Raw genomic sequence first — 72089 nt, 5'->3', positions numbered from 1 at the left:
TGCACAGGGAGTAGAATTAGCATTGTAGCTATGCGTGCCAAATTTGGTTGAAATCGGTTCAGATTTAGATATATCTCCCATATATAGCTTTCGCCCGATTTAAACTCATATGACAACAGAGGCCATTTTTTAACTCCGATATAGTTGAAATTTTACACAGGAAGTAGAAATAAAATTGTGTCTATGCGTGCCAAATTTGGTTGAAATCGGTTCAGATTTAGATATAGCTCCCATATATATATATATGTTTTTCTGATTTCGACAAAAATGGTCAAAATACCAACAATTTCCTTATAAAATCGGCACTGCTTAGTCGAAAAGTTGTAAAAATGACTCTAATTTTCCGAAATTTCTAATACATATATATCGAGCGATAAATCATAAACAAGTAAGTATACCCTGCACCACTTTGTAGATCTAAATTTTCGATACCATATCACATCCGTCAAATGTGTTGGGGGCTATATATATAAAGGTTTGTCCCAAATACATACATTTAAATATCACTCGATCTGGACAGAATTTGATAGACTTCTACAAAATCTAGACAATCAAAATTCAAGACGGCTAATGCACTAGGGTGGAAAACAATGATAGTAAAATAATGCGCCACAGTGTGGCGCAGGGTATGCAAATATGGGAAACATTTAAATCCGAAGCAATTTTAACTTCGCAAAAGTTTATTTATGATTTATCGCTCGATATATATATGTATTAGAAGTTTAGGAAAATTAGAGTCATTTTTACAACTTTTCGACTAAGCAGTGGCGATTTAACAAGGAAAATGTTGGTATTTTGACCATTTTTGTCGAAATCAGAAAAACATATATATGGTAGCTATATCTAAATCTGAACCGATTTCAATCAAATTTACTAATTGTACTCCTAGTGCAAAATTTCAACCAAATTTGGCCAAAACTCTGGCTTCTGGGGCCATATAAGTCCATATCGAGCGAAAAATATATATGGAAGCTATATCTAAATCTGAACCGATTTCAATCAAATTTGGCACACATGACCATACTACCAATTGTACTCCTTGTGCAAAATTTCAAGCTAATCGGGATAAAACTCTGGCTTCTGGGTCCATATAAGTGCATATCGGGCGAAAGACATATATGGGAGCTATATCTAAATCTGAATCGATTTCAACCAAATTTGGCACGCATAGCTACAATGATAAATCTACTCCCTGTGCAAAATTTCAATCAAATTGGGCCAAAACTCTGGCTTTTAGGACCATATTAGTCCATATCGGGCGAAAGATATATATGGGAGCTATATCTAAATCTGAACCGATTTCAATCAAATTTTGCACACTTGACTATACTACTAATTGTACTCCTAGTGCAAAATTTCAACCAAATGCGGCCAAAAATCTGGCTTCTGGGGCCATATAAGTCCATATCGGGCGAAAGATATATATGGGAGCTATATCTAAGTCTGAACCGATTTCAATCAAATTTTGCACACTTGACTATACGACTAAGTGTTATGTTTGTACAAAATTTCAAGCAAATCGGTATACAACTCTGGCTGCTGGGTCCATATTAGTTCATATCGGGCGAAAGATATATATGGGAGCTATATCTAAATCTGAACCGATTTCTTCCAAAATCAATAGGGTTCTATTCTGACCCAAATTAGGAACATATGCCAAATTTGAAGGCGATTGGACTTAAATTGCGACCTAGACTTTGATCACAAAAATGTGTTCACAGACAGACGGACGGACGGTCGGACGGACAGACGGACATGGTGATATCGACTCAGGGACCCACCCCGAGCATTATTGCCAAAGACACCATGTGTCTATCTCGTCTCCTTCTGGGTGTTACAAACATATGCACTAACTTATAATACCCTGTTCCACAGTGTGCCGCAGGGTATAATAAACGTTTGCGAAGTTTCCTTAAAATTGCTTCAGATTTAAATATATTTTACTAACATTGTGTTCCACTCTAGTACATTAGCCGACTTAAATTTTGAGTCTATAGATTTTGTAGAAGTCTATCAAATTCTGTCCAGATCGAGTGATATTTAAATGTATGTATTTGGGACAAACCTTTATATATAGCCCCCAACACATTTGACGGATGTGATATGGTATTGAAAATTTAGATCTACAAAGTGGTGCAGGGTATAATATAGTCGGCCCCGCCCGACTTTAGACTTTCCTTACTTGTTTCCTTATAATTAAGTGATTCGACTTAAAAATGGGTATCATAAAATGAAAGAAAATTTTGTTTGACTAAGATCAAGTTGTCTTTAATAATTGTGAAAAATTCTTCAAAATTAATGAAAATGCCTTTAAAGTTTTGTCTTTTTTCTTTCTAAAGGACTTTAATTGCACATGAAGAAAACAACTGACAATTGTGTCTTAAAAGTGCCTTTACTTCAATTCTCTGCTACTTTGGCTCGGATTCAATACCAAAAGCATTATTGTAAAGACAAAATCTTTGGATCCGGACATGCTTTTTTCGGTGCATGCGGTCATGCTTTCGTACTTTGTGAATATGATCTCGTAAAAAGTTTTACTCACATTCAAATCTCTATTACAAATCTCCTTTTTGTCTAAATCACAGAAGAGATTTTCCAAATGGTGTGCCAAGAGATTTTGGCTCAGCTGTTCACATAGCTTATATATTGCTATTCCTCGAGTGGGCAACCCTAGTTTGATTCTATAGTCAAGTCTCATGATAGCGCTGAATATAGTTTTGTATTCATGATTCGGTCTTATCATAACCACATACTCTTCTACACGTTCAGCATTTTAATTTATTTGTATATTTTTACTGGAAATGCATAAATTTATCGGAAATGTGCTTACATTAAACCAAACTCCCAGTGGAGATATTCTGCTGTAAGCATTGTTAATGATTTCATCATCTTTTTGCTCCGTCTATGGTGGATGGGAAGGGCTGGTGCTGCTGCTGCTGATGTTGAAGAGATTTCTGAATTCATTACACCAGGTTTTAAACTTAACCGTAATATAACAAATTATGCCATAATTTGTTTGAACTGGTCACGGTAGTACTGACAGTTTATACGATTCTGTTGTAATTTCTAATGTTAGAATATGATATCAGAGAACATGCACTGTGATGGCAAATAAATGGTTAATAGAAATTGCATTTTAGAATATTTTTATACCCTAAACCACATAGTGGTCAGAGTATAATAAGTTTGATCTGCCAAAAAATGTGCCTACCAGAAATATTGATTTTAGACCCCATAAAATATATACCTATCGACTCAGAATCGCCTCCTGAGTCGATCTAGGTTACGTTAGGTTACGTGGCAGCCCGATGTATCAGGCTCACTTGGGCTATTCAGTCCATTGTGAGTCCTGAGTCGATCTAGCGCTTGGTATCCGTCCGCCCGCCCGTCTGTCCATGTATTTGTTTTTCACAGAATTCCGGTCGCAATTATTAACCGATTTTGACGAAATTTGGTACAGGGAGTTTTTTTGGCACAAGGACGAACGCTATTGAATTTGGAAGAAATCGGATCAAATTTAGATATAGCTCCCATATATATGTATCGCCCGATTTCGACAAATGGGGCCACGTTGCGCTTTTTTTCAAACGGATCGTCACCAAATTTGACAAAGGTAATCTCTTTCATCGCCCTTCAAGTCTGCAAAATTTCATCCAAATCAGTTCAGATTTAGATATTGCTCTCATATATATGTATCGACCGATTTTCCCAAATTTGGCCACAAAACCTTTATTTATCAACCGATCTTACTCAAAGTTGTAATCTTCTATAGCACTAACTATATGTGCAAAATTTCATCGAAATCGGTTCACATGTAGATATAGCTCCCATATATGTATCGCCCGGTTTTGAAAAATTTGCCCTTAACAACCATATGTTTAACAATACAGGCCTCATTTCTTAACTGATCTTACTCAAATCTTGCACAAGGTAACCTTTTGTGGTATTAATCAACCCCGCAAAATATTATTCAAATTGGTTCAGAGTTAGATATAGCTTCCATATATATGTATCGCTCGATTTTCCCAAATTTGGCCATAGTACTCTTATTTATTAACCAACTTTAGTCAAATTTCAAATTTTGATGTACTGGCCGATCGTATTTATACGTACTTGTAGCTCTTACATAGGAATATTAGTCGATTTTTACAAATTTCGATTTATTACCCACACTAATTTAACGATTTTCTCTTTTTTAATAATGAGCTCAATATTAGTGGCATACTAACTCCGTACACCCTCAAAAAAAATCGCCTCTCTAACATATGTTCCAAACATATTTTGCAGGAAGCACATATATTATTGGATACTGCCCAAACATTAATATGTTTGTTTTATGTGAAAATATAATATGTTTGGAAGCATTTTGAGCCCAAAAATATTATATGCTTGGAAGAATTTTCCCCAAAGAAGATTGTGCTCATTCCCTAACATAATTTTCACTTCCACGAAATTTTTTAGTTCTTGGCACCTTTTTCTGTAATACAAATAATGTTGAAGAAATTATTCAATTTTATAATTTTTTTAAATTTTACCTTTCGCCTGGACGGAGAATCGAACCGAGGACCATACAGTTTGTAAGCAAACACACTACCACTGAGCTACGTAGCTGTTATAGTCACCAGTAGACAATTATCGTTATAAGTTACATTTCTATAGCATAGTTTGCAGCGCCCACGAGCCCATGCAAACATAACATTATTTAACAGAAACATACATGTGTTGGCAACGTGGAGCTGTGGTTAGCATGTCTGCCGTACATGCAAAGGGTCGTGGGTTCAATCCCTGCTCCGACCAAACACCATTTTTTGTTTAATTTACACATTTATATTTATACTATATTAAATTTTTATAATGAAACTTCGAAATATGGGTTATTAAAGATTTACAGTCAGAAAAAGTGCTTGATATAAACGAGCTTTTGGCTAAGATATTATTTTTTTATTGCAAAAATAACAATTTTATAATAAAAAACTGGTTTTGGTATAAAAGTTTGAAAATTTGGAAGGAATTCAAAAGCTCTAACAAAGGAAGAACGTGGGGTCGAGTATAAACATACATAAATAATTTTATAATATACACAAATTAAATAATAATTAGGCTTAAATTAAATAATATTTTGACTTAAGCATATACAATTTTTGGCCTTATCATAAAGCAGTTTCCGAAACAACATATAAGCGGTTTCACAGAAATTGCTCTCTTTTGATTCTCTCGCTGTGTTAATTTGATATCTTTCGTCGACCCTCCCGGTTTTTATCTCTATTTCTTTCTCTATACTCTCTCTGTCGCTCTCTGAATAAAATATCACAACATATATATGTTTACTCGAAATTTGTAAATTTATATATGTTTACATTCACACATATAATTTTTATGAAACATGCATGCCCCAAACATAATATATTCTAACATATTAACATATGTGTTCCAAACATTTAGTGTTAGTTTGAGAACATTACATGTTTGCACTTAAATATGTTGTGTTTAAAAATTGTGCCCGAAACACATTTTGTTTATATCGAAACATATGAAAAACATATTTTTCATAACAGTGTAGGTGCAATATCTACTACAGCCAGTGTTGCTAGAAGTAGGGGAAATTCCCTATATAGGGGTTTTCTAATATTTAGCGTCTTGTAGGCACGTTGGACTACCATGTAGGGACATTTTCACTCAACACAATTTGTAATAATTTTTACATTTTGGTGGCTCTAGAGGAGGAAATTAGAAGCCGGCAAGGCTTGATCTTTAACAACATTTACCACTCGTGCCAAAAAAAAATCTAACAAAATTTGAAGACTACCACAAATTACCACAAATCTACCAAAAAAATATTTCTATAGAAATTTTTGTAAAAACTTTATTCCTGTAGAACAACATTTTATTTCTATAGAAAAAGTTGTCAAAATTGTATTTCTATAGCAATTTTTTTCAAAATATTATTTCTATAAAAAATTTTCTCAAAATGTTATTTCTATGGAATTTTTTCTCAAAATTTTATTTCTATAGAAACATTTCTCACAAAAATTTGTTTATAGAAACTTTTCCAAAATTTTATTTTTATACAGATTTCACAAGAAAAAATACTATTTTGGGTAGAATTCTACCAACTGTGGCAACCGTGGTGGTAATACAAATTTATAATCTAAGTTTTATACGTTGCATATTCATGTTTTAAGATAATAAAGTACTTACAACCATTTTTGTTTTGTAAAATTTGTTTAAATTTAACCAAAAATATTGTAGGGAAAATTGTTTGGGAATGTATGGGAAAGTAGAGTAAACAGAAAATTTTCCCAAGCAACACTGATTATGAGCTATAGTCAGATTGAGACAAAGCACCCATAGACATGTACCCTTTAATTTGCTTGAATATTCAACTGCGGTTTATCTCCCTATATATATATATATATATATATATATATATATATATATATATATATATATATATATATATATATATATATATATATATATATATATATATATATATATATATATATATATATATATATATATATATATATATATATATATATATATATATATATATATATATATATATATATATATATATATATATATATATATATATATATATATATATATATATATATTTTTTTTTTTTTTTTTTTTTTTTTTTCTTAGCGTGTATTTCCCCGATTTGGGGAAATACACGCTAAGAGAAAAACTTTGGAAGACGTATACCGAAAACGTTTTTCTTTTGTTAGAGTTTTTTGAAGTCCAAAAAAATCGTTTGTTACAAAATTTTTATTTTTTCATTAAAAAAGTTATTTTTGAACCAACAACACAGTCCATTTCGTATATATCAAACACTGTTCTTTTCTGATTTTAGGTCTTTAATAAGGCACATTTTACAGCTCATTGTAAAAATTTAATAAAGTAGAATGTAATGTTGAACATTTTTTCGGAATCTTCCGACCATATCTGGAATATATGTAAAAAAAAACTTTGGTCGAATCAGGGTTCGAACCCACGACCCTTGGCATGCAAGTCGGACGTAGCAACCACTGCTCCACGGTGCCCAACTAAATGTATTGTTCTGTTAAATAAACTCTGTTTAATCGGCTCGTGGGCGCCGCAAGCTATGCTATATAAATATAACTTATATGGGTAATTGTCTATTGATGACAATAACGGCTACATTGCTCAGTGGATAGTGTGTTGGCTTACAAATTGCATGGTCCGCGGTTCGATTCTCCGTCCAGGCAAATTTAAATTTATAAAACATTGTTTGTATTACAGAAAAAGGTGCTAATAGCTAAAAAACTTCGTGGAAGTGAGAAAGATATGAGGGAAAATGCAATTAGCTAGAAAACAAATTTTTGAGGTAGTATTTATGAAATTGTTTTTACATCCTGGACAAGAATAAACGTTTATCACACAAAGTATATACTTTTCTTCCAAATACACTTCCTTTCAACGATAAGCAAATGAGAAACGAACTTTGTTTGTCTAAAATTTCGTTTGGGAGGAAAGAATTATTTTTTTGCGTGTAGCCCCACATTGGAAATCTTAAGGTACCATCAAGAGGTGCGCCAAAAGTGGTGTGTATCGGTCCACGTTTTTGGTATAGCCCCCATATAGACCAATCTCCCGATGTTACTTCTTGGGCTTGTATGGGTCCGTGTTTTGGTATAGCCTCCATTTTCCTTCCTGGGCTTCTGGAAACCGTAGTTTTTATCCAATTTGCCTGAAACTTAGGACGATAGAAATGGTAGGTGTGCTGTATCGGTACAGGTTTTGATATAGCCTCATTATAGACCGGCTAACAGAACGCTTCAGCATACTCAGCAACAAACGCCATTGAGCATGATGCATCAAAATGTCTATTCAAATGTTTTTATATGATCGTAATATGACACCAAGGCATAACATTCAAACTACTTCTCGAGATCTTCTTTATTTGCATGAATGAAAAAAAGAACACAGGTTCAAATCTCATAAGGGGCATATTGTTTTTATCAAATATTTTTTCCAAAGATTGTTTTATATGTCGTATATCGTCTTTATTTTGTTATTTTCGGCATATATTTTGTAGAAATATATTTTTCCCATTTAAACTCAATCAAAAAATTGAAAATTCTCGTAGTTTGCAAAACCTTCTCAAAAGATACAGCTTCACATCCCCGTAGGGGAAAAATTTGTATACCCTTCAACACTACTGTGGTACAGGGTATAATAAGTTTGTGCATTTGTATGTAACGCTAAGAAGGACCGGTCTTAGACCCATCTTTTAGTATAACGATCGTCTTAGAATTAAATTCTGAGTCGATTTAGCGATGCCCATCTGTCTGTCTGTCTGTCCGTCTGTCTGTTAATATGTTTGTGTGCAAAGATCGTAGTTTAAGTCCGATCGTAGTTTAAGTCCGATCGTTCTCAAATTTGGCACAGGGCCTTTTTTCGGCTCAAAGACGATACCTATTGAAAAATCGGTTCAGATTTAAATATAGCTGCCATATATATTTATAACCGATGTGGCAATAAATGTCGTATTTATCAACCGATCTGCTTCTTATTTCGTATAATCGAATGTTTTGTGAGTCTCGTAAATTTTCCAGAATATCAGTCAAATCGGTTCAGATTCAGATACAGCTCTCATATATAACTTTCGCCCGATTTACACTCCTATGGCCCCAGGGGCCAATGCTTTGTTCCGATTTACTTGAAATTTTGCTCAGGGAGTAGAACTAACATTATAAACATGCATACTGAATTTGGTTGAAATCCGTTCAGATTTAGATATAGCTCCCACACTGAAAAAAATATTGTCGTGAGGTCAAAGATTTCATGTCGAATGCAATTTTTGCTTAGCATAGAAGACGCATTTCTCTAATATAAAGTTTTTTTTCTTTGTGCCAAAGTCGATAAACTTTTCAATGAAGTCGTACTGTCCTTATATTTAAGCGCTTTGACTTAAAGATGGACGTCATAACATGAAAGAAAACATTTTTGGGCTAAGGTCAACTTGACTTTAATAATAAAGAAAAATTCTTTAAAATTAATAAAATTGTCTTTAAATTTGTTGTTTTTTGCATCTTGACTACAAAGTAAAAAATCGTTCAAATATAGGACATGTTTTTCAACACTTTATTTGAAAGACGTTTTTTACTTGAAACATAGCATAATTTCTACTGGAAGTCGAGTATGAATTTGGAAAATAAAGTTCTCGTTAACTAGGTTATAAAGGACTTGGATAGCATATGAAGAAAAAAAACTGGAAAAACGAAAAATTAAAATGTGCTTCCTAGAAGCAAGTACACAAAACGCAAATTTAAAAGAGAATTGTGTCTTAAAATCATCCTTACTTGTATTCTCCGCTTCTTTGGCTTGAAATCAAAACAAAAATTTTTAAAGTGAAGACAAAATCTTTGGAACAAAATCTTTGCTTTTTTTTCAGTGCATATATCTCTCGACCGATTTATAGTCATATGACCATCGTAGGTCAAAATTTCACTTCGATTTATTAAAAATTGTGCACAAGGAATGGAATTAACATTTTTATTGCATGCCAAGTTAAGTTGGAATCGGTTCAGATTTAGATATAGCTGCCATATATATTTTTCGTCCGATACGCACTTATAAGTGTATTTCATCCGATCTGGCTGAAATTTAGTACATAGTGTTAGTATATGGTCTCTAATAAACACGCAAAAATTGGTCCAAATCGGTCCATAATTATAAAGGGTTATACGGTCAAAATTTGGTCAATATAAACTTGACGTATTTCTTTAAATTTTGCATTTAAAAAACTTGAACACCCCTCATTTTGAAGGTGTGTGTGTAGAATGTTGCTCCTATTTTGATTTTGGAATTCACTCTTTAGCTCGGAATTCACTCGCACGCAAAGCTGGCAAAATCGCTAAAAGTTGCCAAATCAACCGTTACAAATGTAATTAAAGTGTTTGGGGAACGTTTGTCGACAGCCAGGAAGTCTGGATCGGGGGGAAATCGACAAAGAGAGTTGCCGGTAGTTTCAAGCGAAACCCTAACCTCTCTCTCCGAGATGCCGCAAATAAGCTGGGTGTATCGTCTACAACCGTGCATCGAGCCAAAAAAACGAGCCGGACTATCGACTTACAAGAAGGTAGTGACTCCAAATCGCGATGATAAACAAAATACGACGGCCAAAGCGCGATCCCGGAGGCTGTACACGACGATGCTGACGAAGTTTGACTGCGTGGTAATGGACGACGAAACCTACGTTAAAGCCGACTACAAGCAGCTTCCGGGACAGGAGTTTTATACGGCAAAAGGAAGGGGAAAGGTAGCAGATATTTTCAAGCACATAAAACTGTCAAAGTTCGCAAATAAATATCTGGTATGGCAAGCCATCTGTACCTGTGGCTTGAAAAGCAGCATTTTCATAGCTTCCGCGACTGTCAACCAAGAAATTTACGTGAAAGAGTGTTTGAATAAACATCTGCTGCCTTTCCTGAAGAAACACGGTTGTTCCGTACTGTTTTGGCCGGATTTGGCATCTTGCCATTACGGTAAAAAGGCCATGGAGTGGTACGCCGCCAACAACGTGCAGGTGGTTCCCAAGGACAAGAACCCTCCCAACACGCCAAAGCTCAGCCCAATTGAGAAATACTGGACTATTGTCAAGCGGAACCTAAAGAAGACCAAAAAAACTGCTAAGGACGAGCAGCAGTTCAAGGCAAACTGGCTTTCTGCGACGAAGAAGGTGGACAAGGTGGCTGTACAAAATCTGATGGCAGGTGTCAAGCGTGAGGCCGCCAATTCGGATTTGGAAAAGCGAAAGCCTAACTGAATATTTTTCCTGAATTTTATACTTATTGAACTTGAAAAAGAAATTTAATTTGATTTCTTAAATAAACGATTTCACCGATTTTCACGCGTTTTCCCTTGACCAAATTTTGACCGTATCACCCTTTATATAGCCCACATATAAACCGATCCCCCGATTTGGCTTGCGGAGCCTCTAAGAGAAGCAAATTTCATCCGATCCGGCTGAAATTTGGTACATGGTGTTAGTATATGGTCTCTAACAACCATGCAAAAATTGGTCCACATCGGTCCATAATTATATATAGCCCCCATATAAACCGATCCACCGATTTGGCTTGCGGAGCTTCTAAGAGAAGCAAATTTCATCCGATCCGGCTGAAACAACCATGCCAAAATTGGTCCATATCGGTCCATAATTATATATAGTCCCATATAAGCCGATCCCCAAATTTGACCTCCGGAGCCTCTTAGAGGAGCAAAATTCATCCGATCCGGTTGAAATTTGGTACGTGGTGTTAGTATATGGTATCTAACAACCACGCAAGAATTGGTCCATATCGGTCCATAATTATATATAGCCCCCATATAAACCGATCCCCAGATTTGGCTTGCGGAGCCCCAAAGAAAAGCAAATTTCATCCGATCCGAATGTTATTATATGGTATCTAATAACCATGCAAAAATTGGTCCACATCGGTCGATATTATATATAGGCCCTATATAAATCGATCCCCATATTTGACCTCCGGAGCCTCTAAGAGTAGCAACATTCATCCGATCCGGTTGAAATTCGGTACATTGTGCTAGTATATGGTTTCTAATAACCATGCAAAAATTCGGTCCATAATTATATATAACTCCCATATAAACCGATCCCCAGATTTGACCTCCGGAATCTCTTGGAGGAGCAAAATTCATCCGATCCGGTTGAAATTTGGTACGTGGTGTTAGTATATGGTCTCTAACAACACTGTTAGAAAAATATGTTTTTCATATGTTCCGATATAAACAAAATGTGTTTCGGGCACAATTTTTAAACACAATATATTTAAGTGCAAACATGTAATGTTTCTAAACTAACACTAAATGTTTGGGACACATATATTAATATGTTAGAATACATTATGTTTGGGGCATGAATGTTTCATAAAAATAATATGTGTGCATGTAAACATATATAAATTTACAAATTTCAAGTAAACATATATATGTTGTGGTATTTTATTTATTTTATTTTATTCAGAGAGAATATAGGCAAGAAATAGAGATGGAAGCCGGAAGGGTTGACGAAAGATATCAACATAACACGGCGAGAGAATCAAAAGAGAGCTATTTGTGTATGTTGTTTCGGAAAACTGTTTTATGACAAGGCCAAACTCTTGATATGCTTAAGTCTAAATATTATTTAATTTGAATATTAGAATGAGTATGCGGAGTAAAGAGAATAGACATTCGGAACCAAGAGAATAGACATTTGAAAAAAAAAAAAAAAACAGCATGTGTTTTCGACTTGAGAGCAGCATTTTATGTATGTGTGAACATGTGTTTTGTTTATCATTTTGACATTATGGGCACAATTTTTTTTTCTTGGTTCGTTAAAAGAAATCGGAACATACAAGGAGTAAGTCAAAATATTCAGGCAAAGGAAATTAAAACAAGTATATACGGCCGTAAGTTCGGCCAGGCCGAAGCTTATGTACCCTCCATCATGGATTACGTAGAAACTTCTTCTAAACACTGCCATCCACAATCGAATTACTTAAGTTGCGGTAACGCTTGCCGATGGCAAGGTATCTTAAAACCTCCTAACACCATCTTCTAAATTGTATGTAAGTCCATACGTGGTATATATTAAATCAAAAAAGATCGATCCAATACGTATATAATTCAGTTTGACAAAGTCGACATACAATTTTGCAAAATTTTCTACAGAAATAAAATTTTAACAAAATTTTCTATAGAAATAAAATTTTCACAAAATTTTCTATAGAAATAAAAATTTTGACAAAATATTCTATAGAAAGAAAATTTTGACAAAAATTTCTACAGAAATAAAATTTTAACAAAATTTTCTATAGAAATAAACTTTTGACAAAATTTTCTATAGAAATAAAATCTTGGTAGATTATTTGTGGCTCGACTGGCAACCATGATTATGAACCGAATAAAATTTGAACAAAATTTTCTATAGAAATAAAATTTTGAAAAAATTTTCTATAGAAATAAAATTTTGAAAATGATGAAATTTTTATTATGAATCGAATAAAATTTAAACAAAATTTTTTCTAGAAATAAAATTTTGACAAAATTTTCTATAGAAATAACATTTTGACAAAATTTTCTATAGAAATAAAATTTTGGTAGATTATTTTTGGCTCTAGTGGCAACCATGATTATGAACCGATATGGACCAATTTTTGTGTGATTGGACCAATTTTGGTATGGTTGTTAGCGACCATATACTAACACCACGTTCCTAATTTGAACCGGATCGGATGAATTTTGCTCCTCCAAGAGGCTCCGGAGGTCAAATCTGGAGAACGTTTTATATGGGGGCTATATATAATTATGGACCGATATGGACCAATTCTAGCACGGTTGTTAAAGATCATATACTAACACCATGTTCATAAATTACAACCGGCTTGGATGAAATTTGCTTCTCTTGGAGACTTCGCAAGCCAAATCTGGGGATCGGTTTATATGGGGGCTATATATAATTATGAAGCGATGTGGACCAATTTTTGCGTGGTTGTTAGAGACCATATACCAACATCATGTACCAAATTTCAGCCGGTTCGGATGAAATTTGCTTCTCTTTGAGGCTCCGCAAGCCAAATCTGGGATCGGTTTATATGGGGGTTATATATAATTATGGACCGATGTGGACCAATTCTTGCATGATTGTTAGAGACCATATACCAACACCATGTACCAAATTTCAGCCGGATCGGATGAAATATGCTTCTCTTAGAGGCTCCACAAGCCAAATCTGGGGATCGGTTTATATGGGGGCTATATATAATTAAGGACCGATATGGACCAATTTTTGCATGGTTGTTAGAGACCATATACCAATATCATGTACCAAATTTCAGCCGGATCGGATGAAATTTTCTTCTCTTTGAGGCTCCGCAAGCCAAATCTGGGGATCGGTTTATATGGGGGCTATATATAATTATGGACCGATGTGGACCAATTTTTGCATGGTTGTTAGAGACCATATACCAACACCATGTACCAAATTTCAGCCGGATCGGATGAAATTTTCTTCTCTTTTAGGCTCCGCAAGCCAAATCTGGGGATCGGTTTATAAGGGGGCTATATATAATTATGGACCGATGTGGACCAATTTTTGCATGATTGTTAGAGACCATATACCAACACCATATACCAAATTTCAGCCGGATCGGATGAAATATGCTTCTTTTAGAGGCTCCACAAGCCAAATCTGAGGGTCCCTTTATATGGGGGCTATACGTAAAAGTGGACCGATATGGCCCATTTTCAATACCATCCGACCTACATCGAATTCCTATTCAACCGTCGAACGGAACGGACGTGTTTTTTCAATAGCGGATAAACTCATAGTAATAGGTACCTACTACGAATTTCAAGTGTGGTGGGATATTAAGCCACCATGCAGCGAAATTCCAAGTCATCCACTGGGTTGCTAACTTCAGGGCCCAGTGGACGGGTATCGACTGGAGTTATAAATCTGGGCAATGACCAAGAGTTAGGCCCAATTAGTCGACCTGTAGACGGGTCGACAGGTGGCGACACACTGACAAGTCGAACTTTTTCTAAGGTAACGACATCAAAAGGAGGTAATCCCTCACGAAAGAGATTCAAGGAACGCAGAAATGCTTTGTTTATCCTAAAGAAGTTAGGATCAGTCGACCCAAGCACGTTGTCGGCTAAACAAAGCGATTCCTTAAAATGGGCTCAAGGAATTCTTGAGACTGGAAAAAGGGAACGATCGCCGGATGAGCTGCCATCCTCCAAAAGGGATCAAAGATCGTTTGCCTCAGTTGCTAAAGATAGCCTTGTGATGGCTATCATTAATAAAGGAGCATTGGACGGTATGGTTCCAAAGCAAAAATGGGGGGAAATTGAGAATGCTCTATCTGTCGTCTACTCACAGGTACTGGAAAAGTTTCCCGGCCCAGATCCTCGACACCAAGAGGCTGGTTGGTATCAAGGACGATTTAAGCTAGTCGCATTTGAGGACCAGAGGTCTATAGAATGTTTTAAAGCTGCTCTGATACTAATTGGTGAAGTTTGGGAAGGAGCTGCTCTAGAGTTAGTCGAGAAGAAAGACATACCGGCTAGACCTAGAGCACATGCCTGGATACCTGCAAACCCTTCTGACCCTGAATCTATTTTAAATAGACTGAAACGATGCAATCCAGATCTTCCAACAGCTGATTGGAAGGTTGGCCGTTTGGATGAAGTGGATGGACCAAGACGGCATGCAGTGTTTATATTGAACACTCAGTCTTTGCCACATCTGGCAAAGTCCCAGGGCCGTGTATGTTATGGCTTTCATTATATCCAAATGAAGGTGTATAAAAACGATCAGCTAAAGGATTCAGAAATGGACAAGCCTCTGTCTGAATCAGAAGTAAGCGGATCCTCTTGCGAAGTCGAGGGAGATACCAAAGTTGAAGACATGGATAGATACCGTATGCGTGAGGAGGCTTCTATTGCCTCAGAACTCACCAAAGTCGAACCTATGGTTATTGCGAGAGTCACCGATATCTCTGAAGAGGACATTCTTGATGACTCGATCGAAGCGGCTGATGTGACGGTTGTTGAAAATCTCGATGGTCCTACGGATCCTCCAGATAAATCTTCATCATTGTAAGGCTGCATGTGCTGCCTTAAAAGTTCTCCTGATGAAAGGGGACATAGATATAGTTCTTATTCAAGAACCATATGTTTACAAAAACAAAATATGTGAATTAAGTACTCCGGGGTTCAAACTATTGCAGTATACTGGTAATGATGTAAATCGAGCCTGTATAATTGCTAAAAACGAGCTCAATTTGTTTCTGCTTCCCTCAATGTGCAATACAGACACTGTCGTTGCAAGTTTAGAAATAGCCAAATGCAAATATTGGGTATCTTCGGTCTACATGGGACATGACAGGGAGATGCCTCCATATGCCGTTAAGACCTTAGTGGAGGAGTCACTGAAAACAAAGGCGAAACTCATTATGGGATGCGATGCGAATGCACATCATAGTATATGGGGAAGTAGTGATACTAATGCAAGGGGAGAGTCGCTAATAGAGTTTATTTTGCGTACTAATCTGGTAGTTTGCAACAAGGGAGATGTCCCAACCTTTGTCACTAAAAACAGGCAAGAGGTTTTGGACATCACCTTGGCCTCGCAAGAACTAAATGAAATGATATCTGAGTGGCAGGTTTTAAGTGAACACAGCTTCTCAGATCATCGCTACATCAGTTTCAAATTTGATGTTCATATCACCAAGATCATATTTCCGCCAAATGTTAGGAAAGCTGACTGGAATAGGTATAGGGAATCGTTCAATATGATGATACCGGAAATAACAGAGACAAATATGAGAAATGTGCAAGATATCGAACACGCAGTGGAGCGGATTACTAAGGCCTTCAACATCTCACTGAAAGCTGCATGCCCTAGAGGAAAGCCAAGGGGGAAACATCGACCACCATGGTGGTCTACGGAATTAAGTAATATGAGGAAATCCTGCAGGAAGCTCTTTAACAAGGCAAAGTCCACCAGAGCCCCTGAGGACTGGGACGCTTACAAGAAGAATCTGAGAGGATACAAGCGAGAACTGAGAAAGGCTCAGCATAACTCTTGGAATGCTTACTGCAGCAGTATTGAGAATACGTCCGAGGCTTCCAGACTACGGAAGGTTCTAGCATCCACCAACTCCGCTCCAGGTTTCATTAAAACATCGGAGGGCAATTGGACAACGTCCAGTAAGGAGACGCTGGAGGTACTATTGGACACACATTTTCCTGGAAATCAGACGGTTGAACCATGTACTGGCGGTGCCACAGTTGCTCAGCGGTCGTTTCCTGTCGAGGAAATTGTATCGGAAACTAGAATAAGATGGGCGCTAAATAGCTTTGGACCATTCAAATCCCCTGGACCTGATGGAATTACTCCGGCGGAGTTACAAGCTGTAACTGACAAAATTATCCCCTGGTTGTCGGTGATATATAAAGGATGTATCAACTTATCATATATCCCAGGAAAGTGGAGGGAAACAAAAGTCGTTTTCATACCTAAAGCGGGAAAAGCCTCTCACTCGAGGGCGAAGGATTTCCGACCAATCAGCTTATCCTCATTCCTACTTAAGACTCTGGAGAGGATGATAGATATTTATCTTAGAACTAGCATCGATTCAAGTTTGTTCTCGAAACGACAGCATGCATACTCGAAGGGCAGGTCTACTGAGACCGCACTACATGAACTAGTCAGCTTTATTGAAAGCTCACTATCTGTCAAAGAATACACAATCGTGGCGTTTCTAGACATCGAAGGGGCGTTCAATAATGTCCATCCGAGCTCGATATTAAATGGACTGACAACTCTGAATGTTGATCCATGTATACTCAGGCTGTTAGACGAACTGCTAATGAAGAGACGTATTTCAGCCACACTAGGACAAGCAAACATACAAAGGTATGTGAACAGAGGCACTCCCCAAGGAGGAGTCCTATCACCTCTTCTTTGGAATGTTGCTATAAATAGCCTTCTGGTTACTCTAGAAAAAGAAAGGATAAAAGTGGTGGCATACGCAGATGATGTGGCTCTGGCAGTCAGGGGAAAATTCCCATCCACAATCAGAGATATTATTCAGAGGGCCCTCCGGATGACTGAGAAATGGGCGAAAGACAATGGTCTTGGGGTAAATCCTGCAAAGACAGAATTAGTCATGTACTGCAACGATCGCAAAACTCCCACGGTTAGGCCTATTTCCTTAGGGGGTATTGAAATTCCCTTTGGTGAATGTGCAAAATACCTTGGCGTTATTTTGGACAGGAAGCTGAACTTTAAGCTTAATATTGAAGAAAGGGCGAGAAAGGCAACTGTAGCTTTGTACTCGTGCAAAAAGGCAATAGGAAAAAAGTGGGGACTGAAACCAAAAATTGTGCATTGGCTATACACGGCAGTGGTTAGACCTATAATGCTATATGGTGTTGTAGTCTGGTGGCCGGCACTTCAGAAACCGACTTGTTTAGATAAAGTTCAGCGTATGGCGTGTTTGTGTATTTCAGGCGCATTCAGCAAGACAGGAACAAATTCCCTTAATGTCATGCTGCATCTATTGCCTTTAGACATTTTGGCCAAACAGTCAGCTGCAACAACGGTTGTGCGGTTGCGCGAACTATCGCTGTGGTCGGAAAAAGGTTACGGTCACAGTTCTGTCCTCAAAACAATGCCAGATGTGCCTAACGTAGTGGATTACACTTTGGCGAGTCCACTTTTCGACAAAAAGTTTGAGACTCTAATCCCCAACAGTGAGGCGTGGTGCACACAGACCCCGGGGAATAAAGAATATATAGATTTCTACACTGATGGCTCCAAATTGGATGGACAAGTGGGGTTCGGAGTATATTCTAATGATCTGGAACTTCGAATAGCGAAAAGATTACCTAATCACTGTAGTGTTTTTCATGCTGAAATATTAGCAATAAGAGAGGTGGCGAATTGGCTGAGAAGTAATGTTCCAAAAAATGTGGGCATTAATATATACTCAGACAGTCAACCTGCAATAAAATCCTTGGACTCTGTGTTCCTCAACTCGAAAACGGCCATCGACTGCCGCAAATCTCTCAATGAGATGGCTGAGCAGTACAATATTCACCTAATATGGGTGCCTGGCCATAGGAACATACCGGGGAACTGCGAAGCGGATGAGTTGGCAAGGCTAGGGACTACCTTACATATTCCAGGGGAACTAGAATTTGTTGGTATGCCCCTAGCTACCTGCAAGCTCATGCTGCGTGAGAAGGCTGTTATGATGGCAAATGTTCGATGGGAGAATTGCAAGGGTTGTAACGACACCAAGCAAATATGGCCCCATTTCAACTTAAACCGCACACTAGATATGCTAATGTTCTCGAGACGTCAGATATCACTCCTGATATCTGCTATAACGGGTCGCTGCCTGATAGGCGATTTTGCAAAAACTATTGGCGCGAAGTATAATGACTATTGTATGAGCTGTCATGATGCGGAGGAAAAAGAATCAATTAAACACCTCTTGTGTGAGTGTCCTGCATTTTGTGTAAAGCGCAAGCAACTTTTAGGAGCATATAGCTTCAGATTACTGGCGGATCTGGAAAACGTTAACTTAAGCAGTCTGCTACTGTTTTTGGAACAATCTGGTTGGTTCAACAAAGAAAAATAATCAAGAAGGTTCAGCGGTTAAAACTAGAAGTGCCCATATGTAATAGGTACTTTTAGTTAATGTGGTATCACAATGGACTGAATAGTCTAAGTGAGCCTGAATCTTAATCGGGCTGCCACTTTAACCTAACCTAACCTACATCGATAACAACTACTTGTGCCAAGTTTCAAGTCGATAGCTTGTTTCGTTCGGAAGTTAGCGTGATTTCAACAGACGGACGGACGGACGGACGGACATGCTTAGATCGACTCAGAATTTCACCACGACCCAGAATATATATACTTTATGGGGTCTTAGAGCAATATTTCGATGTGTTACAAACGGAATGACAAAGTTAATATACCCCCATCCTATGATGGAGGGTATAAAAAACGGTGGAAAATATACAAAAATTACAAAGGGATCTTCATAAAAATAACGAAAGGGCACTATATTCTTTTTAGAGTTGGGACAGTAAAATGAAAACAGGAGGAAATAGTGAAAAACTAAACAGTAAAATGTATAAAGACAAAGTTTAGTTCCTCTTTATTAATAAGTAGTCCAAGGGGAGTTGACGGACACCTTTAAATATAAAAGCGGGCATTAAGTTCGAGTTTTGCAGCTAAAGCAATTGAAAAAGTTTATTTTCTTTAAAATGAATTATTAAAGAAAAGTAAAAGGCAACAAAGCGTCATTTTAGAGCGATAATGCCAACTTAATAACGGCCTTAAAGATAAAATTGAAATTAAGTACAAAACACGATAAGTTTTAAATGCAATGGTGTTAAATGCTAGTAAACAAATGTTCACGCCTAAATAAATTTATGTGTATATTATAAAATTATTTATGTATGTTTATACTCGACTCCACGTTCTTCTTTTGTTAGAGTTTTTGAATTCCTTCCAAAATTTCAAAATTTTATACCAAAAACAGTTTTTTGTTACAAAATTGTTATTTTTGCAATAAAAAAACAAGTAAGGAAAGTCTAAAGTTGGTCGGGGCCGACTATATTATACCCTGCACCACTTTGTAGATCTAAATTTTCGATACCATATCACATCCGTCAAATGTGTTGGGGGCTATATATAAAGGTTTGTCCCAAATACATACATTTAAATATCACTCGATCTGGACAGAATTTGATAGACTTCTACAAAATCTATAGACTCAAAATTTAAGTCGGCTAATGTACTAGGGTGGAACACAATGTTAGTAAAATATATTTATTTATTTTATTTTATTTATTTTATTGTGTATTTTAATAATCTGCACAACAAGAATTAATTCTTATAATTACAGTACAGGCATTTAGTGTCCAGTAATAACATCCTTATATTATTAATTTAAAATTATTAAATTAAAATAAAATAAATTGAACATAAAAAAAGAAATGAACTTAACTACAACAATTGTTTGTTTGAGTAAAAAAGAAAATAAAAATGACAAATAAAGCGTATAAATAAATTTAATAAAAAAATTAAAATATCAATTAAAGTAATACATTAAATGAGTGAAAAATTAATAAATGAATTAATATAAAAAAAAATTAATATATAAAAAGAAAAATGGAGATAAATAACAATTATTAAAAAAAAATAAAAATGAAACTGATTTTGATTTACTATATTTATTGTACATTTGAATAATGATCAAATAAACGTTTTTAAATTGCATTGTGTTGCTTGTCAGTTGAATGTCATGAGGTAATATATTCCAGAGGCGTACTGCATTTGTGTAGAAATGCCAATCTGAAACATGAGTTTGACACCGAATTGGAACAATAATTTTTCCTCTGTTAGACCTAGCAAACCGTATCCTATCATATAAATAAAATGGTTCGTGTGAGTAAATTATCCGATGGAGAAACAACATAAGCCTAAAATCAAACAAACCGTCAAGATCCAACCCATATAAACGCCCGCGGAACTGAGATACATGATCAAATCGCCTCAAACCATAAACGTACCTAATTATGTTATTGAATGCCAAATTAAGCTTACGTTTGCATGCAGCATCACAGCTAGCAAAAAGCTCACAACCATACAATAAGACAGGCATCAAGTAACTTTTTGCCAAAAATACCCTTATAGGCAAAGGCGTCAACATCTGTGTAGACCAAAGACTCCTGAGTCTTGCATAAATCTGACCACTAATATAGTTAACGTGATCAGTCCAACTAAATGAGCTGTTCAGCATGATGCCAAGGTTCTTAGCCGACGTTACAATACTAATTCGTTGATCATTTATCTTAATCTGGGGATCAATGTTAATCGTTATACTACGCCTATGTATCATCAGAAATTTGGACTTTTCAGGGTTAAGACATAGTCCATTCACCTTTGCCCAATTTTGGACAATGTCAAGATCATCATTGAGCCTATCAATACATTCATACAAAGTGTCTATAGTGCCACTACGATATATCTGCACGTCATCAGCATACATATGTATTTTACTGTCCAAGGGCCAAGTGTGGATCCCTGAGGAACTCCTTTTCGTAAACGTACAGGCTCACATATCCCATTACGTCTGTATACAGACTGCGTTCTTTCACTCAGATAGGAATGTAAAAGTCTAACAGAGCTAGGAGAAATATTAAAAAGGTTGCGTAACTTGAAGCACAGCAATGAATGATCGACAGTGTCAAATGCCTTCGAATGATCCAATAGAACAAGAAAGCTAACCTTACCAAGATCAGTTTCTATTCTAAGATCTTCACAGACATCAGCTAGCGTACTAATACAACTATAACCAGGACGAAACCCCGATTGACTTGATGAAAGAAGTGATTTAACCTTCAAGAAATCAGATATCTGTACATGTACTATCTTTTCAAATACCTTCGAAAGAAATGGAAGTAGTGATATGGCACGATATTCAGAGTTGTTCTTTGGGATGGGGATGACTTTAGCATGTCTCCAAGGCCTCGGGAAGGAACTAGTAGTCAAAATTGTATTAAAAATAAAAGTGACAAATGGTAATAATAGAGGAAGAATAATTCTGACAAACTTAGGATCTAGACCGATTTCAATCAAATTTGGCACGCATAGCTACAATGCTAAATCTACTCCCTGTGCAAAATTTCAACCAAATTGGGCCAAAACTCTGGCTATTAGAAAAATATTAGTCCATATATATATATGGGAGCTATATCTAAATCTGAACCGATTTCAATCAAATTTAGCACGCATAGCTACAATGCTAAATCTACTCCCTGTGCAAAATTTCAACCAAATTCGACCAAAAATCTGGCTTCTGGGACCATATAAGTCCATATCGGGCGAAAGATATATATGGGAGCTATATCTAAATCTGAACCGATTTCAATCAAATTTTGCACAATTGACTATACGACTAAGTGTTATGTTTGTACAAAATTTCAAGCAAATCGGTATAAAACTCTGGCTGCTGTGTCCATATTAGTGCATATCGGGCGAAAGATATATATGGGAGCTATATCTAAATCTGAACCGATTTCTTCTAAAACCAATAGGGTTCTATTCTGACCAAAATTAGGAACATGTGCCAAATTTGAAGGCGATTGGACTTAAATTGCGACCTAGACTTTGATCACAAAAATGTGTTCACAAACAGACGGACGGACGGAGGGACGGACAGACGGACATGGTTATATCGACTCAGGGACCCACCCTGAGCATTATTGCCAAAGACACAATGTGTCTATTTCGTCTCCTTCTGGGTGTTACAAACATATGCACTAACTTATAATACCCTGTTCCACAGTGTGGCGCAGGGTATAATAATATTTTATCCAAAAGCTCAGTCCATTTCATTTATATCAAGCACTGTTCTTTTCTGACTGTAAATCTTTAATAACCCACATTTCGAAGTTTCATTATAAACATGTAATATATTATAAATATAAATGTGTAAACTAAAACAAAAAAAAAAATGGTGTTCGGTCGGAGCAGGGATTGAACCCACCACCCTTGGCATGCAAGGCAGACATGCTAACCACTGCTCCACGTGGCCAACAAATATATGTTTTTGTTAAATAATGTTATGTTTGCATGGGCTCGTGGGCGCTGCAAACTATGCTATATAAATGTAACTTATAACGATAATTGTCTACTGGTGACTATAACAGCTACGTAGCCAAGTGGATAGTGTGTTGGCTTACAAACTGTATGGTCCTCGGTTCGAATCTCCGTCCAGGCGAAAGGTAAACTTGAAAAATTATAAAATTGAGTAATTTCTTCAACATTATTTGTATTACAGAAAAGGGTGCCAAGAACTAAAAAATTTCGTGGAAGTGAAAATTATGTGAGGGAATGAGCACAATCTTCTTTGGGGAAAATTCTTCTAAGCATATAATATTTTTGGGCTGAAAATGCTTCCAAACATATAATATGTTCACATAAAACAAACATATTAATGTTTTGGCAGTATCCAATAATATATGTGCTTCCTACAAAATATGTTTGGAACATATGTTAGAGAAGCGATTTTTTTTTGAGGGTGAACAGTGCACAAATTGGTCCATATCGGTTCGTAATTTTATATAGCCCCCATATAAACCGATCCCCAGATTTGACCTCCGAACCCCTTGAAGGAGCAAATTTCATTCGATCCGGTTGAAATTTGGTACATTGCGCTAGTATATGGCCGATAACAACCATGTCAAGTTGGTCCGTATCGATCTATAATTATATATAGCCCCCAGATAAACCGATCCCCAATCACAGAAAAATAACGATTGCCACTCAAGCCAAATTTTATTGCCATAGTAACTTTTGTCAAAATTTTATTTCTATAGAAAATGTTGCCAAAATTTTATTTCTATCGAAAATTTTGTCAAAATGTTATTTCTGTAGAAAATTTTGTCAAAATGTTATTTCTATAGAAAAATTATGATTCCTCTTATTTATGTTAGTTGCTTGCAAAATCTTCCAAAACATCAAGAATTCTACCAATCTACTAAACAGTAAAAAATCTGCCATTTTCGGTAGACTCGTGTTCATAATTGTATATAGCCAACACAAAAGTCGCACAAAATTGTTAGTTAGGTTAGGTTATGTGGCAGCCCGATGTATCAGGCTCACTTAGACTATTCAGTCCATTCCCAGCAAAAAAAGCGTCGCCAAAAAAGTACTGAAAATGTTCTTTTTGGATCAAGAAGTGGTGCAAAATTGACGCAGAAGCGATGAATTTAACATGGGCTTGTCATTGGACGGAAGTTCTCCATTTCAACAGCCGTTGCACTGAATTTGCATCACTTCTTTAGGTGTGATCCGAATTCAATATTTTGGATGTAAATTAAAAAATTTTTTGATATTTTGTCAAATAAATAATTGTTATAATTTTTTATAATTTTTAGTGGATTCTAACGCTTGTCGGAAACGTTTGACCTCAAATATTTTCAAAAACTCACAATTTTTTCAGTTGGATTTAGCATTTTTTTCGAGAAAATTTAAATGACTTGTACCATTTTATGAATTCTTACTCTGTTTTTAACTTATTTGAAACAAAATAAAAAGTTAACATTACCCATTATAAGTATGAAAAAACCACGTTATAAAAAATTGAATTAAAAGAACTTCCTGGATAGTTAAAATAAAGAACATCATTGGGAGTGCATCTTCTGGAAGTGCTTTTAAAGTTGTGCCTTTGGAAGAACTTCCAAATTTTTTTGCTGGGTTGTGATACCACAGTGGTGAACTTCTCTCTTATCACTGAGTGCTGCCCGATTCCATGTTAAGCTCAATGACAAGGGACCTCCTTTTTATAGCCGAGTCCGAACGGCGTTCCACATTCCAGTGAAACCACTTAGGGAAGCTTTGAAATCCTCAGAAATGTCACCAGAATTACTGAGGTGGGATAATCCACCGCTGAAAAACTTTTTGGTGTTCGGTCGTAGCAGGAATCGAACCCACGAAGGCGGGCATGCTAACCATTGCACCACGGTGTTAGTTAGTGTCTTTATTATAATTGAATGTTTGAAGTCGGATATTTATGAAATAACGCTGTGGTTGAACTTACGATTTAAGTTCCTAAATTTATGTTTAGTTTAATAACTAAAACTCCTTTATTATTTTGTTTTGGTCTGATTTTTAGTCAATTTAAATAAAAACAAGTAAGTAAAGTAGAAAGTCAGGCGGGGCCGACTATATCATACCCTAAACCACCCTTACTGAATTAGTAAACATAAGCATTTGTGGGGTAACATTGATATAGGTATGGGAGATAAACCGCAGTTGCATATTTAAGAAAATTAAGGGGTACATGTTTATGGGTGCTTTGTATCAATCTGACTATAGCTCATAGTCAGTGTTGCCAGGGAAACTGTTCGGTTTACCCTACAAGGACAAAAAAAGTTCCCTACTTTCCGATACAATCCCAAACAATTTTCCCTAGTATATTTTTCGTTAAATTTAAACAAATTTTACAAAACAGAATGGTTCTAAGTACTTTATTATCTTAAAACATGAAAATGCAACGTATTTAACCTAGAAAATAAATTTGTATTATCACCACAGTTGCCACAGTTGGTAGAATTCTACTAAAAATAGAATTTTTTTTTTGTTAAATCTCTATAGAAATAAAATCTATAAACTGATTTTTTTGATAAATTTTTCTATAGAAATAAAATTTTGATAATAAATTCTATAGAAATAAAATTTTGAGAAAAAATTACATAGAAATAACATTTTGAAAAAAATTTTTATAGAAATAATATTTTGAAAAAATTTCTTTAGAGATACAATTTTGACAAAATTTTCTAAAGAAATAAAATGTTGACAAAATTTTCTATAGGAATAAAGTTTTGACAAAAATTTCTATAGAAATATTTGTTTGGTAGATTTGTTGTAATTTGTGGTAATCTTCAAATTTTGTTAGATTTTTTTTTTTTTGGCACGAGTGGTAACTGTTGTTACCACGCATTGTTAAAGATCAAGCCTTGCCGGCTTTTAATTACCTCCTCTAGAGCCACCAAAATGTAAAAATGATTACAAAATGTCCCTACATTGTGGCCCTACGTCCCTACAAGACGCTAAATATTAGAAAAAACCTACATATAGGGAATGTCACCTACTTCTAGCAACACTGGCTGTAGTTGATATTGCACCTACGGGGTTAGTATGCCACTAATATTGAGCCCATTATTAAACAAGTATATACGGCCGTAAGTTCGGCCAGGCCGAAGCTTATGTACCCTCCATCATGGATTGCGTAGAAACTTCTTCTAAACACTGCCATCCACAATCGAATTACTTAAGTTGCGGTAACGCTTGCCGATGGCAAGGTATCTTAAAACCTCCTAACACCATCTTCTAAATTGTATGTAAGTCCATACGTGGTATATATTAAATCAAAAAAGATCGATCCAATACGTATATAATTCATTTTGAAAAAGTAGAAATAAAATTTTAACAAAATTTTCTATAGAAATAAAATTTTCACAAAATTTTCTATAGAAATTAAAATTTTGACAAAATTTTTTATAGAAAGAAAATTTTGACAAAAATTTCTACAGAAATAAAATTTAAAAAACAAATTTCTATAGAAATAAAATATTGGTAGATTATTTTTGGCTCGAGTGGCAACCATGATTATGAACCGAATAAAATTTGAACAAAATTTTCTATATAACCATGATAGAAATAAAATTTTGACAAAATTTTCTATAGAAATAAAATTCTGACAATGATGAAAATTTTATTAGAACCGAATAAAATTTTAACAAAATTTTCTCTAGAAATAAAATTTTGACAAAATTTTCTATAGAAATAAAATTTTGGTAGATTATTTTTGGCTCTAGTGGCAACCATGATTATGAGCCGATATGAACCAATTTTTGTGTGATTGTACCAATTTTGGTATGGTTGTTAGCGACCATATACTAACACCACGTTCCTAATTTGAACCGATCGGATGAATTTTGCTCCTCCAAGAGGCTCCGGAGGTCAAATCTGGAGAACGTTTTATATGGGGGCTATATATAATTATGGACCGATATGGACCAATTCTGCCACGGTTGTTAAAGATCATATACTAACACCATGTTCCACATTACAACCGGATTGGATGAAATTTGCTTCTCTTGGAGACTTCGCAAGCCAAATCTGGGGATCGGTTTATATGGGGGCTATATATAATTATGAACCGATGTGGACCAATTTTTGCATGGTTGTTAGAGACCATATACCAATATAATGTACCAAATTTCAGGCGGATCGGATGAAATTTGCTTCTCTTTGAGGCTCCGCAACCCAAATCTGGGGATCGGTTTCTATGGGCGCTATATATAATTATGGACCGATGTGGACCAATTTTAGCATGGTTGTTAGAGACCATATACCAACACCATGTACCAAATTTCAGCCGGATCGGATGAAATTTGCTTCTCTTTTAGACTCCGCAAGATAAATCTGGGAATCGGTTTATATGGGGGCTATATATAATTATGGACCGATGTGGACCAATTTTTCCATGGTTGTTAGAGAACATATACCAACACCATATACCAAATTTCAGCCGGATCGGATGAAATATGCTTCTTTTAGAGGCTCCACAAGCCAAATCTGAGGGTCCCTTTATATGGGGGCTATACGTAAAAGTGGACCGATATGGCCCATTTTCAATACCATCCGACCTACATCGATAACAACTACTTGTGCCAAGTTTCAAGTCGATAGCTTGTTTCGTTCGGAAGTTAGCGTGATTTCAACAGACGGACGGACGGACGGACGGACGGACATGCTTAGATCGACTCAGAATTTCACCACGACCCAGAATATATATACTTTATGGGGTCTAAGAGCAATATTTCGATGTGTTACAAACGGAATGACAAAGTTAATATACCCCCATCCTATGATGGAGGGTATAAAAAGAGAAAATCGCTAAATTATTGTGGGTAATAAAACCAAATTTGTAAAAATCGAGCAATATTCTTACGAAAGAGCTACAAGTACGTATAAATACGATCGGCTAGTACATCAAAATTTGAAATTTGAGTAACATTGGTTAATAAATAAGAGTACAATGGCCAAATTTTCAAAAATCGAGCGATGCATGTATATGGAAGCTATATGTAAATCTGAACCAATTTGCATAATGTTTTGCGAGTTTAATTAATACCACGAAAGGTTACCTTGTGCAAGATTTGAGTAAGATCAGTTAAGAAATGAGGCCTATATGGTCAAACATAAGGTTATAAGGGCGAATTTTTCAAAATTGGGCGATACATATATGGGAGCTATATCTAAATCTGAACCGATTTCGATGAAATTTTGCACATATAGTTAGTACTATAGAGGACTGAATCTAGCCAACTTTGAGTAAGATCAGTTAATAAATAAGGGTTCTATGGCCAAATTTGGGAAAATCGAGGTATACATATATATGGCAGCTATATCTAAATCTGAACCGATTTCGATGATTTTTTGCACATATAGTAAGTGCTATAGAAGACTACATTTAGCCAACTTTGAGTAAGATCGGTTGATAAATAAAGGTTTTGTGGCCAAATTTGGGAAAATCGGGCGATACTTACTATATCTAAACCTGAACCGATTTGGATGAAATTTTGCAGACTTGAAGGGCGATGAAAGAGATTACTTTTGTCAAATTTGGTGACGACCCGTTTAAAAACAACCCAACGTGACCCCATTTGTCGAAATCTATATATGGGAACTATATCTAAATTTGATCCGATTTCCTTGTGCCCAGAAAACTCCCTGTACCAAATTTCATCAAAATCAGTTAATAATTGCGACTGGAATCCTGTGAACAACAAATACATGGACAGACGGACGGACGGACACCAAGCGCTAGATCGACTCAGGAGGTGATTCTGAGTCGATCGGTATATATTTTATGGGGTCTAAAATCAATATTTCTGGTAGGCACATTTTTTTGGCAGATCAAACTTATTATACCCTGACCACTATGTGGTTTAGGGTATAAAAAACATAAATGAATATTTTAATAATGCTGCAACAAAGCGTCGCAAGTTATGAAAATGTTCTTTTTGGGTCCGGAAGTAGTGCAAAATTGGCAGAGAAGCGATGAATGTAATATGAACTTGTCATAGGACGGATATCCACCATTTCAACAGCCGTTGCACTGAATTTGTATGTGATTTTTAATGCATTCTAACGCTTGTCTAAAACGTTTGCACATGAATATTTTCAAAAATTATCGATTTTTATACTCTAAACCAGGGTATAATAACTTTGATCTGCCAAAAAATATGCCTACCTATAATATTGATTTTAGACCCCATAAAATATATACCGATCGACTCAGAATCACCTCCTGAGTCGATCTAGCGCTTGGTGTCCGTCCGTCCGTCCGTACGTCTGTCCATGTATTTATTGTTCGCAGGATTCCGGTCGCAATTATGAACCGATTTTGATGAAATTTGGTACAGGGTGTTTTTTGGCCACAAGGACGAACACTATTGAATTTGGAAGAAATCGGATCAAATATTGCCCCCATATGTATTGCACGATTTTGAAAAATTTGCCCTTAATAGCCATTTTTTTGACCATAGAGGCATCATTTGTTAACTGATCTTACTCAAATTTAGCAAAAGGTAACCTTCTGTGGTACAAATCAAACCTGCAAAATATTATCCAAATTGGTTCAGATTACATATAGCTCGATTTTCCAAAATGTGGCTATAATACTCTTATTTATTAACTAATGTTACTCAAATTTTGACGTATTGGACTATCGTATTTAGACATAAATATAACATATTGGCCAATTTTCACGACTTTAGATTTATTACCCAAAATAATTGAGTGACTTCCTCTTTTTTTTAATAATGGAATCAATATTAGTGGCATGCTAACTCTCTGTTCGCAAAATCAACTACATTATAATATCACACATTTCTGTTCAGATTGTGATAAAACTACCATAAATATGTACCCCTTAATGTTCTTAAATATGGAAATACGGTTTATCTCCCAAACCTATTCCAATGTTAACCCACAAATGCTTATGTTTTGTAATTCAGTAGGCGTGGTTTAGGGTATGATATAGTCGGGCCCGCCCGACTTTCTACTTTACTTACTTGTTTTAGTATGGATTTAGCATTTTGCATTTGACAGTTTGTAAGAAAACAAAAAATTACCCATTAAAATATGAAAAAACGAGTTACAAAAAATTGAATTAAAACAACTTCCAGTGTAGATAAAATTAACTTCTTTGTGAGGACATTTTTTGAAGTGCTTTTAAAGTTGTGCGTGGAACTACTTTTAGTCTAGTTATTTTGATATTAGATTTTTTTATTGCTTTTTTTAACAAACAACATTAATTGCACCTATAAGTTCAGTCTATTAATTTTTAGCTAATGGACTACCGAGAATTTGACTTCTGGTGGATTTCATTCGATCCGATTGAAATTTGGCGCTATAACTACCATGCGAAAATTGGTTCATGTCGATTTATAATTATTTATAGACTCCTGTATATAAACAGATGAAGAAAAAAGAATATTATATAGGTATATAATATTCCTTTTTAATTAAACAACGACTCCATATGTGCTGGTATCACAATGTACTGAATAGTCTAAGTTAGCCTGAACTATCGGGCAGCCACCTAACCTAACCATATGGGCTAAATTTCAATTTCAATTTGTCATCAGCAAGTGTTACCAAAATCCAGGATGACAGTCTTTGGTAGACCTATCAACGCATTACATAAGATTCTGGCAGACCGAATTTTCGGCCGAGTGTACATATTTTGAAAATTTAATTTATTGAAGTATCTGGGGCCCATATTCATAGTGGCCCTTCTTTCATTCATTCATTGCCAAATATTTCCGAATATATGATCTGTCACACGGCCTGTGGATCCACAACTCATTTATAATGTTGATATTCCTGTAATACTCTAAACAATTATCTCTCCGCACCATTATACAGAGATTGTATACACATTTACGTCTTCGTACGTGGAAATTTGAGTAGGTATTTGTGTAATCTTCTTACATCTTTTGCACTTAATTGCGTATCTAAATACCAAAAAGTTTTGTACAATTAATTAGTATTTATGTTCTCCATTGCATACACATGCATGGATAGATAGATGCACGTCCATATATCATGTTTACAATGTAAAATGATAACAAAAACCTCTGAACAAATATTTTAATGAAATTGTTTTTCATTTGTAATAGAAAATGCATGTAGAATAAAATTATCTAAGGATTCGTAGAAATAGGGAATTAAATATCACACTGCAATTGCAATCCGGTTACAAATGTGTTGGTTACGAGTGGAGGTGGAGGAATCGAGTAAATTACATGGTTGGGAAGTGCAAATATTTTTGTACTCCTCCGGCGCAAACACTACACTATGAACTTTATTAATTTAACAAACAAAATGTATTCTGGGAATTTCGAACATTGCAAATAATACACATACATATATGTGTGTGTACACGCAAAAGAATAAAATGTTTGCAAAATGAGTGTCGAAAATGTAATGCCCTATGGCCTATTGGAATATATCTTTGTGGTAAGATTCAATCAGATATCTCATTCATTGCAAATAAAATTTAATTGAATCACATAATTTTCCAGTTATTATTCAAAAACAAAATCCAAAGACAAATTATTTATTGAATCTAATCAAAAATTTATTAAAATGTGCAGCGAAAAAGTCTTTATTTAATGAAGTATTTTTACGCCAAATTGGAATAGTAATTGATAGTATCATTTTCGTGATTGAATCAATTTCAATTAAATAACTATTTGGATAAACTTTTTTTCTGTGTATTCATGTGGTATGTACGCTAAGCTACATGATAGCCAGATATGTAAGCTATGTTACGTGTAAGTGCACAAAATGTTTGCATTAAATTATCCACATACCTCTGTTAATGCAATTTACGCATCTATACGATAATTAAACACACACACATACACAAATATATACACATACCATGCACATACATTTTGTAGAGCAGTGGATTCAAACGGAAGAAATTGTTCCCACAAATAGTAAGGTAGGGGAACTTCATTGTTTTACAATGCACATAATTCTTAATTTTCGTATATTCTTCATCATAGGATGGAGTATTCTAAACTTGACATTTCGTTTGTAACCTATTCAAGTACTGGCCTCAGGATCACGGTTGCCACAGTTGGTAGAAATCTATCAAAAATTGTAGATTTCCTTCCGTTTGGTAGCAGTCTTGATGTTTTGGTAGATTTTTTAAAAATATTCCTCTCCAACTAAGAGGTACTTCAACTTTCTATAAAAATAAAATTAAAAAAAAAACCAGTAAGGAAAGTCTAAAGTCGGGCGGGGCCGACTATATTATACCCTGCACCACTTTGTAGATCTAAATTTTCGATACCATATCACATCCGTCAAATGTGTTGGGGGCTATATATAAAGGTTTGTCCCAAATATATACATTTAAATATCACTCGATCTGGACAGAATTTGATAGACTTCTACAAAATCTATAGACTCAAAATTTAAGTCGGCTAATGCACTAGGGTGTAACACAATGTTAGTTAAAAATATGGGAAACATTTAAATCTGAAGCAATTTTAAGGAAACTTCGCAAAAGTTTATTTATGATTTATCGCTCGATATATATGTATTAGAAGTTTAGGAAAATTAGAATCAATTTTACAACTTTTGGACTAAGCAGTGGCTTTTACAAAGCAAATGTTGGTATTTTGACCATTTTTGTCGAAATCAGAAAAACATATATATGGGACCTATATCTAAATCTGAACCGATTTAAACCAAATTTGGCATGCATAGCAACAATGCTAATTCTACTCTCTGTGCAAAACTTCAACTAAATCGGAGTTAAAAATTGGCCTCTGTGGTCATATGAGTGTAAATAGGGCGAAATCTATATATGGGAGATATATCTAAATCTGAACCGATTTCAACCAAATGTGGCACGCATAGTTACAATGCTAATCCTACTCCCTGTACAATATTTCAACTAAATCGGAGTTAAAAATTGGCCTCTGTGGTCATATGAGTGTAAATCGGGCGAAAGCTATATATGGGACCTATATCTAAATCTGAACCGATTTAAACCAAATTTGGCACGCATAGCAACAATGCTAATTCTACTCTCTGTGCAAAACTTCAACTAAATCGGAGTTAAAAATTGGCCTCTGTGGTCATATGAGTGTAAATCGGGCGAAAGCTATATATGGGAGATATATCCAAATCTGAACCGATTTCAACCAAATTTGGCACGCATAGTTACAATGCTAATTCTACTCCCTGTGCAAAATTTCAACTAAATCGGAGTTAAAAATTGGCCTCTGTGGTCATATGAGTGTAAATCGGGTGAAAGCTATATATGGGAGATATATCTAAATCTGAACCGATTTCAACCAAATTTGGCACGCATAGTTACAATGCTAATTCTACTCCCCATGCAAAATTTCAACTAAATCGAAGCGAAAAATTGGCCTCTGTGGGCAAATGAGTGTAAATCGGGCGAAAGCTATATATGGGAGCTATATCTAAATCTGAACCGATTTCAACCAAATTTGGCAGGCATAGTTACAATGCTAATTCTACACCCCATGCAAAATTTCAACTAAATCGGAGCGAAAAATTTGCCTCTGTGGGCAAATGAGTGTAAATCGGGCGAAAGCTATATATGGGAGCTATATCTAAATCTGAACCGATTTGGCTGATATTTCGAGAAATTTTTTTCTGTGCGATAAAGGGTGATACGGTCAAAGGGTGATATGGTCAATATAAACTTGACGTATTTCTTTCAATTTTGCATTTAAAAAACCTGAACACCCCTCATTTTGAAGGTGTGTGTGTGTGTAGAATGTTGCTCCTATTTTGATTTTGGAATTCACTCTTCAGTTGTCAAAATGCCGTCCAAGCACGAAGAGCAGCGTATCAAAATTTTGCTCGCGCATCGCGAAAATCCGAGCTACTCGCACGCAAAGCTGGCAAAATCGCTAAAAGTTGCCAAATCAATCGCTACAAATGTTTGGAGAATTAAAGTGTTTGGAGAACGTTTGTCGACAGCCAGGAAGTCTGGATCGGGGGGAAATCGAAAACCGGAAGCCGCTGAGACGACAAAGAGAGTTGCCGGTAGTTTCAAGCGAAACCCTAACCTCTCTCTCCGAGATGCCGCAAATAAGCTGGGTGTATCGTCTACAACCGTGCATCGAGCCAAAAAACGAGCCGGACTATCGACTTACAAGAAGGTAGTGACTCCAAATCGCGATGATAAACAAAATACGACGGCCAAAGCGCGATCCCGGAGGCTGTACACGACGATGCTGACGAAGTTTGACTGCGTGGTAATGGACGACGAAACCTACGTCAAAGCCGACTACAAGCAGCTTCCGGGACAGGAGTTTTATACGGCAAAAGGAAGGGGAAAGGTAGCAGATATTTTCAAGCACATAAAACTGTCAAAGTTCGCAAAGAAATATCTGGTATGGCAAGCCATCTGTACCTGTGGCTTGAAAAGCAGCATTTTCATAGCTTCCGGGACTGTCAACTAAGAAATTTACGTGAAAGAGTGTTTGAATAAACGTCTGCTGCCTTTCCTGAAGAAACACGGTTGTTCCGTACTGTTTTGGCCGGATTTGGCCGGATTTGGCATCTTGCCATTACGGTAAAAAGGCCATGGAGTGGTACGCCGCCAACAACGTGCAGGTGGTTCCCAAGGACAAGAACCCTCCCAACACGCCAGAGCTCCGCCCAATTGAGAAATACTGGGCTATTGTCAAGCGGAACCTAAAGAAACCAAAAAAAAAAAACTGCTAAGGACGAGCAGTAGTTCAAGGCAAACTGGCTTTCTGCTGCGAAGAAGGTGGACAAGGTGGCTGTACAAAATCTGATGGCAGGTGTCAAGCGTGAGGCCCGGCAATTCGGATTTGGAAAAGCGAAAGCCTAACTGAATATTTTTCCTGAATTTTATACTAATTGAACTTGAAAAAGAAATTTAATTTGATTTTTTAAATAAACGATTTCACCAATTTACACGCGTTTTCCCTTGACCGTATCACCCTTTAACTCAAAATTTCTGACAAATATTATGAACATTTTAGACTGGGAAAAATTTCTTAAAACAAATCGGAGATGGGTTTATATGTAGGTGCTATATCACAAAATTGTTCGGTATGACCCATCATCGAACTCAATATGCCTGCCAAAAATTCAGAACGTTAGCTTCTACTGTGATATTGCCTTAAAATTGTACCTTTATCAAGAGTACATAGGGTTACAAATCTATAGTTTAATATGTTAAAAATGGACTATACAATTGATCAATTCAGCCCATATTCTTGTAAAACCTACTTTTTATACCACCGTGAAATTTCACCCATATAAATACACTTTGATTGGCCTGAAATCCAGTACTTTCCTTTTCGTTGTTCGATTAAAAGCCCCAATTGAATCTAGTTTGTCAAAATATTTTCTTTGATGAAGTGTTTTTCAAATTTTGTTTCGCCGGAGTCGAGCAAAATTTATACGACTCCGACTCCAGCTCCGACTCCAGCAAAATCTTTAGACTCCGACTCCACAGCCCTGGCGCTTTACCCAAATAAATTTGACAAACATTCTTTTCCTCTGTTGGTTAAGCTACACTCAAAAAAAGTGAACTCTCTATTTCACTAAAGCCAATTTAACTTGATTTTAGTTCATGGAATTATTATGTTTGGAGAAAGTTTCCTCTACTCTGATAATTTTTTGTGTACGTTAGTTAAATTAACTAAAACCCAGAAAACAAGTAAGTATAGTCTAAAGTCGGGCGGGGCCGACTATATTATACCCTTCACCCCTATGTAGGCCAAAATTTGTGTTACCATCTCAAGTACTTCACATTTGCTGGAAGCTATATAAAGGAGAAAATGTTTTTGCTTCTACAAAATCTCTAGAATTAAAATATAAATCGGCTAACGCTATCCAGTTAATTGGAGGAAACTTCGATTGAAAATGGGTCTAAAATGTGTAACAGTCCACCATATTTCCCCAACTCTGATGTACGTATATATGGGAGATATATATAATCTGAACCGATTTTGACTAAATTTGACATGTATAGTTAGAATAAAAATTCTGCTATCTATGCGAAATTTCACGTAAATGGGAGTATAACTTTGGCCCCCTGGTCATATGAGTGCAAATCGGACGGAAGGTATATATATGGGAACCATATCTAAATCTGAACCGATTTCAACCAAATGTGGCACAATTACCGATACTACTAAACGTACTCCTTGTGCGAAATTAGAAGCAAATCACGGCAAAACCCTGGATTTTGAGACCACATAAGTCCAAATCGGGCGAAAGATATATATGTGAGCTATATCTAAATCTGAACCGATTTTAACAAAAATTGACACACTTAACGATACTACTAAACGAACCCCTTGTACAAAATTTAAAGAAAATCAAGGCAAAACTCTGGGTTTTGTGGCCATATAAGTTCAAATCGGACGAAAGATATATATGGGAGCTATATCTAAATTTAAACCGATTTCAATCAAATTTACCAAGCATTGGTAGAATGTCAATTCTACCCTCTGTGCAAAATTTCACGAAGATCGGTAGTAAACTTTGGCCCCTGTGGTCATATGAGTCTAAATCGGACGAAAGATATATATGGGAGCTATATCTAAATCTGAACCGATTTGGCTGATATTTTGCAAGCTTTTCGAGATTCATAAAATATTTGGATGTACGGTGTTTCAAGAAAATCGGTTAATAAACACGCTAACTATGACCAAATCGGAGATAAATATATATGGCAGCTATATCTAAATCTGAACCGATTTTTTCCAAAACCAATAGCGATTGTCTCTGTCCCAAGAAACGGCCCTATGCCAAATTTGAGGACGAACGGACTTAAATTGCGAGCTGTGCTTTGTGCACAAAATTACATATACAGACGGACGGACGGACAGACAGACAGACAGACGGACATCGCTAAATCGACTCAGAATTTAATTCTAAGACGATCGGTATACTAAACGATGGGTCTCAGACTTTTCCTTCTAGGCGTTATATACAAATGCACAAACTTATTATACCCTGTAACACAGTAGTGGTGAAGGGTATAAAAATATACACAAATGAAGGATAAAGATTAACTAAATTCGTGTCTTCTACAAAATAGTTCAATATTTCCTTAAAATTGTAAATTTTACTACAAATGCGTTCATCATGAATTTCGTATGTCACATTCTTGCAATTTTGAACTCCAATTTTGTCCTTCCAACTACAAAATTTTCTTTAACTTAATTATGTCTAATAAATTTTCTTGAATTTGTCGAAAAATATTTACTTATTTCTATAACATCGGCGTGATGCCAGCGTTTGTTATACTGTTTAGTTAAATATTTCTACAAATATTCAAAATTTTCTAAAATTAACCGAAAGTTTTCTTCCTGGTGGGTTCAACGATGCATTAACTACTGTGTTGGAAATTTATTTAAGGAAAAATCCTTCCCGTTTCGTAGTTAGTGAACTAAAAAACATTTACTGAATTTTTATAGGTTTTCTTTTAGCTAAGTTCATGATGGACGAATGTTTGGTAAAATTTACAAATTTAAAGAAATTCTGAACTATTTTTTGGAAGACACGAATTTAGTTAATCTTTATGCTTCATTTGAGTATATTTTTCCTCGGTTTTAGTTAATTTAACTAACGTACACAAAAATTATTAGAGTAAAGGAAACTTTCTCCAAACATAATAATTCCATGAACTAAAATAAAGTTAAATTGGCTTTAGTGAAATAGAGAGTTCACTTTTTTTGAGTGTGGGCAATATAATAGAGAGAATTCCAACTAATCAATAAACGTGCTACTGGAAAATGAAGTGAGAAGAGAGTAATGAAATCATTGCATCCAGGGCTGCCAATAAAATTTCAAGAATAATCGTCTCTTTTTTCCGAAAAAATCGTCATAATCGTCGTCACTTCCATTTTAAAAATCATCAAAAAATCTGCAATGTTAATAATATTAAAACCAAACTCATTTTTTGGTTAAAAACAAAAATATTTATTTCATATAAAGAACAGAAAATTAACACAACTATGCATTTCAACAACAAAATCATAATGAATTCAGTCTGGTATAAAAATAAAATGAAAAAAAAAAAAACATTTTTATGTAATGCTATGCAATTCAAAAAATAATATAAAAAATATTTTTTTTTATATATTTTAATATATAGTTTTACTTCAGTAAGTTTTTTATTTAAACTTTATTTATGTTGCCCGATTTTCCAAAATTTGACAATTTACAAAAATTTTATTAAAAATTAAATTTAGCAAAATTTTCTTAGAAATACATTTTTGATGATTAATAAAAAAACATTTTTGCAAGAATATTCTATAGAAATGAAAATGTGCAAACAATTTCAGATATAAAGGCTTGAGAAAGTTTTCTAAAAAAATAAAATTTTGACAAAATTTTCTATAGAAATAAAATTTTGACAAAATTTTCTATAGAAATAAAATTTTGACAAAATTTTCTATAGAAAAAGAATTGACAAAATTTTCTATAGAAATAAAATTTTCACAAAATTTTCTATAGGAATAAAATTTTCACAAAATTTTCTATAAAAGTAAAATTTTGACAAAATTTTCTATAAAAATAAAATTTTCTATAGAAATAAAATTTTCACAAAATTTTCTATAAAAATAAAATTTTTACAAAATTTTCTATAAAAATAAAATTTCGACAAAATTTTCTATAGAAATAAAATTTTCACAAAATTTTCTATAGAAATAAAATTTTGCCGAAATTTTCTATAAAAATAAAATTTTCTATAGAAATAAAATTTTGACAAAATTTTCTATAAAAATAAAATTTTGACAAAAATAAAATTTTCTATAGAAATAAAATATCCACAAAATTTTCTATAAAAATAAAATTTTGACAAAATTTTCTATAAAAATAAAATTTTGACAAAAATAAAATTTTCTATAGAAATAAAATATCCACAAAATTTTCACAAAATTTTCTATAAAAATAAAATTTTGACAAAATTTTCTATAGAAATGCAAGTTTGAAAACATTTTCTATAGAAATATAATTTTGACAAAATTTTCTATAGAAATAAAATTTTGCCGAAATTTTCTATAAAAAAGAAATAAAATTTTGAAATACATTTCTATAAAAATAAAATTTTTTCCAAAATTTTCTATAGAAATACAATTTTGACAACTATTTCTGTAGAAATAAAATTTTAACAAAATTTTCTATAGAAATAAAATTTTGACAAAATTTTATATATAAATAAAATTTTGACACAATTTTATATATAAATAAAATCTTGCAGAAATTTTCTATAGAAATAAATTTTTGAAAAAAAATCAATAGAAATAAAATTTTGCCAAAACTTTCTATAGAAATAAATTTTTTTTTCAAAATTTTAACAAAATTTTCTATAAAAATAAAATTTTGACAAAAATTTCTATAGAAATAAAATTTTGACAAAATTTTCTATAGAAATAAAATTTTGATGGCTCTAAATGTGTAAACGAACTGCTTCTAGTCCAAATTTTTGAACCGTGCTAAATTCGTCATTTTTGGTGCAAAAATCGGAAAATCGGCATTTGTTATTTTTTGAGTAAAAAATCGTCAAAATGCCGATAAATCGGCAAAATTGGCAGCCCTGATTGCATCATGTGGGTTTTTAAAGAGACATTTTGTGTATACCTCGTATGATTGTTTGTGTTTGTTATTGCGTCATTTATGCTGTTGTTGGTTGTTTTGATTCTAGAGCCAATGGAATGTTCCTTGTGTGTTGTTGCATATTTTATGGTGAGAGTTGTTTTCTTGCAATAGCGAGATCAGAAAGGGATCGTGTGTGTGTGTGGAGTTGTTTTTCTTTACGGCAGGTATGTATCCTTTATAACTATTTGTGTCCTTGAGTTTTATTGCTGCATTCAGTTCTGTTGATGCATTTATGAAGTGCACTCGTGGTTTTAATTTTGAAAAATTGTACGTGCGGTATTGGTGTTTATTAATGAAAATACATTTATTTCGAAACATTTTAGAAACTAAGAAGTGAATGATGTGATGTTAGAGAAATCAAAAACGCTTTTTATTGATAAAAAACAAATAACAGATTAAGGAACTGTATATTTCTGTTAATAGTTTAAAATTAGTGCGGATTTTTAATTGATTTACATAAAAATATACAACATGAGTGGTAATAGGATGATCTATATTTATTCTACATCTGGATCACAGGTTGGAGATACAACCAGTTTTTTGAATCTATATTTTTTATGTTACAGCAATTCCTACAGGTGAGTACTAAGTTCGAGTTAAGCCGCTAAAATTAAAAATAAATCACTAAGAAAAGTATAAAATTATACGACTTCGATACAAATTTAAATATAACTTGATGGAGAATAGCCCAAACAAAGTTTTTTATAAAGATAATTTTTTTATAATGGAAAATAAAGAAAACTAATCATGAAAATTGCGATTTTAGCCGCTAAACTCGAACTTAATATCCACCTTAAATACTAAATGCTATACTGACAAGTGGAAATTATGTCTAATTTTATAATATTTTTTATTTCAAATATATTCTGAGAATAATTTCACTAACGTCCCATGGATGGATTCCAATAATGTACCTACTGGATGGATTTTTCAATGTGGTAAGTTTTTCTATAAACGGTATTTTGTCCGTTTTTAATAAAAACAAAATTTCAATTTATTAAAAATAATTATTTTCACTTGCAGGGAGACAGGCCTTGTAATGGTAATATTTTGGAATATTCTTACTGTTTAATGCTAACTAAGCTGATATCCTTATTGGCTCTAGAAAATACTCTTGAAAACCGTAAGTTAAAAACAAGTATATACGGCCGTAAGTTCGGCCATGCCGAAGCTTATGTACCCTCCATCATGGATTGCGTAGAAACTTCATCTAAACACTGCCATCCACAATCGAGTTACTTAAGTTGCGGTAACGCTTGCCGATGGCAAGGTATCTTAAAACCTCCTAACACCATCTTCTAAATTGTATGTAAGTCCATATGTGGTATATATTAAATCAAAAAAGATCGATCCAATACGTATATAATTCAGTTTGACAAAGTAGACATAAAATTTTGACAAAATTTTCTACAGAAATAAAATTTTAACAAAATTTTCTATAGAAATAAACTTTTGAAAAAATTTGCTATAGAAATAAAATCTTGGTAGACTATTTTTGGCTCGAGTGGCAACCATGATTATGAACCGAATAAAATTTTGACAAAATTTTTTATAGAAATAAAATTTTGACAATGATGAAAATTTTATTATGAACCGAATAAAATTTTAACAAAATTTTCTCTAGAAATAAAATTTTGACAAAATTTTCTATAGAAATAAAATTTTGACAAAATTTTCTATAGAAATAAAATTTTGGTAGATTATTTCTGGCTCTAGTGGCAACCATGATTATGAACCGATATGGACCAATTTTTGTGTGATTGCACCAATTTTGGTATGGTTGTTAGCGACCATGCCTAATTTGAACCGGATCGGATGAATTTTACTCCTCCAAGAGGCTCCGGAGGTCAAATCTGGAGAATGTTTTATATGGGGGCTATATATAATTATAGACCGATATGGACCAATTCTGGCACGGTTGTTAAAGATCATATACTAACACCATGTTCCAAATTACAACCGGATTGGATGAAATTTGCTTCTCTTGGAGACTTCGCAAGCCAAATCTGGGGATCGGTTTATATGGGGGCTATATATAATTAAGGACCGATATAGACCAATTTTGGCATGGATGTTAGAGACCATATACCAACATCATGTACCAAATTTCAGCCGGATCGGATGAAATTTTCTCTTCTTTGAGGCTCCGCAAGCCACATCTGGGGATCGGTTTATATGGGGGCTATATATAATTATGGACCGATGTGAACCAATTTTTGCATGGTTGTAAGAGACCATATACCAACACCATGTACCAAATTTCAGCCGAATCGGATGAAATTTGCTTCTCTTTTAGGCTCCGCAAGCCAAATCTGGGGATCGGTTTATATGGGGGCTATATATAATCATGGACCGATGTAGACCAATTTTTGCATGGTTGTTAAAGACCATATACCAACACCATATACCAACACCATATACCAACACCATATACCAAATTTCAGCCGGATCGGATGAAATATGCTTCTGTTAGAGGCTCCACAAGCCAAATCTGAGGGTCCCTTTATATGGGGGCTATACGTAAAAGTGGACCGATATGGCCCATTTTCAATACTGTCCGAACTACATCGATAACAACTACTTGTGCCTAGTTTCAAGTCGATAGCTTGTTTCGTTCGGAAGTTAGCGTGATTTCAACAGACGGACGGACGGACATGCTTAGATCGACTCAGAATTTCACCACGACCCAGAATATATATACTTTATGGGGTCTTAGAGCAATATTTCGATGTGTTACAAACGGAATGACAAAGTTAATATACCCCCATCCTATGATGGAGGGTATAATAAATATGAACTATAGAATTTGATAATATATTTCTTATATTTTTTATAACTTTGCAATTTCAGATGGTTATAAGACAAATCCGCCCAACAAAAGTTATCCAAAATCGATGAAATTGGACAACAATTCAATGAATATAGCAACTTATGCCACATATATCTTTCATATGGATAGAAAACATGGAAATTTAAATTAATTAGTTTAGTCCTAATAACATAGAATGTTACTCTTTTGAAGAAGCAATTACTCACTACCGACAAGTAACTGCATCCAACGTACGAATAAAAATATTTCCTTTATTGTATATCATAAGCCATAGTTTTGTGTAATACAATACTAATTTTGTGAAAAAAATACTGGTGGTTATAGAAAATTGGCCTGTTTTTTACGAAAAATTTCTTAGTTGTATACAGGCTTGTTGTACCTTTGATTCCTCAATTTCTCTACTTTTTTGAAAATTATACTGACAAACAGTTTATTTCAAACCAATTTCTTAATACAGGTTTCCCAAAAAATTGTTAATTTTTCCGGATAGCAGGAATATTTTGAATGAGTTTAAGTATATTCTTCTCACAGCATAGTAATAATGAACTAAAATACCATGCAATACATGAACTAATTTATAAGAAAATCATAAACTTATCTAAATGAAAAAAATCCTTGGCGCCAAATCGTGGTCATTATTACTATTAAGAAATAGTAAACTTTTTTTCGGTGTGGTCCTGGAAACAAGTTTGATACTCACTTTGGTCAAATATTTGCCTAGTGTGACCATTCCCTTAGATATGTATCTACAAATACATAGGTATACACATACACGCACACACGTATTATTATAATTATTATTATTACTTTACACTGGATAATTTATGCACGAGAGGTTTATTCGAATACATGAAATTTGGTACATATAGCCTATGGTCCAAAACAATCAACTCCAGCCACATGTCGTAATGAGAAGGAGAACCGCACCACAACTACCACATTGGCATAATCGTTGCACGCACATTTAGTAGACATCAATTGCATCTGCTTGATACCCAGCAGGAAAAATGCGACGTAGTACAGGCGTTACGGAGAAACTTATTTAGCAAGCAGTGTGTCATGCCACAAAAATGAAAACTGTCTTTAAATATAGCATTGCATGCCATCCCTTCCCACTCCCACCGATAGAGCTTGTTGCTACTATTAGTTTATGTTACGGTTAGGATTGGTGTAGTGGCAGCCCTTTACTTGAGGCTCACTTATACTATTCAGTCCATTGTGATGTTGCAGTGGTGAACTTCTCTCTTGTCTCTGAGTGCTGCCCGATTCCATTTTCCTCTCAACGACAAGGGGCCTTAGTTTTTAGACGTCTCCGAAAGGCTTTCACATTGTGAAATACATTTTTAGCATATTGTTTTTAAGTGCAATCATGTAATGTTCATAAACTATTATAACATGTTTGGAACATATATGTTAATATGTTAGAATATATTATGTTTGGGATATTACATTTTCTTAAATTTCTCTGGATGCAAACATATATTAACTTAGAAATTTCGTATAAAAGTCAGAGCGAGCGAATGGGAATGCAATAAGTAAACACAGCAGAAAATTCGCGCACGCCGAATCTTAAGTACAAAGAATTATTTTTTTCCGTGTTATATTTAAACATAAGATAATGATTTGCACCAATGGTTATAATAAATGCGTACTACAAAACGGCTTTGTGAGAGAAACAAAAATGCATATTTCGAGTTAGCTTATTACACGGTTTATGCTATGTTGCATATTATCTAGTACTCCATATGCCTACAAATGTGCTGGAGATGATGGATATTTCGTTCACACTTTTATGTGCAAATAACATGGCAAACAATGCAGTTTAGGCACGCACTGTAATTAGTTGCGCTGTTATGATTGAAAATAAATTTTAATTGAAATTTTATGGCCTGGAAACATTTGGTTTTTGCGTATTTTTGTCTAAACAAAAACTGTTACGTACATCTAAATCAGCTTGAATATGTATGAATGGTGGCACAGTAACTGAAATAAGCTTTCAGTATTTAAAATTACCCGAAGCGTTACATATTTGAAGCATACATACATGAGAGTTTACTGAATAATACACATTTATATTAGTTGCACTTTTTATACCCTCCACCATACGATGGGGGGTATATTAACTTTGTCATTCCGTTTGTAACACGGAATAACTTCCGAAGGAAACAAGCTATTGGTCTCTAGGTTAGGTTAGGTGGCAGCCCGTTAGGTTAGGTTAGGTGGCAGCCCGTTAGGTTAGGTTAGGTGGCAGCCCGATGTATCAGGCTCACTTAGACTATTCAGTCCATTGTGATACCACATTGGTGAACTTCTCTCTTATCACTGAGTGCTGCCCCATTCCATATTAAACTCAATGACAAGGGACCTCCTTTTTATAGCCGATTCCGAACGGCGTCCAAATTGCAGTGAAACCACGTAGAGCGGCTTTGAAACCCTCAGAAATGTTACCAGCATTACTGAGGTGGGATAATCCACCGCTGAAAAACTTTTTGGTGTTCGGTCGAAGCAGGAATCGAACCCACGACCTTGTGTATGCAAGGTGGGCCTGCTAACCATTGCACCACGGTGGTCTCTAATAAACATGCCTAAATTGGTCCATAACGATACTATCTTGGAGCATCTTGGAGGTATATATCGGCTCATAATTATATATATTGTCCTCATATAAATCGAATCCCAGATTCGACCTCCGGAACCTCTTGGAGGAGCAAAATTCATCCGATTCGGTTGAAATTTGGAACGTAGTGTTAGTATATGGCCGCTAACAACAATCCCAAAATTGGTCCATTTTTATACCCTTCACCACTACTGTGGTACAGGGTATAATAAGTTTGTACATTTGTATGTAACGCCAAGAAATAATTGTCATAGACCCATCTTTTAGTATACCGATCGGCTTAGAATTAAATTCTGAGTCGATTTAGTCGAATGTAATTTTGTGCACAAAGTACAGGTCGCAGTTTAAGTCCGATCGTCCTCAAATTTGACATAACGTCTTTCTTCGGATAGAAGACAATCGCTATTGATTTTGGAAAAAATCGGTTCAGATTTAGATATAGCTGTCATATATAGTTATCACCGATTTGATCATAATTCACGTATTTATGAACCGACGTTCTTCAAATTTTGTACATCTGAATGTTTTGTCAGTTCCGTAAAAACTACCAAATATCAGCTAAATCGGTTCAGATTTATATATAGCTCCCATATATATCTTTCGTCCGATTTTGACTTATATGGCCCCAAAAGCGAGAGTTTTGCCTTGATTCGCTTCAAATTTTGCACAACGAGTACGTTTAATAGTATCGTTAATTGTGCCACATTTGGTTGAAATCGGTTCAGATTTAGATATAGCTCCCATATATATCTTTCGTCCGATTTGGATTTATATGGCCCCAAAAGCCAGAGTTTTCCCCTGATTTGATTCAAATTTTGCACAACAAGTACGTTTAATAGTATCGTTAAATGTGCTTAATCTGGTTAAAATCGGTTCAGATTTAGATATAGCTCCCATATATATCATTCGCTCGATTTGGACTAATATGCCCACAGAGGCAAAAGTGTTACTCTGAGTTACGTGAAATTTTGCAGAGGGAGTAGAATTGAACTTGAAACTTTACACAGACAGTATAATTAAGGTTCTGCATATGCGTGTTTATTTTGGTTGAAATCGGTTCAGATTTTGATATAGCTTCCATATATATCTTTCGCCAGATTTTCCGCCATATGACCACAGAGGTCAAAGTTGTTATCCGATTTACGTGAAATTTTGCACAGGGAGTAGATTCAACATAGTAACTATGCATGTAAAATTTGATTGCAATCGGTTCAGATTTCGATATAGATTCCATATATATGTTTTTCCTATTTAGGCAAAACTGGCCGAAATACCTAGGTTAGGTTAGGTTAGGTTAAAGTGGCAGCCCGATTAAGATTCAGGCTCACTTAGACTATTCAGTCCATTGTGATACCACATTAACTAAAAGTGCCTATTACATATGGGCACTTCTAGTTTTAACCGCTGAACCTTCTTGATTATTTTTCTTTGTTGAACCAACCAGATTGTTCCAAAAACATTAGCAAACTGCTTAAGTTAACGTTTTCCAGATCCGCCAGTAATCTGTAGCTATATTCTCCTAAAAGTTGCTTGCGCTTTACACAAAATGCAGGACACTCACACAAGAGGTGTTTAATTGATTCTTTTTCCTCCGCATCATGACAGCTCATACCAATAGTCATTATACTTCGCGCCAATAGTTTTGGCAAAATCGCCTATCAGGCAGCGACCCGTTATAGCAGATATCAGGAGTGATATCTGACGTCTCGAGAACATTAGCATATCTAGTGTTTCATCGACAGGAAACGACCGCTGAGCAAGTGTGTCACCGCCAGTACATGGTTCAACCGTGTGATTTCCAGGAAAATGTGTGTCCAATAGTATCTCCAGCGTCTCCTCACTGGACGTTGCCCTCCGATGTTTTAATGAAACCTGGAGCGGAGTTGGTGGATGCTAGAACCTTCCGTAGTCTGGAAGCCTCGGACGTATTCTCAATACTGCTGCAGTAATCATTCCAAGAGTTATGCTGAGCTTTTCTAAGTTCTCGCTTGTATCCTCTCAGATTCTTCTTGTAAGCGTCCCAGTCCTCAGGGGCTCTGGTGGACTTTGCCTTGCTAAAGAACTTCCTGCAGGATTTCCTCATATTACTTAATTCCGTAGACCACCATAGTGGTCGATGTTTCGCCCTTGGCTTTCCTCTAGGGCATGCAGCTTTCAGTGAGATGTTAAAGGCCTTAGTAATCCGCTCCACTGCTTATTCGATACCTTGCACATTTCTCATATTTGCCTCTGTTATTTCCGGGATCATCGAATTGAACGATTCCCTATACCTATTCCAGTCAGCTTTCCTAACATTTGGCGGAAATATGGTCTTGGTGATATGAACATCAAATTTGAAACTGATGTAGCGATGATCTGAGAAGCTGTGTTCACTTAAAACCTGCCACTCAGATATCATTTCATTCAGTTCTTGCGAAGCCAAGGTGATGTCCAAAACCTCTTGCCTGTTTTTAGTGACAAAGGTTGGGGCATCTCCCTTGTTGCAAACTACCAGATTAGTACGCAAAATAAACTCTATTAGCGACTCTCCCCTTGCATTAGTATCACTACTTCCCCATATACTATGATGTGCATTCGCATCGCATCCCATAATGAGTTTCGTCTTTGTTTTCAGTGACTCCTCCACTAAGGTCTTAACGGCATATGGAGGCATCTCCCTCTCATATCCCATGTAGACCGAAGATACCCAATATTGGCATTTGGCTATTTCTAAACTGGCAACGACAGTGTCTGTATTGCACATTGAAGGAAGTAGAAACAAGTTGAGCTCGTTTTTAGCAATTATACAGGCTCGATTTACATCATTACCAGTATACTGCAATAGTTTGAACCCCGGAGTACTTAATTCACATATTTTGTTTCTATAAACATATGGTTCTTGAATAAGAACTATATCTATGTCTCCTTTCATCAGGAGAACTTTTAAGGCAGCACATGGAGCCTTACAATGATGAAGATTTATCTGGAGGATCCGTAGGACCATCGAGATTTTCAACAACCGTCACATCAGCCGCTTCAATCGAGTCATCAAGAATGTTCTCTTCAGAGATCTCGGTGACTGTCGCAATAACCATAGGTTCAACTTTGGTGAGTTCTGAGGCAATAGAAACCTCCTCTCGCATACGGTGTATATCCATGTCATCAACTTTGGTATCTCCCTCGACTTCGCAAAAGGATCCGCTTACTTCTGATTCAGACAGAGGCTTGTCCATTTCTGAACCCTTTAGCTGATCGTTTTTATATACCTTCATTTGGATATAATGAAAGCCATAACATACACGGCCCTGGGACTTTGCTAGATGTGGCAAAGACTGAGTGTTCAATATAAACACTGCATCCCGTCTTGGTCCATCCACTTCATCCAAACGGCCAACCTTCCAATCAGCTGTTGGAAGATTTGGATTGCATCGGTTCAGTCTATTTAAAATAGATTCAGGGTCAGAAGGGTTTGCAGGTATCCACGTATGTGCTCTAGGTCTAGCCGGTATGTCTTTCTTCTCGACTAACTCTAGAGCAGCTCCTTCCCAAACTTCACCAATTAGTATCAGAGCAGCTTTTAAACATTCTATAGACCTCTGGTCCTCAAATGCGACTAGCTTAAATCGTCCTTGATACCAACCAGCCTCTTGGTTTCGAGGATCTGGGCCAGCACCTGTGAGTAGACGACAGACAGAGCATTCTCAATTTCCCCCCCATTTTTGCTTTGGAACCATACCGTCCAATGCTCCTTTATTTATGATAGCCATCACAAGGCTGTCTTTAGCAACTGAGGCAAATGATCGTTGATCCCTTTTGGAGGATGACAGCTCATCCGGTGATCGTTCCCTTTTTCCAGCCTCAAGAATTCCTTGAGCCCATTTTAAGGAATCGCTTTGTTTAGCCGACAACGTGCTTGGGTCGACTGATCCTAATTTCTTTAGGATAAACAAAGCATTTCTGCGTTCCTTGAATCTCTTTCGTGAGGGATTACCTCCTTTTGATGTCGTTACCTTAGAAAAAGTTCGACTTGTCATAGTGTCGCCACCTGTCGACCCGTCTACAGGTCGACTAATTGGGCCTAACTCTTGGTCATTGCCCAGATTTATAACTCTAGTCGATACCCGTCCACTGGGCCCTGAAGTTAGCAACCCAGTGGATGACTTGGAATTTCGCTGCATGGTGGCTTAATATCCCACCACACTTGAAATTCTTAGTAGGTACCTATTACGATGAGTTTATCCGCTATTGAAAAACACGTCCGTTCCGTTCGACGGTTGATAGAGATTTTTTTTCCCTTATCAAATCGCCACTGCTAAGTCGAAAACTTATCAAAATGACTCAAATTTTTCTATTACTCTATTACACATCTATCGACCGATAAATCATAAATACACTTTTGCGAAGTTGCCTCAAAATTGGTTCATATTTAAATGTTTCCTATATTGATACCCTTCACCACTACTGTGGTACAGGGTATAATAAGTTGTGCATTTGTATGTAACGCCAAGAAGGAAAAGTCTGAGACCCATCGTTTAGTATACCGATCGTCTTAGAATTAAATTCTGAGTCGATTTAGCGATGTCCATCTGTCTGTCCGTTTGTCTGTCTGTCTGTTGGTGTATTTTTGTGTGCAAAGTACAGCTCGCAGTATTAGTCCGATTGTCCTACAATTTGATATAGGGTCCTGTTTCGGCTCAAAGACGATCCCTATTGAATTTGGAAAAATCGGTTTAGATTTAGATATAGCTGCCATATATATTTTTCACCGATCTGGTCATAATTTTTATTCAAATTCCGTACATCCCAATATTTTATGAGTCTCGAAAAACTTGCAAAATATCAGCCAAATCGGTTCAGATTTAGATATAACTCCCATATATAGCTTTCGCCCGATTTACACTCATTTGCCACAGAGGCCAATTTTTTTCTCCGATTTAGTTGAAATTTCGCACAGGGAGCAGAATTGGCATTATAGCTATGCGTGTCAAATTTGGTTGAAATCGGTTCAGATTTAGATACAGCTCCCATATATTGCTTTCGCCCGATTTACACTCAAATAACCACAGAGGCCAATTTTTTGCTCCTATTTAGTTGAAATTTTGCACAGGGAGTAGAATTAGAATTGTAGCTATGTGTGCCAAATTTGGTTGAAATCGGTTCAGATTTAGATATAGCTCCAATATATAGCTTTCGCCCGATTTACACTCATATGACCACAGAGGCCAATTTTTAACTCCCATTTAGTTGAAATTTTGCACAGGGAGTAGAATTAGCATTGTAGCTATGCGTGCCAAATTTGGTTTACATCGGTTCAGATTTAGATATAGCTCCCATTTATGTTTTTCTGATTTCGACAAAAATGGTCAAAATACCAACATTTTCCTTGTTAAATCACCACTGCTTAGTCGAAAAGTTGTAAAAATTACTCTAATTTTCCTAAACTTCTAATACATATATATCGAGCGATAAATCATAAATACACTTTTGCGAAGTTTCCTTAAAATTGCTTCAGATTTAAATGTTTTCCATATTTTTTTATACCCTCCACCATAGGATGGGGGTATATTAACTTTGTCATTCCGTTTGTAACACATCGAAATATTGCTCAAAGACCCCATAAAGTATATATATTCTGGGTCGTGGTGAAATTCTGAGTCGATCTGAGCATGTCCGTCCGTCCGTCCGTTTGTTGAAATCACGCTAACTTCCGAACGAAACAAACTATCGACTTCAAACTTGGCACAAGTAGTTGTTATTGATGTAGGTCGGATGGTATTGAAAATGGGCCATATCGGTCCACTTTTACGTATAAACGGACCCCCAAATTTGGCGTGCGATTGCTCTAAGAGAAGCCAATTTCATCCGATCCGGATGAAATTTGGTACATGGTGTTAGAATATGGTCTCTAACAACCACGCAAAAATTGGTCGATATCGGTCCACTTTTATGTATAGCCCCCATATAAACGGACCCCCAAATTTGGCTTGCGATTGCTCTAAGAGAAGCAAATTTCATCCGATCCGGCTGAAATTTGCTACATGGTGTTAGTATATGTTCTTTAATGACCAATCAAAAATTGTTTCACATCGACCCATAACTATATATAGCCCCCATATAAGCCGATCCCCAGATTAGACCTCCGGAGCCACTTAGAGGAGCAAAATTCATCCGATCCGGTTAAAATTTGGTACGTGGTGTTAGTATATGGTCTCTAACAACCATGCAAGAATTGGTGCATATCGGTCCATAATTATATATAGCCCCCATATAAATCGATCCCCAGATTTGTCCTCCGGAGCCTCTTGGAGGAGCAAAATTCATCCGATCCGGTTAAAATTTGGAACATGGTGTTAGAATGTGGTCTCTAACAAACACGCAAGAATGGGTCCATATCGGTCCATAATTATATATAGTTCCCGTATGTACCGTTCCCCAGATTTGATGTCCGGAGCCTCTTGGAGGAGCAAAATTCATCCGATCCGGTTAAAATTTGCAACGTGGTGTTAGTATAAGGCCGCTAATAACCATGCCAAAATTGGTCCATATCGGTCTATAGTTATATATAGCCGATACCCAATCACACAAAAATTGGTCCATATCGGTTCATAATCATGGTTGCCACTCGAGCCAAAAATAATCTACCAAAATTTTATTTTTATAGAAACATTGCCAAAATGTTATTTCTATAGAAAATTTTGTCAAAATTTTATTTCTATAGAAAATTTTGTCGAAATTTTACTTCTATAGAAAATGTTGTCAAAATTTTATTTTGTAAAAATTTTATTTCTATAGAAACTTTATACTTAATTATATACGTATTTAATCGACTTTTTTTTAGTTTTATATATACCACGTATGGACTATAAGGTATAGGAAGTTTTAAGATACCTTGCCATCGGCTTCAGTAGAAGTTTCTACGCAATCCATGGTGGAGGGTACATAAGCTTCGGCCTGGCCGAACTTACGGCCGTATATACATGTTTTTACTAAAATTGTGTTTCACCCTAGTGCATTAGCCAACTTAATTTTTGAGTCTATAGATTTTGTAAAAGTCTATCAAATTCTGTCCAAATCGAGTGATATTTAAATGTATGTATTTGGGACAAACCTTTATATATAGCCCCCAACACATATGACGGATGTGATATGGTATCGAAAATTTAGATCTACAAAGTGGTGCAGGGTATAATATAGTCGGCACCGCCCGACTTTAGACTTTCCTTACTTGTTTATTGACATAGAAAATTTTGTCGAAATTGTATTTCTATAGAAAATTTTGTCAAACTTTTATTTCTATAGAACATTTTTTCAACATTTTATTTCTATAGAAATTTTTGTCAAAATTTTATTTCTATAGAAAATTTTGCCAAAATTTGATTTCTATAGAAAATTTTATTAAAATTTTACTTCTATAGAAAATTTTGGCAAAATTTTATTTCAATAGAGAATTTTGTTAACATTTTATTTCTATAGAAAATTTTGTCAAAATTTTATTTCTATAAAAAATTTTTTCAAAATTTTGTCAATATGTATTATATACGTATTTAATCGGCATTTTATACCCTTCACCACTACTGTGGTACAGGGTATAACAAGTAAGTTATACCCTGAATATAGTCGGGCGGGGCCAACTATATTATACCCTTCACCACCATGTAGACCAACATCTCAACTACTTCAAATTTGCTGGGAGCTGTATAAAGGTTTGCATTGCCAGATACAAATACTTATAATGGAGACAATTTTTTGTACTTCTACAAAATGTCTACAATTAAAATTGAAATCGGCTAACGTCCTGGAAGAAACACAATGTTAATAAAAAACAAGTATATACGGCCGTAAGTTCGGCCAGGCCGAAGCTTATGTACCCTCCTCCATAGATTGCGTAGAAACTTCTACTGAAGACTGTCATCCACAATCGAATTACTTGGGTTGCGGTAACACTTGCCGATGGCAAGGTATCTCAAAAAATTTCCTAACATCGTCTTCTAAATTACAAGGTAGTCCATACGTAGTATATATTAAACTAAAAAAGGCCGATTAAATAAAATTTTGACAAAATAAAATTTTGACAAAATAAAATTTTGACAACATTTTCTATAGAAGTAAAATTTGGACAAAAATTTCTATACAAATAAAATTTTGACAAAATTTTCTATAGAAATAAAATTTTGACAAAATTTTCTATACAAATAAAATTTTGACAAAATTTTCTATAGAAATAAAATTTTTACAAAATTTTCTATAGAAATAAAATTTTGACAAAATTTTCTATAGAAATAACACGTTGACAATGTTTTCCATAAAAATACAATTTTGGTAGATTTGGACTAACTTTTATGTGATTGCGGATCGCCAATATATAACTATAGACTGATATGGACCAATTTTGGCATGGTTATTAGCGGCCTTATACTAACACCACGTTGCAAATTTCAACCGGATCGGATGAAATTTTTGTTTCTTAGAGGCTCCGCAAGCCAAATCGGGGGATCGGTTTATATGGGGGCTATATATAATTATGGACCGATGTGGACCAATTTTTGCATGGTCATTAGAGAACATATACCAATACCATGTACCAAATTTCAGACGGATCGGATGAACTTTGCTTCTCTTAGAGGCTCCGCAAGCCAAATCTGGGGGATCGGTTTATATGGGGGCTATATATAATTATGGACCGATATGGATCAATTCTTGCGTGTTTGTTAGAGACGACATTCTAACACCATGTTCCAAATTTCAACCGGATCGGATGAATTTTGCTCCTCCAAGAGGCTCCGGAGGATAAATCTGGGAATCGATTTATATGGGGGCTATATATAATTATGGACCGATATGGACCAATTTGTGCATGGTCATTAGAGAACATATACCAACACCATGTACCAAATTTCAGCCGGATCGGATGAAATTTGCTTCTCTTAGAGGCTCCGCAAGCCAAATCGGGGGATCGGTTTATATGGGGGCTATATATAATTATGGACCGATGTGGACCAATTTTTGCATTGTTGTTAACGACCATATACTAAAACCATGTACCAAATTTCAGCCGGATCGGATGATCGGCTATATATAACTATAGACCGATATGGACCAATTTTGGTATGGTTGTTAGCGGCCATATACTAACACCAAGTTCCAAATTTGAACCGGATCGGATGAATTTGCTCCTCCAAGATGCTCCTGAGGTCAAATCTGGAGAACGTTTTATATGGGGGCTATATATAATGATGGACCGATGTGGACAATTTTTTGCATGGTTGTTAGAGACCATATACCAACATTATGTACCAAATTTCAGACGGATCGGATGAAATTTGCTTCTCTTTGAGGCTCCGCCAGCCAAATCTGGGGATCGGTTTATATGGCGGCTATATATAATTATGGACCGATGTGGACCAATTTTTGCTCAGTTATTAGAGACCATATCCCAACATCATGTAACAAATTTCAGTCGGATCGGTTTATATGAGAGCTATATATAATTATGGACCGATGTGGACCAATTTTTACAAGGTTGTTAGAGACCATATTCCAACACCATGTACCAAATTTCAGCCGGATCGGATGAAACATGCTTCTGTTAGAGGCTCCACAGGCTAAATTTGAGGGTCCCTTTATATGGGGGCTATACGTAAAATTAGACCGATATGGCCCATTTGCAATACCATCTTACCTACATCAATAACAACTACTTGTGCCAAGTTTCAAGTCGATAGCTTGTTTCGTTCGGAAGTTAGCGTGATTTCAACAGACGGACGGACATGCTTATATCGACTCAGAATTTCACCACGACCCAGAATATATATACTTTATGGGGTCTTAGAGCAATATTTCGATGTGTGACAAACGGAATGACAAAGTTAATATAACCCCATCCTATGGTTGAGGGTATAACAAGTAAGGACAGCCTAAAGTCGGGCGGGGCCGACTATATTATACCCTCACCAGTTTGTAGATCTAAATTTTCGATACCTATCACATCCATCAAATGTGTTGGGGGCTATATATAAAGGTTTGTCCCAAATACATACATTTAAATATCACTCGATTTGGACAGAATTTGATAGACTTTTACAAAATCTATAGACCCAAAATTTAAGTTGGCTAATGCACTAGCGTGGAACACAATTTTAGTAAAAAACAAGTAAGGAAAGTCTAAAGTCGGGCGGGGCCGACTATATTATACCCTGCACCACTTTGTAGATCTAAATTTTCGATACCATATCACATCCGTCAAATGTGTTGGGTGCTATATATAAAGGCTTGTCCCAAATACATACACTTGATAGACTTTTACAAAATCTATAGATTCAAAATTGTTGACAACATTTTCTGAAGAATTAAAATTGTGACAAATTTTGATAAAAATTTTCTTTGAAATAAAATTTTGACAACATTTTCTATAGAAATACAAATTTAAAAATATTTTTTATAGAAATAAAATTTTGGCAAAATTTTCAATAGAAATAAAATTTTGACAAAATTTTCTATAGAAATAAAATTTTGACAAAATTTTCTATAGAAATGAAAAGTTGATAAAATTTTCTATAGAAATAAAATTTTGATAAAATATTCAATAGAAATAAAAATTTAGACAAAATGTTCTATAGAAATAAAATTTTGACAACATTTTCTAAGAAATAAAATTTTTATGAAAATGTTTATAGATATAAAATGTTGACAAAATTTTCTGAAAAACTAAAATTTTGACAAAATTTTGATAAAAATTTAGGATACAATTTTTTTAAATTTTCGTCCCTTCGTAAGTAAGGAAACACATTTTTGATTCAAGGAAATTGTCCTTAGATTAACTTAAATATTGAAACTTTGGATTTAAGATAAAAACGCTTCAAATATAGGCTAAGACTTATTTTGAGGATTTTGCGTCTTTGATTTTAAGTTTTTTGGAATTAAGAAAACATTTTTTTACTTTGAAGTATCCGTTATAATTTGGATTTTTAAACTGGCATTTGTTTATTAATAGAACGCTAAAAGAGAATAAAAATTTGATAAAAGAGGTCTGTATCCTAATATTGGTCCTAGATTTAAAGCCAGATATGTCGCTAAAAATTGTATTTATTTTAATAGCAAAACCAAAATCCTTAAAAAATGGTCAAAATCTTTGGATCCAAGTAAACTTTTTTTGAGTGTACTTTTGTATTAAAACCATGTCAAATTGAACTACTCAGGGTCATAAACGCATTTTAAATGTGTACGATTTTATGAGCCATAAAAAGCAGACTTATTTATATAATTTATAATTACAAGTGCATTGACATTGGAACAAATTTCCTATTGTACAATCATGAGTAATATAGTAATAATTTTAAATATTACTTAAAACTTGTTTTTGTGAAACTTTTTATATGGGTGAAGGAGGATGATTGCCTATTAAATATCATGAATTCACACAAATGTATTAACAAGAGTACATATGTACAAATATATTAATCTTCAGGAACATATCGTACATGAATTCGATACTCTCAACCGCCCGCCCGCCCACGACACCGCTCTTGACTTTCACCAAATAATACCCGATTACTTTGGAAAACGTTTTATGGGTTTTCGTATTGTTTTTCTCGAATTTTATTGGAGTGGATTTAGGAAAAACAATATGGGATTTTTGTACCGAATTTGTATGACGATTGTGTAGGGCAAAGCAGCTACAACATAAATTTCTGGTCATAAAATTTGGAAATGGTCTAGATTATGACTATAATTGTCTAGAATAATTTTTTGAATGGCATTTCAAGTTTGCCTGCCGATATTTACCATTTCCCCCGACTTCAAATTTTTGAACAAACGAAAATGAGAAAACACATCCATTGAATTCTGAAAATAAACACAAAACATAGGAGATTGTTAGTGCTACGGCTGCTGTTGAGGTCCCAATGTGTCAAACATTTATGTGATTATAGTTTAAAAAACATAATGAAAAGAACTCATAAAAGCCACTTGTGCCACAGATAGAATTATCTGCCCAGCAAAACCAATATCATAGCCAACGAAATGGCCTGTATTTAGTTACCCAGACTAGAGGCATTGTGGTACAAGTGCTTCCACGACTGAATACCACATGTTGCTGGGATGCAGCAGGGCAGTGCTGTTCCAAATGCACCATCGCACTTAGCAACACCATTTGGGATTTTATTTTTAAGTGCACATTTTAGGAGTGGAAGAGAGATTGCGTTTTGTGGCATTAGAGCTGTAGAAAATGCTCCATTATGTGTCTGTCAATTCGAAAACCCTAGTGATTCAGGTTAAATTGCATAAGCTAATAGTTGTCATGGACATATCAGTGTATGCACAGAAAGAAAAATGCATTAGATATGATGGCTGATATGAACTAGAAATAACTTCAGGTTTCTATCAGTACCAAACCACTCGTCTGAGACCTGATATATTTATTTCAGTGACATTTCGTTTTGTAGTTTACAAGCTTACAAAATCATTTTGATCTATTGCATTCAAAAATAGTTATTTAATCGTGATAGTGTGTGTTGAGCCTTAAGCTTTTTTAAGGCGTTTTCAAAAACGAAAAATTAACAAAATTAAAATTTTGCGGACAACTAAAAATTGATTAAATCAGAAAAAAACGTCTTGTTGGTTTCGGTTATAAAGGCAACTAACTTTATTTTATTTTGGCATTTGTAAATAAATACCGCTAGTTGTCAGTGTTGTATTACAATGTTTATCTATATATGTTACTGATGAAATCCACAAATACGTTAAAATATTATGTTAGTTAACAGAGTTCATATGTACTCGTATATCAAATTTTAATTCAAACATTTATCATACAAATTCATAAAAAAACAACAAGATATTTTATAATTATTTTCCAAATTTCGTATTTACAATAAAACTCCAACCATGTATGTGATTGCTTTTCTGCGCCAGTGTTGCATTGCGTTCAAAAAGTGGATAAAAAAAAACACGATAACTAACTAAGAGGTGATCTGAAAAGTGAAGCCCTGAAGCCACCCGCGCCGCAGTGGTAGCAAACCTACCCGCACTCAGAGAAGGAATATGAAGACCCCAAACATTTTTCAAGAGCAACTAGTTATGATATTTAGTCGAAATCATAATAATTTATATCAGATTTCGGCAACCATATATATGTCTGCCGAGAAAGCAACATTTTTGCAACAAAAATGTTCCATGTTCACCATCCAAAATTTATATTTTCAATCTTCAAACTTATTTGGGGTGATCATATTCCTGCTCTCTGCGTGCATAAGCTGAATATATCTCAAGAACGGATGCAATAAATATTAACAAATGAGCGTGGACCAAAGCCGTTGAAGTTGCAAAAAGTGCAAGAGCTCATCGATGCACACAAAAGCTAGACTTGAAGGATCTAAGGAGTTGCTTCGTTTGGATATGTTGACCATAGCCGTTTAATGCTTATATAGAGCATTCCAGTAAAAAAGCGTCGCCAAAAAAGTAGTGAAAATGTTCTTTTTGGATCCGGAAGTGGTGCAAAATTGGCACAGAAGCGATGAATTTAACATGGGGTTGTCATTGTATTAATTATATTAATGAAAATGTTTCGTTATATCAATGCAAATTTTTCGTTGGCTGACTTTTAATGAAATTTTCTTTGTGAGTATAAATAGAACTATTACATCGTTACAAATACCATATATTTTTGTTGTGATTATTTAATTTTGCGACTTGATTGCAGCAAAAACAACTTTTTAATATTTCTAGTATATAAACTCAGAGAAATAATATATTTGAACGGCGAACATTGAACATTTTTATCGTTATATTGCTTGGACTTCGCAAATACCTTAGCGGATAATATGCCCTAGAGATCTTCTATAGGATTTAGATCGGGATCAGACGCACTTCTACTTTTATTTCTCTGCCGCTCATATTTTCATTGGCAGCAAGTTGGCGAATGTGTCGATTTGTCCTTTGGTCAACGGTTGGAATGCGCCCACTGCGTTTAGCACAACCATAGGTTAGGTTAGGTTAGGTGGCAGCCCGATGTATCACGCTCACTTAGACTATTCAGTCCATTGTGATACCACATTGGTGAACTTCTCTCTTATCATTGAGTGCTGCCCGATTCCGTGTTAAGCTCAATGACAAGGGACCTCCTTTTTATAGCCGAGTCCGAACGGCGTTCCACATTGCAGTGAAACCACTTAGAGAAGCTTTGAAACCCTCAGAAATGTCACCAGCATTACTGAGGTGGGATAATCCACCGCTGAAAAACTTTTTGGTGTTCGGTCGAAGCAGGAATCGAACCCACGACCTTGTGTATGCAAGGCGGGCATGCTAACCACTGCACCACGGTGGCAACCATAGTTTGTGGAATTTAAAAAAAAAAAAACAAGTATACACAGCTGTAAATTCGGCCGGGCCGAATTTTAAATACCCACCACCATGAATCAAGTATAATAGTTTACTATGAAAACTCTTCGTCGTAGTGGGTTACTTGATAATATATCGAATAGTAGGGGGTTTGATGACAAATCGTCTCCCAAACCAGCCAGCTCCCGAAGACAAACTTTAAAGAATCTACCTATGAAGACCAGATAAGATTCTGGATTTATGAGAACCAATTTTGTTTGAGTTTTAGAGAAAATATAAACATAACGTGTATATGTTGAAATTACGCTTTGATTTAAAATCTTAAATCTGTAGATTTTTCCGCATTTATTTAAATACGTTGAGTAAAATCTGGAACTTTTACTTTCAGTTTGAAGCAATTGTCATGATCAGTGCGCCTGCTATACCCCGAAAGAAGTGTTTTCTATTTTGAGAAACGTAATTTTAGACAAGCAAAGTTTTCTTTTGACACAAATTTTAGAGACAATCGTTGAATAAACGAAAACACTTTATAAGAAAAAGAAATTTCGTTTGTCAAAAATTTTATTATAGATTACTAATTTCCAGCAAATCGGATAAAAACTACGGATTCTAGAAGCCCAAGAAATAAAGCCGGGAGATCGGTGTATAGGGGGCTATACCAAAACATGGACCAATAGGCACCATTTGCTACTCACATATTTGTGATTTTAAAATACCTCCAGATTTTCAATTTGAAACAAATCGGCCAGAAAATATAGTCTCTAGACGCCCAAGAAGTAAAAATCGAGAGATCAGTCTATATGGGGGTTATACCAAAAAATGGACCGATATACCTCAATTTCGGCACTCTTATTTGTGGTCTAAAAACACCTCTAGATTTCGAATTTCAGGCAAATCATGTAATAAACACAGTTTATTGTAGCACAAGAATTTCAGGCAAAGCGGATGCTAAATGTAGTTTCTAGAAGCCAAAGAAGCAAAATAGGAGATCGGTATATATGGGGGCTATACCAAAAAAATGGACCGATGGGCACCATTTTCGGCACACCTTATTATGGTCCCAAAAGAATTCTAGATTTTCAATTTCAGGAAAATCGGATAGCAAATATAGTTTCTAGAAGCCCAAGAAGCAAAATCGGGATATCAGTCTCTATGGGGGCTATATCAAAACATGGACCGATGAGCACCATTTTCGGCACACCTTTTTATGTTCCTTAAATACCTCTTGATTTCCAATTTCAGGCAAATTGGATAAAAACTACGGTTTTTATAGGCCCAAGACTCCAAATCGGGAGGTTGGTTTATATGGGGGCTATATCAAAACATGGACCGATGCGGACCATTTTCGACACACCTCTTTATGGTCCCAAAATACCTTTAGGTTTTCAATTTCATACAAATCGGATAGAAAATACTGTTTCTAGACGCGTAAGAAGCAAAATCGGGAGATCGGTCTATATGGGGGCTTTTCGACACACCTCTTTATAGTCCCAAAATACCTCTAGATTTCTAATTTCAGGCAAATCGGATGGTAAATATAGTTTCTAGACGCCCAAGAAGCAACATCGGTCTATATGGGGGCTATATCAAAACATGGACCGATACGAACGATTTTCGACACACCTCCTTATGGTCCTAAACTACCTCCAGATTTTCAATTTCAGACAAATCGGATAGAAAATACTGTTTCTAGACGCCTAAGAAGCAAAATCGGGAGATCGGTTTATGGGGGCTATACTAAAACATGGACCGATACGGACCATTTTCGACACACCTCTAGATTTTCAATTTCATATATATATATATATATATATATATATATATATATATATATATATATATATATATATATATATATATATATATATATATATATATATATATATATATATATATATATATATATATATATATATATATATATATATATATATATATATATATATATATATATATATATATATATATATATATATATATATATATATATATATATATATATATATATATATATATATATATATATATATATATATATATATATATATATATATATATGTATATATATGTATATATATTGTTGATGAGGAAGGTTAGGTTAGGTTAGGTTAGGTTAAAGTGGCAGCCCGATTAAGATTCAGGCTCACTTAGACTATTCAGTCCATTGTGATACCACATTAACTAAAAGTACCTATTACATATGGGCACTTCTAGTTTTAACCGCTGAACCTTCTTGATTATTTTTCTTTGTTGAACCAACCAGATTGTTCCAAAAACAGTAGCAGACTGCTATATATATATATATATATATATATATATATATATACAGTCGAAGCTCTGTTTAACGAATATCCCATTTAGCGAAAATCCAATTTAACGAACGTCAAAATTCTTAACATTGAGTATTCTAAATAACGAACAATTGAACAAAATTTACGTTCGATTTAACGAAAAGGCTTTTAATCTTAAGAAAATAAACAACAAAAAATCAGCACTATTTGACGATTGTGAGAATGGCTTAAGTCCTTAGGAAATGTCCACAAAGTACGGCATTCCCAAGATATTTAGATTCCATTAAAATTTTTGAAAACACATATTCAATGGTAACTGGTAAAGTTAGGTTAGATAGAGTGGCCCAGCTTCGCTACGGGAAATGGATCTACGACAGAGCCGGCACAGGGCTACTCCCTGGTGTGAATAGAGACCAGTCCCAGTTCTGGCCGAAACGTATGGAAGGGACCGGTCACTTCAACACGGGTTTGTCATTGACGGGGATAAATTTACACTGCATGCCACAGATTGGACTCATTCCAAACTACATTACCTGGGAGAACTTAGTAGGACTAGACAGGTCCTCATGAACCAATCTGGGACAAACCCTTAGGTACCGGTATTATTTTGATCATCCAAATTGCACCAGAAAGAAAAACTTTTGGACTATGTTGGCCCATAGGTAAATGTCTAGATCAAATAAAATTTTAAAATAAAGAGAGTATAGAAATCAATAAAATATATGAAAATTTAAAAACTACGACAAACTCGAGCACTGGTACTAGTCCTGTGATAGGTTCGTTAGTGGCAATATTTCGTAGGATTGCCAGTTGAACACGTGGTGAATTTTTCTCTTAATAATGAGTGCTACCCGATTCTATATTTAGCTCAATAACAAGGAACCTCCGTCTTATAGCTGAAGAGAAACTATAAAATACACAGGAATGTCAACATCATTAGTGAGAGGGATAAACTACCGCTGAAAAACTTTTTTGGTGCTCGGTCGAAACGGCAATCTAGCGTTGAGAGTACATCTATGCCGACAGGAGCAGCAGAGTAATGGTGTATGTAGGGCGTTTTAGGAAGATATTACTATGAACACTACCTATGCCTGGCCCATCTTGAAACCGGGGACTGGAAACAAATTAGACAATTCGTCTAAGAAGTTAAGAGCACACAAATTATGACATGGGTGTATATAGGCCCCCATACGACAACGAATCTTGGATCCTCTTTTCAATCTAACCTAACCTAGATATATCAAGTTAATCAGGATTATTTTAAGTATTATTTTTTAAGTGTCTCTGTGCTTTAATTTTTTCAAATGATTATGAATTTTTACTCATCTGGTAAAAAACTACGATTTTCAATAAAAGTTAACATTTAATATTCCCGTTCGATTTAACGAATTTTTCTGAATAACGAAAGAGCCTGACAATATATCGTTCGTTAAACCGAGCTTCGACTGTATATATATATATATATATATATATATATATATATATATATATATATATATATATATATATATATATATATATATATATATATATATATATATATATATATATATATATATATATATATATATATATATATATATATATATATATATATATATATATATATATATATATATATATATATATATATATATATATATGTATATATATGTATATATATTGTTGATGAGGAAGGTTAGGTTAGGTTAGGTTAGGTTAAAGTGGCAGCCCGATTAAGATTCAGGCTCACTTAGACTATTCAGTCCATTGTGATACCACATTAACTAAAAGTACCTATTACATATGGGCACTTCTAGTTTTAACCGCTGAACCTTCTTGATTATTTTTCTTTGTTGAACCAACCAGATTGTTCCAAAAACAGTAGCAGACTGCTTAAGTTAACGTTTTCCAGATCCGCCAGTAATCTGAAGCTATATGCTCCTAAAAGTTGCTTGCGCTTTACACAAAATGCAGGACACTCACACAAGAGGTGTTTAATTGATTCTTTTTCCTCCGCATCATGACAGCTCATACAATAGTCATTATACTTCGCGCCAATAGTTTTTGCAAAATCGCCTATCAGGCAGCGACCCGTTATAGCAGATATCAGGAGTGATATCTGACGTCTCGAGAACATTAGCATATCTAGTGTGCGGTTTAAGTTGAAATGGGGCCATATTTGCTTGGTGTCGTTACAACCCTTGCAATTCTCCCATCGAACATTTGCCATCATAACAGCCTTCTCACGCAGCATGAGCTTGCAGGTAGCTAGGGGCATACCAACAAATTCTAGTTCCCCTGGAATATGTAAGGTAGTCCCTAGCCTTGCCAACTCATCCGCTTCGCAGTTCCCCGGTATGTTCCTATGGCCAGGCACCCATATTAGGTGAATATTGTACTGCTCAGCCATCTCATTGAGAGATTTGCGGCAGTCGATGGCCGTTTTCGAGTTGAGGAACACAGAGTCCAAGGATTTTATTGCAGGTTGACTGTCTGAGTATATATTAATGCCCACATTTTTTGGAACATTACTTCTCAGCCAATTCGCCACCTCTCTTATTGCTAATATTTCAGCCTGAAAAACACTACAGTGATTAGGTAATCTTTTCGCTATTCGAAGTTCCAGATCATTAGAATATACTCCGAACCCCACTTGTCCATCCAATTTGGAGCCATCAGTGTAGAAATCTATATATTCTTTATTCCCCGGGGTCTGTGTGCACCACGCCTCACTGTTGGGGATTAGAGTCTCAAACTTTTTGTCGAAAAGTGGACTCGCCAAAGTGTAATCCACTACGTTAGGCACATCTGGCATTGTTTTGAGGACAGAACTGTGACCGTAACCTTTTTCCGACCACAGCGATAGTTCGCGCAACCGCACAGCCGTTGTTGCAGCTGACTGTTTGGCCAAAATGACTAAAGGCAATAGATGCAGCACGACATTAAGGGAATTTGTTCCTGTCTTGCTGAATGCGCCTGAAATACACAAACACGCCATACGCTGAACTTTATCTAAACAAGTCGGTTTCTGAAGTGCCGGCCACCAGACTACAACACCATATAGCATTATAGGTCTAACCACTGCCGTGTATAGCCAATGCACAATTTTTGGTCACGAGTACAAAGCTACAGTTGCCTTTCTCGCCCTTTCTTCAATATTAAGCTTAAAGTTCAGCTTCCTGTCCAAAATAACGCCAAGGTATTTTGCACATTCACCAAAGGGAATTTCAATACCCCCTAAGGAAATAGGCCTAACCGTGGGAGTTTTGCGATCGTTGCAGTACATGACTAATTCTGTCTTTGCAGGATTTACCCCAAGACCATTGTCTTTCGCCCATTTCTCAGTCATCCGCAGGGCCCTCTGAATAATATCTCTGATTGTGGATGGGAATTTTCCCCTGACTGCCAGAGCCACATCATCTGCGTATGCCACCACTTTTATCCTTTCTTTTTCTAGAGTAACCAGAAGGCTATTTATAGCAACATTCCAAAGAAGAGGTGATAGGACTCCTCCTTGGGGAGTGACTCTGTTCACATACCTTTGTATGTTTGCTTGTCCTAGTGTGGCTGAAATACGTCTCTTCATTAGCAGTTCGTCTAACAGCCTGAGTATACATGGATCAACATTCAGAGTTATCAGTCCATTTAATATCGAGCTCGGATGGACATTATTGAACGCCCCTTCGATGTCTAGAAACGCCACGATTGTGTATTCTTTGACAGATAGTGAGCTTTCAATAAAGCTGACTAGTTCATGTAGTGCGGTCTCAGTAGACCTGCCCTTCGAGTATGCATGCTGTCGTTTCGAGAACAAACTTGAATCGATGCTAGTTCTAAGATAAATATCTATCATCCTCTCCAGAGTCTTAAGTAGGAATGAGGATAAGCTGATTGGTCGGAAATCCTTCGCCCTCGAGTGAGAGGCTTTTCCCGCTTTAGGTATGAAAACGACTTTTGTTTCCCTCCACTTTCCTGGGATATATGATAAGTTGATACATCCTTTATATATCACCGACAACCAGGGGATAATTTTGTCAGTTACAGCTTGTAACTCCGCCGGAGTAATTCCATCAGGTCCAGGGGATTTGAATGGTCCAAAGCTATTTAGCGCCCATCTTATTCTAGTTTCCGATACAATTTCCTCGACAGGAAACGACCGCTGAGCAACTGTGGCACCGCCAGTACATGGTTCAACCGTCTGATTTCCAGGAAAATGTGTGTCCAATAGTACCTCCAGCGTCTCCTTACTGGACGTTGTCCAATTGCCCTCCGATGTTTTAATGAAACCTGGAGCGGAGTTGGTGGATGCTAGAACCTTCCGTAGTCTGGAAGCCTCGGACGTATTCTCAATACTGCTGCAGTAAGCATTCCAAGAGTTATGCTGAGCCTTTCTCAGTTCTCGCTTGTATCCTCTCAGATTCTTCTTGTAAGCGTCCCAGTCCTCAGGGGCTCTGGTGGACTTTGCCTTGTTAAAGAGCTTCCTGCAGGATTTCCTCATATTACTTAATTCCGTAGACCACCATGGTGGTCGATGTTTCCCCCTTGGCTTTCCTCTAGGGCATGCAGCTTTCAGTGAGATGTTGAAGGCCTTAGTAATCCGCTCCACTGCGTGTTCGATATCTTGCACATTTCTCATATTTGTCTCTGTTATTTCCGGTATCATCATATTGAACGATTCCCTATACCTATTCCAGTCAGCTTTCCTAACATTTGGCGGAAATATGATCTTGGTGATATGAACATCAAATTTGAAACTGATGTAGCGATGATCTGAGAAGCTGTGTTCACTTAAAACCTGCCACTCAGATATCATTTCATTTAGTTCTTGCGAGGCCAAGGTGATGTCCAAAACCTCTTGCCTGTTTTTAGTGACAAAGGTTGGGACATCTCCCTTGTTGCAAACTACCAGATTAGTACGCAAAATAAACTCTATTAGCGACTCTCCCCTTGCATTAGTATCACTACTTCCCCATATACTATGATGTGCATTCGCATCGCATCCCATAATGAGTTTCGCCTTTGTTTTCAGTGACTCCTCCACTAAGGTCTTAACGGCATATGGAGGCATCTCCCTGTCATGTCCCATGTAGACCGAAGATACCCAATATTTGCATTTGGCTATTTCTAAACTTGCAACGACAGTGTCTGTATTGCACATTGAGGGAAGCAGAAACAAATTGAGCTCGTTTTTAGCAATTATACAGGCTCGATTTACATCATTACCAGTATACTGCAATAGTTTGAACCCCGGAGTACTTAATTCACATATTTTGTTTTTGTAAACATATGGTTCTTGAATAAGAACTATATCTATGTCCCCTTTCATCAGGAGAACTTTTAAGGCAGCACATGCAGCCTTACAATGATGAAGATTTATCTGGAGGATCCGTAGGACCATCGAGATTTTCAACAACCGTCACATCAGCCGCTTCGATCGAGTCATCAAGAATGTCCTCTTCAGAGATATCGGTGACTCTCGCAATAACCATAGGTTCGACTTTGGTGAGTTCTGAGGCAATAGAAGCCTCCTCACGCATACGGTATCTATCCATGTCTTCAACTTTGGTATCTCCCTCGACTTCGCAAGAGGATCCGCTTACTTCTGATTCAGACAGAGGCTTGTCCATTTCTGAATCCTTTAGCTGATCGTTTTTATACACCTTCATTTGGATATAATGAAAGCCATAACATACACGGCCCTGGGACTTTGCCAGATGTGGCAAAGACTGAGTGTTCAATATAAACACTGCATGCCGTCTTGGTCCATCCACTTCATCCAAACGGCCAACCTTCCAATCAGCTGTTGGAAGATCTGGATTGCATCGTTTCAGTCTATTTAAAATAGATTCAGGGTCAGAAGGGTTTGCAGGTATCCAGGCATGTGCTCTAGGTCTAGCCGGTATGTCTTTCTTCTCGACTAACTCTAGAGCAGCTCCTTCCCAAACTTCACCAATTAGTATCAGAGCAGCTTTAAAACATTATATAGACCTCTGGTCCTCAAATGCGACTAGCTTAAATCGTCCTTGATACCAACCAGCCTCTTGGTGTCGAGGATCTGGGCCGGGAAACTTTTCCAGTACCTGTGAGTAGACGACAGATAGAGCATTCTCAATTTCCCCCCATTTTTGCTTTGGAACCATACCGTCCAATGCTCCTTTATTAATAATAGCCATCACAAGGCTATCTTTAGCAACTGAGGCAAACGATCTTTGATCCCTTTTGGAGGATGGCAGCTCATCCGGCGATCGTTCCCTTTTTCCAGTCTCAAGAATTCCTTGAGCCCATTTTAAGGAATCGCTTTGTTTAGCCGACAACGTGCTTGGGTCGACTGATCCTAACTTCTTTAGGATAAACAAAGCATTTCTGCGTTCCTTGAATCTCTTTCGTGAGGGATTACCTCCTTTTGATGTCGTTACCTTAGAAAAAGTTCGACTTGTCAGTGTGTCGCCACCTGTCGACCCGTCTACAGGTCGACTAATTGGGCCTAACTCTTGGTCATTGCCCAGATTTATAACTCCAGTCGATACCCGTCCACTGGGCCCTGAAGTTAGCAACCCAGTGGATGACTTGGAATTTCGCTGCATGGTGGCTTAATATCCCACCACACTTGAAATTCGTAGTAGGTACCTATTACTATGAGTTTATCCGCTATTGAAAAAAAACACGTCCGTTCCGTTCGACGGTTGAATAGGAATTGATGAGGAAGAAATTCTAAGAGATATAACCATGTCCGTCTTTCTGTCCGTTGTAATCACGCTACAGCTTTCAATAATGGAGATATCGTCCTGTAAATTTTGCACAGATGCATTGTTTTGTTTGCAGGCAGCTCAAGTTCGAAATTGGTCTATATCGGTCCAGGTTTTGATATAGCCTGCAGTGGTGCAATGGTTAGCATGCCCGCTTTGAATACACAAGGTTGTGGGTTCGATTCCTGCTTTGACCGAACACCAAAAAGATTTTCAGCGGTGGATTATCCCACCTCAGCAATGCTGGTGCCATTTCCGATTGTTTCAAAGCTTCTCTAAGTGGTTTCACTGCAATGTGAAACGCCGTTCGGACTCGGCTATAAAAAGGAGGTCCCTTGTCATTGAGCTTAACATGCAATCGGGCAGCACTCAGTGATAAGAGAGAAGTTCACCAATGTGGTATCACAATGGACTGAATAGTCTAAGTGAGCCTGATACATCGGGCTGCCACCTAACCTAACCCAGCCCCCATATAAACTGCCCCCCGATTTGGGGCCTTGGGCTTCCAGAAACTGTATTTTCTATCCGATTTGCTGAAATTGGATATATGGAGGTATTTGAGAACCACAAATAGGTGTGCCGAAAATGATGCCTATCGGTCCATGTTTTCGTATAGTTCCCATATAGACCGATCTGCCGATTTTACTTCTGTGGCTTCTAGAAACCGTAGTTTTTATCCAATTTACCTGAAATTTGATATCTAGAGGTTTTAAGTACCATAAGTAGATGTTCCGAATATATTGTACAAATTTTCATACATTCCCTTATAAACTCGCCCTCCTATTCTGGTTGTAGATTCTGGAGATTTTCAGAACCACAATTAGGTGTGCTGAATTTGGTGTGTATCAGTGCATGTTTGGCAATCATATAGTATGTTAGACTCTTTGGTCTTTAACCGATTTGGCTAAAATTGTAACGGATTTAGTTTTTATCGGTCCATTTGGTAAGGTCTCCATGTATACCGATCTCACTGCTTGAGTGTATAGAAGGCGCGCTGACCATCAAATAGCTTGATACTGAGAGTAAAATTTCCAGTGTATACTTCTTCTAATTAAATTCAAATCACTTCAAATCAAGGCGTTATTTCATATTTTTTACACACTTACACTAGATGTTTGTGATTCCTCTAAAATTCAAACAAAAAATGGTTTTTATAAATCTAGAATCAGGTTTAGTCTTCAAGATTCTACATTTAAATTCATCTTCGAACTAATCTGCTTAGAAGAATATCTGTCTCAGATGACATATAGCTGTCTTTGATGAAATTCTATACATTATCAAGTAACCCGCAATGACGAAGTGTTTCAAAGGAAGCTATTATATTTGGTTCAAGTATATACTTGTTTTTGTCTAACATATACCCATATGTTATAACTTACAATTTAGAACACAATGTTAAGAAGCTTAAAGACACTTTGTCAAGTGTTACCACAACCCAAGTAATTCGATTGTGGACTCCAGCCTTCCGTAAAAGTTTCTACGCAATCCATGGTGGAGGGCCTGACCGGACTTACGCCCGTATATACTTGTTTGTTTTTATACCCTCCACCATAGGATGGGGGGTATATTTACTTTGTCATTCCGTTTGTAACACATCGAAATATTGGTCTAAGACCCCATAAAGAGTCAATCTGAGCATGTCCGTCCGTCCGTCCGTCTGTTGAAATCACGCTAACTTCCGAACGAAAAAAGCTATCGACTTGAAACTTGGCACAAGTAGTTGTTATTGAAGTAGGTCGGATGGTATTGCAAATGAGCCATATCGGTCCACTTTTACGTATAGCCCCCATATAAACGGACCCCCAAATTTGGCTTGCGATTGCTCTAAGAGAAGCAAATTTCATCCGATACGGCTGAAATTTGGTACATGGTGTTATTATATGGTCTCTGACAACCATGCAAAAATTGGTCCACATCGGTCCATAATTATATATAGCCCCCATATAATCCGATCCCCCGATTTGGCTTGCGAGGCCTCTAAGAGAAGCAAATTTCATCCGATCCGGCTGAAATTTGGTACATGGTGTTAGTATATTGTCTCTAACAGCCATGCAAAAATTGGTCCACATCGGTCCATAATTATATATAGCCCCCATATAAACCAATCACCAGATTTGACCTCCGGAGCCTCTTGGAAGACCAAAATTCATCTGATTTAGTTGAAATTTGGTACGTGGTGTTAAAATATGGCCTCAAACTCCCATGCAAAAATTGGTCGGTATCGGTCCATAATTATATATAGGCCCAATATAAACCGATCCCAAGATTTGACCTCCAGAGCCCCTTGGAAGAGCAAAATTCTTCCCATTCGGTTGAAATTTGGTACGTGATGTTAGTATATGGTATCCAACAACCATGCAGGAATTGGTTCCTATCAGTCCATAATTATATATAGCTCCCATATAAACCGATCGGCAGATTTGACCTCCGGTGCCTTTTGGAGAAGCAAAAGTCATCCGATCTGGTGGAAATTTGGTACGTGGTGGTAGTTTATCATATTTAACAACCATGCCAAAAGTAGTCCATATCAGCCCATAATCATATATAGCCCCCATATAAACCGATCCCGAACTTTGGTTTTGGAGCCTCTTGGAGGAGCAAACTTCATCCGAGTCAATTGAAATTTGGTACATTGTGCTATTGTAAGGCCGTTAACAACCATGCCTAACTAGGTCCATATCGGTCTATAGTTATATATAGCCCTCATATAAATCGATCCCCAATCACAAAAAATTGGTCCATATCAAGTTCATAATTTTATATAGCCCCCATATGAGCGACACCCATATTCCAATTCTGGCTCTCTTCGTATCGTGCAAAAATTCTATATCGATTCGTAATTATTTGTAGACTTACCTCTACATAACTTTTGTGTCTAATATATACCAGGTATGGACTAACTCTCAATTTAGAAAACGATGTTAAGAAGTTTTAAGATACCACAACCCAAGTAATTCGATTGTATATGACAGTCTTCAGTAGAAGTTTCTTCGCAATCCATGGTGGAGGGTACATAAGCTTCGGCCTGGCCGAACTTACGTCCGTATATACTTGTTTGTTTTTAGTAAACCAAATTTTATCAATATCATAACATATTCAATGAAAATAATATTATTTTGCTTAGCACTATGTTCACTCGACGAACATGGTTGCCGGGGAAATGTTAGATGGTTGCTATAAAATGCCTCAATCATATTAATTTCTTCCTCACCCAGAGCTAGATCGAGTGGACGTGTTTCTGAGTCGATCGGTATATATTTTATGAGGTCTTAGGTCAATATTACTGGTGGGCACTTTTTTGCCATTTCTTACGGTACCAAATTTCGACATGGTAAATTTATTACTAGTCAAAAGTTGTTATGATATATGAAGCAAGTTTTTGATCACCGTACTCTGAACAAAAAGCATGCATGGCTCCAAAGATTTTCTCTTTACTCTAATGATTTTGGTATTG

General features: G+C 35.8%; 1 protein-coding gene across 1 annotated transcript; it reads right to left on the bottom strand.

Annotated features, from left to right (window-relative positions):
- Window positions 1-20868: 20868 nt before the first annotated feature.
- Window positions 20869-57412, bottom strand: LOC142235396 (uncharacterized). The gene is made up of 4 exons (XM_075306650.1): window positions 57320-57412; window positions 21680-22012; window positions 21139-21596; window positions 20869-20920 (listed from the first exon to the last, which is right to left on the bottom strand). Exons 1-4 carry the CDS (start codon window positions 57410-57412, stop codon window positions 20869-20871), a joined length of 936 nt encoding a protein of 311 aa, XP_075162765.1.
- Window positions 57413-72089: the final 14677 nt, after the last annotated feature.

Source organism: Haematobia irritans, chromosome 4 (assembly GCF_050003625.1).
Source record: "Haematobia irritans isolate KBUSLIRL chromosome 4, ASM5000362v1, whole genome shotgun sequence".
Classification (NCBI taxonomy): domain Eukaryota; kingdom Metazoa; phylum Arthropoda; class Insecta; order Diptera; family Muscidae; genus Haematobia; species Haematobia irritans.
This window is presented reverse-complemented; position numbering and strand designations above follow the sequence as displayed.

Excerpts from the sequence above, each read along its gene's own strand:
- LOC142235396 (XM_075306650.1), bottom strand. The coding sequence starts at position 57,412 with ATGGTGCATTTGGAACAGCACTGCCCTGCTGCATCCCAGCAACATGTG. Across the intron at positions 21,597-21,679 it reads GTAATGGGATATGTGAGCCT|ATATATCGTAGTGGCACTAT; the intron begins GTACGTTTACGA and ends GATGACGTGCAG. Across the intron at positions 20,921-21,138 it reads GCATTCAATAACATAATTAG|ATTGGCATTTCTACACAAAT; the intron begins GTACGTTTATGG and ends CTCATGTTTCAG.